Source organism: Coregonus lavaretus (assembly GCF_964263955.1).
Source record: "Coregonus lavaretus genome assembly, chromosome: 15".
Classification (NCBI taxonomy): domain Eukaryota; kingdom Metazoa; phylum Chordata; class Actinopteri; order Salmoniformes; family Salmonidae; genus Coregonus; species Coregonus lavaretus.
The window spans coordinates 14,456,953-14,515,968 of NC_140002.1; the positions used below are offsets into that span (position 1 = coordinate 14,456,953).

General features: G+C 45.4%; 1 protein-coding gene across 1 annotated transcript; it reads left to right on the forward strand.

Moving 5' to 3' along the window:
• Window positions 1-39,804: 39,804 nt before the first annotated feature.
• Window positions 39,805-44,841, forward strand: LOC311142626 (uncharacterized protein; the record flags this gene model as incomplete). The annotated part of the gene is made up of 7 exons (XM_084178286.1): window positions 39,805-40,025; window positions 40,231-40,413; window positions 40,604-40,672; window positions 40,895-40,933; window positions 43,240-43,359; window positions 44,483-44,575; window positions 44,790-44,841. 7 exons carry the CDS (start codon window positions 39,805-39,807, stop codon window positions 44,839-44,841), a joined length of 777 nt encoding a protein of 258 aa, XP_084034412.1.
• Window positions 44,842-59,016: the final 14,175 nt, after the last annotated feature.

Genomic DNA, 59,016 nt, shown 5'->3' on the forward strand with positions numbered 1-59,016 from the left:
GCAATGGCTAACACTTAGGAGGACCCATTGGGCAAACTGTTTGAAATTATGTAATTTCAACCAGTGTTGCCCACTGGGGAAGATGCCTTATTTGACTGTAAGGTCAAATAAGAGTCTTGGTCTGAGTCTAGGTCTTCATCTTGCTGCTTATGGCCTACCTACCTTAGTTGAACGAGGGCATCTACGGAGGCTGACCCAGATAAACTTGATGAACAGAACAATGTAAACTACACTTGGCAGAAAAGCATCTCCCTTTCTCCCGTATTGTCCTGTATGGCTCAATGGATACAGCTGCCTCCAACACCCACAACAACCTCTTCCCCAGCTTTTGTATTATACATTTCTCTTGGAAACAGTTGTATCTCTATTCTCTATTATGTCATCATGTGGCAAGAGGCAAAATGCTAATATAATGCACCTATCCTCTTTAATTTGGGCTCACCCCAGTCTTCATAGCAACAACAACCAAAGACTATGAGCTCAATGCTGTTTAGTAGCATGCTCTTGCATGCTGTTGAAAAATGCTGAGAAGCTGCTGTGACATTAAATACTGTAAATTATAGAGAAATAACTGAGTACCTGCCATTTAGTGACAATGTGACAGAGATCATTTATCCAACTCAAAACGAGTAGTCTTATCAACCATTTATTCATGAATTCTGTCAATAAATGTATGTATATGACATTGTAATTTATTTCAAGTTGTAACAATTACATTGAAAATGTATCACAGTTCTCAGTCTCTGTTTGATCAATCTCATATTTTATTGTAGTATTGTAATGAAGGCCTAAGGAAGTATCTGCTGGAGCTAGCTCAATATTGGACTAAAGGAGCGTAACATCACTCCTTAGTCCAAGGACCTTACATATTCTGTTTAAAGGGTGAATTGGCTCTGGAAGCCAAAACAGCCAAATACTCCATCTAAACGTGAATTGATTCTCAATTGCGGTACAGTCCTAGAAACATAAATCCCTCTACTTTCATATCACATCAAAATAATTTCACAAATACAAAATACACACTGTTTTAATCCGTTTTTAATCAATTTTTAACACAGTTGCAGCTGACAGTATTTTTCAGTGACAACATGTTTGTGGTGTCTGTATTTTTTCTCAACATTCTACACACAATAAATACCCCATAATGACGAAGCGAAATCAGGTTTTTAGAAATTCAGAAAATTCAGGTGCATCCTGTTTCCATTGATCATCCTTGAGATGTTTCTACAACTTTATTGGAGTCCACCTGTGGTAAATTCAATTGATTGGACATGATTTGGAAAGGCACACACCTGTCTATATAAGGTCCCGCAGTTGACAGATCTGGGGAAGGGTACCAAAACATTTCTGCAGCATTGAAGGTCCCCAATAACACAGTGGCCTCCATCATTCTTAAATGGAAGAAGTTTGGAACAACCAAGACTCTTCCTAGAGCTGGCCGCCCGGCCAAACTGAACAATCGGGGACTAAGGGCCTGGGTCAGGGAGGTGACCAAGAACCCGATGGTCACTCTGACAGAGCTCCAGAGTTCCTCGGTGGAGATGGGAGAACCCTCCAGAAGGACAACAATCTCTGCAGCACTCCACCAATCAGGCCTTTATGGTAGAGTGGCCAGACGGAAGCCACTCCTCAGTAAAAGGCACATGACAGCCCGCTTGGAGTTTGCCAAAAGGCACCTAAAGAATCTCAGACCATGAGAAACAAGATTCTCTGGTCTGATGAAAACAAGATTGAACTCTATGTCCGGAGGAAACCTGGCACCATCCCTACGGTGAAGCATGGTTGTGGCAGCATCATGCTGTAGGGAGGTTTTTCAGCGGCAGGGACTGGGAGACTAGTCAGGATCGAGTCAAAGATGAACGGAGCAAAGTACAGAGAGATCCTTGATGAAAACCTGCTCCAGAGCACTCAGGACTTCAGACTGGGGTGAAGGTTCACCTTCCAACAGGACAACGACCCTAAGCACACAGTCAAGACAACGCAGGAGTGGCTTCGGGACAAGTCTCTGAATGTCCTTTAGTGGCCCAGCCAGAGCCCGGACTTGAACCCAATCTAACATCTCTGGAGAGACCTGAAAATAGCTGTGGAGCAACGCTCTGCATCCAACCTGACAGAGCTTGAGAGGATCTGCAGAGAAGAATGGGAGAAAGGCTGTAACGTAACAAAATGTGGAAAAAGTCAAGGGGTCTGAATACTTTCCGAAGGCACTGTAGCTATTTAGCACAGGTAGTCCACACCAATGTTCCCTCTAAACTGCGTGCATGCGCGGGACTGCCACGTATAAGAAATATCAGCCCGCACCGAGAAGCACGAGATTGAACTTCACTCAACTTTCTTGAGTTTTCCCCCTTAGTCAATGTTTCCCTTTACTGTGGGAATTGTGATCGAATAAACGCAATATTAACCATCAATGCAACATACCGAAACAAAACCAACTATGCAAGAATTAGTATGTAAAACAAATAATGCAAGAGATTTTGTTGGAGGCAGAATGCATCGGAGTAAGATTCTATTGCATTGACATGCACGACTCTGTACTCTACACAGACATGTGTGGCATAACAAATCACAATTGCAGTAAGTATATATGCAAATATACCATTGCCATATATGGATCTGTGCCATTCACTTTAAACTGGACTGTGTTTACAGCATGAGGGTCGTGAGTAGATGCGCTTGTTTTGAGATCAAAGCGAGAGCTGCATGTAGCCACGTGTGCACATTTGTTCATATCCTTTGCTAGTTAATGAGTTATTATCCCAGTTATAGATCATTTGTAGTCAACAATGGGGGAGTGATTGCTTCCTACAAGAGCACAAAACATGTACATTTCTAGAGATCTTTGAAAAGCTAGTCGGGTAAGTGTTGTATTTTGAGACAGAATAAGCTAAGTAGCCAATAGGCAGAGGGTATCATAATTTGTCTGATTCTCTGTAATAATGGTATTGGAATAATAATTCATTTTATTTTGTAAAGTGGTTTCTTGCATCAAATAACACAACATTTTCAGTCACCTCCTTGTCTGAAGGACAAGTGGATAAACATGTTAATGTCAAGCCCTGCATGTTTTTTTTCAAAAGTCTCATGGAATGTAGGCTTACATTGAACACCACACATTGGCTGCTTCTGTAAGATGAATGATAGAACAGCTATTTTCATGTTAAAATGTTATGGGATGCATTTTCTCCATTGTTTTTGATGGTAGGCCTACATTATGATCAAATAACCACAGTAGCCTATTTGACCACTGTCTGAAACTGTAACTTAAAGTGTGTACAGCCTCAGTGTTCACAGTAACGTTAAACGCACGTGGAAGTTGCACCGAATGTTCACAAAGTTCAAGTTTGCGCTCAGCAGACCTGAAATTTGCTACGTGGCCAAGTGCTGTAACATGGAAATATGGCTGTGGGAACCCTAACCCTATAAAGGTTTGTGTCAATTTAACTTTTAGTTAAAAAAACAAAAATTTCACCGATATGCAAGATAAGGTCCTTATGCTTCCAAAACTACCGCAAGCGATTCGTGTTCATGTTCAGACCAAGTGTCTTGGATCTTAACAAAACACCCCCACCCCTACAGAAGACGCATTCGTCCAATGACTTATGTGTAATGTAATAGAACTCATGATCAAGGGCTAGGCTGGAGCCAGACCATATTGTGTAAAAATGGTTCATTCATTTACATTTTACATTTTAGTCATTTAGCAGACGCTCTTATCCAGAGCGACTTACAGGAGCAATTAGGGTTAAGTGCCTTGCTCAAGGGCACATCGACATATTTTTCACCTAGTCGGCTTGGGGATTAGAACCAGCGACCTTTCGGTTACTGGCACTACGCTATTAACCACTAAACTACCTGCCGCCCGAAATTCATCCATCCACCTGTTTATTTGAATAGTCCATTCAAAGTCGATGTATGATTGGCGTGTGCACGCGCCCGTGGTATTTACCATGACTAGTGGTCGTCACTGGTTCCAAATATCAAATGTTTGTTTTCATTTTTACGTCAATGTTGAGTTTGTGTCTGTGCGCTCCAGTGAAAACCGTGCATCGTATTTGTAGGAACCAATTGGATGTTACTATTCAGGAAATCCCTCCTCCCTGAAACTGAAAGAAGACGCGCTCTCCGGTTGGCCTGGAAGGCTGGCGGTATTTCCTACCCTGGGTTATCTGTAAAACGTGCTGCTACTCTGTGTGAAGAGCTAACGTTAGCTAGGTCAATACGGGAAAGGGTGGACCGTGGAAAAGGTGAGTGCCCGGCATGGATTGTAACTATGCTAAGGAAATGAAGACAACATAAATTAAATGTATAAACTCGTAAAAAGAATCACACTTTCTTACTCGTGTGTGCAGCTGATGTCTGACTGAGGCCAACCGGGAAACGGTGTTCATTCACTCGCTGAATTGAGGCGGCTAGCGTTAGCATAGCTATCTGCATCAAGTGAGTATGGCAGCCGTTGTATATTGTGGTCCAAGCTGTGTTTTCTGTGAATTGTGTGAAATCAAATTTAGGCAAGAATCAAACATACTTGGGGTAAGTTTAACGCAGTCTGTGTTGACATCGTGATATTTCTCCTACTTGTATAGCCTTATTTGGTGAACAAAGCCGTATGAAACCAATGTGCGGCCTAGCCTTTCTAGCAAGCGCAGTACGCGCACTTTTTTGTACTTCTCACACTGTTGCTAACTAGTTAGCTAGTTGGTCTCGGCTTAATTACACATTTACCGGTAGCTATATAGCTAGCATGGAACCCCGTATAATCAGCATATTCAACAGCGTTTAAGAAATATATTACCTTCAACGGTGTTATCTTGTGATCAAGCCATCAACATTTTGTGATTATTGGTGTCCTATAAATGTTAGCTAACGGGTTAGCAATTAGCATGTTTGACATTTCAGTGGAAATACTACTATTATCAGCTTTTTGATAAGCGGTTTAGCAAAAAAAATATGTCCCGTATTATCGGCATACGGTCCCCAGTTATCGGCCACCTTACTATTTTGTTCAATTACACGATATATCCGTTTAATTTTGTTGAAAAAAGAGACACCAACCTCCGAAATGTTTACTAGATAGTTGACTTGCCTGTCAACTTTTCATTGCGTAGCCTGGTGCGCCCTCCTGTGGACTCTTAAGAAATGGTTCTTCACCAACATATTCAGTGTTGTAACCAAATAATGTCTCATAGTTTGTTTTACAGATTAATCTTATGTTTCGAGAAAGTAGATAACAGTTGAATACTAAAATATGAGTATTAATAATTTACATCAAATAAAACTTTAATTTCAGTTATGTGTATTGACATAAACAATGAAAACACTGTTGGAGTTTGTGTTGCAGAGATGCACTTGGAAAGTAAAGGAAGAAATACACAAGATGGGTTGAATAAATATATATATATATATTCTATTTTAGACATTTTTTTTTTTTTACAAATAAATAATTTCATATGAACACAAACAAAACAAACAATTAAATCTCGACCTCCATCCTTATATTGTGACAAAAATCACAATAAAAATCCAGCTCCACCTCTACCTCTGGATCCCACTGCACACACCTGCAGTGGAACCAGTGCTGGCAGAAGTCACAGCACACCCATGGCACCTCGGATCTACACTCCTGAGGGGAGCTTGCAGGCGGATCATGCTCCCCGCAGCGAGCACAGCAGGTGGTGTCTTCTTTTATAAAAACATTATAAAAATTGATTAATATGGTTTTGCAAAATGTAGAAGTTCTTCAACAACAATAGTAATTGATACAACTGAGAGAGAGAGAAAAACTGATTATGAAGTACCTGAGAGTGGTGCCATGGGTGGCGTGACCGGTGGAGCTTTTCTCTTCCTTTTCTGTGCTGCAGTTTGAGAAAAAGTAGTGCTAGACAGAGCATGTTGCATGAAAACCCTTTTCAACTTTTTTACATCAATACCTCTGGAGGAAGCTGCAGAAGTTTTGGAGGAGGTGGAGGTGACTTGAGGGCTGGTGTTATGGACTGTAGATATGTTTTTTTTTACATTGCTGTTTTATAAAACATAACAGTAATTTTTTTGTAATTTAACATGTGTTTACCTGTGGAGGTGGCGGTATTCAAATTTCAGGGGGCAGGGACACCAGACGAGGCTGCTATGGTGGTGTGACCAGGGGAGACGGAGGAGGCAGTTGGTCCAGAGGAGGCCATGTTGGTGGTGACAGACAGGGGGGTGGTGTGCATCGTGGTGGTGGACAAAACCGCCGCCGATGGCTTGGAGGAGCTGGTGTTTGTAATGGTGGGGTTGAGGGGCCGACGATGGTGTGGCCGGGAGAGTAGGCACGTGGCCGCCTTCTGCAGCTGGGGACTCCGGCGGCTCCTACAGGTGTTGCACACTGGGAGGCACTGGTATTGGTGATGCAGCTGTCAGGAGTGGTTCCAGCAGGTAGTCCAGCAGAGGTGATGGCGTCAATGGTCTCATCCATGGCAGCCCTCTCCTGTGCCCTCTGTGTTTTGAGGGCTGCCCGACGCTCTTTCTCCTCTGCCTCTGCCCTCTCCTTCTCACCCCTCTCCTGCCACTGGCGCGTGTATTCCTCCCCGGTGAGGCATGTGGCGACCACAGGGAGTCTTCTGTATCGGTCCAGCCGATACTTCAGAACAGTAAGGATGTGCACCAGGTCCTTCGCTATCAGCCCCCCCTCTATTAGGGGGTACTCTTCTAGAGCTGGGACTGGAACAGGGGCTGGGACTGGAGCAGGGGCTGAGGGTCCTCCTGTGGTCACTGGGGAGGAGGTGCTGATGGACGGCACAGTGCTGCTGGTTCCAGGAGAGGCGGTGGTGGGACCCGGTAGGGACCGAGACGGCATTAAACGGGACCCTTCAATGGCTGAAGGGTCAAAAGGGAAGAGGCCACACTTCTTAAACCCTTCCACCACATAGCACATGTCCTTGCATCGCTGGTACAGGTAGCGGAATACTTGGGCAAATTCTGATTTGTTTACCATGTAGGAGCTACCTTGGAGAACTCAGCCTTTAAAGGTCCAAAGTATGCCACGTCCAGCGGCTGCAGGACATGGGTGTAGTGTGGTGGAAGACAAAGAAGTATAACCCCTTCCCTTAGTGCCGCCGCAAGCACCTCCTGGTCCATGTGGCTCTTGTGCCCATCGAAGAGGAGAAGGAGAGGGCGCTCCTTCACTGCATGATTAATGAAGTGCTGAAACCACTTCCTGAACAGGTCCCCGTCAATGTAGCCACTGTTTGACCGTCCATACAAGGCTTGGGGGGGGGGGCCTCCCAGTGTGTAGTGGCCACCGGGGAAACACTTGGGGTAGATGATAAATGGGGGGATGTCCTCCCCAGCTGCGTTGAAGCATGCCAGCACTGTGATGTGCACCTTGGTCCCCGGAGCCTGCTGGTACATGTGTTTTGCGCCCCGGGGAGCCAGCACTTTGTGCCTGCTCTGGTCGCTACGAAACCCAGACTCATCGCAGTTATAGATTTGTCTGGGTTTCTCCATCAACCCACTCTCCTCCAAGTGCTTTTCATAAGAAGTGAGGAAGGTGTCCATCGTCGGATGTGTGGCACTCTCAGCTCTCCCCCTGTCCAGGGTGTCCGGCCTCCTCATGCTCAGGTTCTTGTGCCTCCTCCTGAACATTTCCCACCACCTCTTCCCCAGTGGTGGGATTGTTTCCCCTGGGTGCTGAAACCTACAATAGAATAGAATATATAATTGTCCATCCAGGATGAAAATGTTTGTTTTGGCGTCACCATACACATCCACATTTACATCACACACATTGAGAACAGTCAGTCCACCAATCTACATAAACACATAAAACACCAAATACCTGCGCATTTTGTCTGCATATTTCATCAGCCTCTGTCTGGTGAAGGGGAACCCATGGCTGGCGCAGTAGATACAGTACTGCACCAGAGAATGTTCATCCTCTGGTGCAAGCAATGTGGGTGGTCCACTGCAACAACCATGGGTCACCCGGCCGCTCAGCCTGTCTGCCAGGGTCTGCCGAGGTACACCATGCACCTTGGTAGATAAGAAAATAAAACTGTTACTAGCAGATAAAATTGACATGCACGCGGTCATCTCCTAAAATCAAAAGATGCCTAACCTTGGCAGCCTGGCGGATAGCTATCCCTGCCCCGCAGTCCTCCATGGCATGGAACATGTCCACCTCACTCCACTGCTTCCTCTTGACTTTCTCCATGCTGTGGTGTTAATACATGTAGCTAAATAACTTTGCATACTATACACATTTTAGAAAGATAACTCAATCTGAATATTTATAAACATTTACATTTCAAAGCTAAGGCATTGAAAGGTGATACAAGTTTTCACAATAACTGAAAGTGTACCCATGTTTTTTGTTTGATGTTATCTGTAATGAAAATTAGTGTCCCAATGAGTTTAATATTGATGCATACATTGTAACATTTGACTAAACCCATGCCCCTAAGGAGACTTGAACCCCACAACAAAAGTCCAGTTAGGAGGGAGGAACAGGAGGACTCAGAGCTGAGCTCAGGAGGGAGTCAGCATGAGTCAGGAGATGAGGAAGTAGGAGGGGGCCAGTACCCAATTATAGCCTTACCCAATTCATTGGCAGGGGCTGAGGGAGCCCCGGCAACCCAACCTTAGATGTATACAGGGCATGGACCCAGAGAGATGTGGTCCGAGCCGTAGAAGGGGTGGTACACCCGAAAACAGGAATAGAGGGATTCAGGAGAGATATGGAAGGGCTCACTGCAAGTTTTAAGTTATACACGGGGGAATTGAAAAGTGCAGTGAGACAGATAGTGGTAGGAAAGGATTGGGCAGCTGTGAAGGGAGATTGGACCCCAGGAAGGGGGGACAGAGTTATTTTACAGTGGGCCGTAGACGGAGAGTATCGAGAAACTTAATCAACTATGTAACAATCTTAGAGATCACTACCATAGACATGCTGATTGAGAATGGTGGCGTAATGTCAATCACTACATTGAATATTAATACTATGGATATAAATTCAATATATGCTGGTCAACTACAGCATGTGTTCGGTGTTACTTGTAGCCTACTTAGAAAGGACAGTTGCCTAGATCTGCTGTATTCTAAATAATGACGGATTGGGGGTTTCATAAGAGGTGGCTATAATTTTAGTTGATAACAGAGGTAATAGGATGTAGTTTACAACGCCTAGAGAAACGAATGTCTTATATTCATGGAAAGTGAAGTAAGGGAACTCAGAGAATAATATAATTATTAAACAAACACTAAGAATAATGAAACAGTGTTGGAAGGAAGCAGAGTATGTAAGATAACATTGACTGACTGGTTTAATTGATACGTTTATACGAAAGAGATTGTCCTAGCAACACACAGCGGATAGTATAACAGAGTAGTTTAAGTTGCATCTCTGGGAACAGATGTTTTGTTTGTTTTGACTATAACCAATTATTTTTAAGTTATCTGTTAAAGAAACATTAGATGGAAAGACAGTGGTAGAGGATAGAGATTGTAGAGGGTTTCCTGTGTGAAAAAAGTAATAGAAATTGGGTGATGAGAAATGTTGAATTGCATTATTTAAGCAAGAATGGTATTTAATTCATGCTTTCTAGTTATGTGTATGCAAATATGTTATTTGTTTTTGGTGTGTGGATAGAATTTACTAATGCCAGAATTTAGTAAACGAAGCAGAGGGTAATGTGAAGCGGATGTCTGAATAGTTTGTTTATACAACAGTGAGTTATGCAGACAGTTCACGTTGAACAATGGGAGATAGTTTTTACTATTAGGCTGATGGCGTAGTATACATTTTTCGTAGGTTCTGGATTTATTAAACAATATGTTTATATTTTAATAAATTAATGCAACAGGTTTAAATCAGTAGGTTACCGGAAAGTGGTTATGGGTTTGTTATTTTATAGGTTTAGTGAATTTAATGAAGTCCTGGTTCGATTAGGTGGGTCAATATTGACACATGGGTAAAGCCATGTGTCAACAGGGGGATGATGGTAGATGGTAGGATTAAAGATAACTAGACAGAGGAGAGGACTAAATACTTAAAGAAAAAAAAATGTTTTATTTAGGTACAGTCTAGAAAGAAAATACTAAATATGAACGGTAAGATTAGAGAGGGGTTAAGGAAAACACATGAGCACTGGTAGAAATAGGGTACAATGCTTACCAATACTATTAATGACTATAAGGATAACCCCAGATAAAAATGGACTGTCCCCATTCGAGAAAGTATTTGGAAGACCATACAGAATGCCCGAGTTAGGAGGACCAGAGCAGGCAGAGATAGAAACTGAGAGCACCCTAGCCGAACACATGAGAAGGTTGTTTATTAACCACACCCGTATGTCAAAGGTTTTGTGCCCCACAGGAGAACTAAAGGAGAAGGTAACCCACTCTATCCAACCAGGTGATTGGGTGTGGATCCAATCCCCAAAGAAAAATGACTGGAAGCAGCCCAGTTGGGAAGGTCCATATCAGGTCCTGTTGGTGACGGCCTTCGCTGTAAGAATTGCGGAAAGATCCACCTGGGTGCATGTCACACACTGCAAAAAGGTAAACCCAGCCACACCTGACGAACAAACACAGAGTTAGGAGAAAGAACCGATCACCACTAGGGCTCGGGGGTTGACTCCTTAACGAAGATTCCCTTACCCTGTCTGATCATCCCTGTGTGAGTTCGATAGAAAGTAAAGCAATGGGTTGGCCTCTGGCGTCTGACATGTTCGCAGGACAAGGGTGGGGATTTACATGTTTCCTGATGGTAGGTGGCTGTCTGATTGTGGGAGCCATATTCCTAGCACACCCAAACCCGCCTGACCCGCCAGAAGTAGTAGTTAACCTAACTCAATTTAGGAAGGTAATGCCCGGGGAAAGCGAAAGCAGGCAGAAAAGACAGCTTGACGTAGGGAAAGGGGAAGTACTAGTGACTGTAGGAAAGGACATCACCTTTAAGGTCTTTGCGGACCAGTTGGGGTTTCCTGGGACCATGTAGTTGCTCATACCGAGAGGGGGGGATATGTGAATCTCCATACACAGCCCCGACAGGTGAAATATCCTCTTCAACTGGGGCACCCTATAGAGTAAACATTTCTGAGGGAGGGAGTGAGACTGAGGCCGTGGTGAAGATAGTGCAAACTATAGACCTGAAGGAAGTATTAGAGGTGGAGACTGGTTATAAGGACCCAAATCTATGGTTGGAATGGATACAGTATACGGCAAGAACTATGTCCAAGGAGGACTGTTATGCCTGTGGAACAGCTACACCTAGGTTAACCACTACTCCGTTCCCTTTGACGGGCTTTAACTCTCCGTCAGGTTTATCCTTGTCACGAGAATTTTGTTATCTCAATGGTTGAAGTCAACTACTTCTTAAATCTTTGAATAATTCCCAAAAGGTTGTAAATCTCTTAGTTTAAATAAATTAAACAAAGAACCAATTCTGCTCATGGTCAAAATGGTCGTACAATATTTTTATACGCACACGTCAGAGGAAAAATCCCACCCCGCTGTAGGCGGGCTGTATTTTTCCACTGTACACATCTTGTAAGCTAACACCTGGGTCTAGCTCATGTGATTTTCCTCTGCTCTCCTGACCATCAGGTCACATACACATACACACACACATACACACACACACACACACACACACACACACACACACACACACACACACACACACACACACACACACACACACACACACATACATACACATGTTCTTATTATAGTCTACTCCTTGCTCGGGCAGGCTGCATTCCTTAGTTATCGCGTCCTCACAATATCCTGAAACCTTTTCATATTCCCCTTTCCCTGTGTGTTTTGGGACCAGTCTCCTGTTATTGGTTTCAATCGTTTTGCACTTCTGCTTGCCTAATTACAAGACACAAATACTCTGTTGCTGTGATATAAACACATTTGATTAACTCTCTAAGCTCTAGTCTACTAATTAGTCATACATTATTAGTTTAACTGAGGGTGTGACATTTTAGTCATATCTTACTCACACGTCTTTATCAATCCACCCTTTGACTAAATTTCACACACACATTTAAATACATTCTTATAAAATGAAACACACAACAAGGCATACAACTTGTTTTGCATATTAAATGAGTCACTAGTACAAAACACACTATAAAAATACAATTTGTCTTGCATTGCTACCAAATTTTGCTTCCAACCATAACTCACTCTCCTTGTTAGGATTTTCACTATAATTTTCATTGAAAAGATAGTATACTAAACATCAAAAATTGTCTCATTTAATACAAGTTCATCAGGGTTAAAATCTTCTGCATCGTCCACTAGAACGGGAGGATATAGGTCGTCGTTCCATCGGTCTGAGTAGAGAATGGGCCCATAGGTCACTGCTTTCTCCAACGCCTTGCTCACCAACCCTCTGACACGGGAATAAGACAACATCCACAAAGAACAAGCATACCTACAGTGAGGGAAAAAAGTATTTGATCCCCTGCTGATTTTGTATGTTTGCCCACTGACAAAGACATGATCAGTCTATAATTTTAATGGTAGGTTTATTTGAACAGTGAGAGACAGAATAACAGTCAAAAAATTTATAAATTGATTTGCATTTTAATGAGGGAAATAAGTATTTGACCCCTCTGCAAAACATGACTTGGCAAAGTGGAAAAACTCTTGTTGGCAATCACAGAGGTCAGACGTTTCTTGTAGTTGGCCACCAGGTTTGCACACATCTCAGGAGGGATTTTGTTCTACTCCTCTTTGCAGATCTTCTCCAAGTCATTAAGGTTTCGAGCCTGACGTTTGGCAACTCGAACCTTCAGCTCCCTCCACAGATTTTCTATGAGATTAAGGTCTGGAGACTGGCTAGGCCACTCCAGGACCTTAATGTGCTTCTTCTTGAGCCACTCCTTTGTTGCCTTGGCCGTGTGATTTGGGTAATTGTCATGCTGGAATACCCATCCACGACCCATTTTCAATGCCCTGGCTGAGGGAAGGACGTTCTCACCCAAGATTTGACGGTACACGGCCCTCCATCGTCCCTTTGATGCGGTGAAGTTGTCCTGTCACCCCCAAAGCATAATGTTTCCACCTCCATGTTTGACGGTGGGGATGGTGTTATTGGGGTCATAGGCAGCATTCCTCCTCCTTCAAACACGGCGAGTTGAGTTGATGCCAAAGAGCTCCATTTTGGTCTCATCTGACCACAACACTTTCACCCAGTTCTCCTCCTCATTGGCAAACTTCAGACGGCCCTGTATATGTGCTTTCTTGAACAGGGGGACCTTGCGGGCGCTGCAGGATTTCAGTCCTTCACGGCGTAGTGTGTTACCAATTGTTTTCTTGGTGACTATGGTCCCAGCTGCCTTGAGATCATTGACAAGATCCTCCCGTGTAGTTCTGGGCTGATTCCTCACCGTTCTCATGATCATTGCAACTCCACGAGGTGAGATCTTGCATGGAGCCCCAGGCCGAGGGAGATTGACAGTTCTTTTGTGTTTCTTCCATTTGCGAATAATCGCACCAACTGTTGTCACCTTCTCACCAAGCTGCTTGGCGATGGTCTTGTAGCCCATTCCAGCCTTGTGTAGGTCTACAATCTTGTCCCTGACATCCATGGAGAGCTTTTTGGTCTTGGCCATAGTGGAGAGTTTGGAATCTGATTGATTGATTGCTTCTGTGGACAGGTGTCTTTTATACAGGTAACAAGCTGAGATTAGGAGCACTCCCTTTAAGAGTGTGCTCCTAATCTCAGCTCGTTACCTGTATAAAAGACACCTGGGAGCCAGAAATCTTTCTGATTGAGAGGGGGTCAAATACTTATTTCCCTCATTAAAATGCAAATCAATTTATAACATTTCTGACATGCTTTTTTCTGGATTTTTTTGTTGTTATTCTGTCTCTCACTGTTCAAATAAACCTACCATTAAAATGATAGACTGATCATGTCTTTGTCAGTGGGCAAACATACAAAATCAGCAGGGGATCAAATACTTTTTTCCCTCACTGTATACAAGCTATAGCTGCACCCAGAATAGTTAATTTACCAAACATTTCATCAAACCATCCAGTCATTGATGTATTCACCCCCGAGTTCTCAGCCCATTCTTCACTTAATGCCGTGAGACCAGCCAGTGCTCTAGTTACTGTACCATCTGGGGCTGTATTGTTGGGGATAAACGTACAACAATGACCTCCCACCATCTTGCAAACTCCGCCCTTCTTTGCTAAAAGCATATCGAGATCCAATCTATTCTGCCAGGTCATGAGTGAGGTGGCGGATAGTTGGTCTGAGATTCCCTTTACTGCATCCCTTGTCTGATTAATGAACCTTAATAGATGTAATTAATACAGTCAACATTTTAATTAATTGTAACCCACCAGAAAAACGTTGTTGTAAACCCTTCTCCAATTTGATCTGCGATTTGCATTACTTTGGTGTCTATAACATTGATAATCTCCGGGGGTCATGGTGAATTGGGGTGCTGTCAGAGTGGTGTAGGTGGATGATAGGAATCAGGCGCAGGAAACCAGGAGGACGTCAACAGAACTTTACTAGTCCAAACAACAGTATACGTCGCCAACCCAACCGGGTGGCGCGAACAATTACGCACGAAAAATACACAGTGCGAGAAAATAAGGAAAAGCGCACACAGTGCGAGCTCTCGGAATAACACAACGAGAGAACAAACTCGATGAGGCAGGCTGACAACAACAATCACGCATAACACCTGCCCCAAACAAACCAACTAAATAAGGAGAATAATCAAGACACAAATAAGGGACAGGTGTTATGCACAGACAAAACCAAAAGAACAAAACACATCGAACGGTGGCAGCTAGTACTCCGGAGACGACGACCGCCGAAGTCCGCCCGAACAAGGAAGAGGAGCAGCCTCGGCCGAAACCGTGACAGTACCCCCCCCTTGACGCGCGGCTCCAGCCGTGCGCCGACCCGGAGCTCGAGGACGACCCGGACGACGCGGAGCAGGGCGCGCAGGATGACCCCGATGGAAATCGGTCAGTAGGGACTGGTCTAGCACGTCCCTCCTTGGCACCCAGCACCGCTCCTCCGGACCGTACCCCTCCCACTCCACGAGATATTGAAGACCCCCCATCCGGCGTCTAGAATCCAGAATGGACCTCACGGTGTACGCCGGAGCCCCCTCGATGTCCAACGGGGGCGGAGGAGTCTCCTCAATCTCAAAGTCCTGGAGTGGACCAGCTACCACCGGCCTGAGGAGAGACACATGGAACGAGGGGTTAATATTTTTGTAGTCAACAGGTAGTTCTAACCTATAACTCACCTCGTTCAATCTCCTCAGGACTTTAAACGGCCCCTATTCCGGCCTCTGACGCGTCCACCTCTACTTGGAACGGTAAAGAGGGATCCGGATGCGCCAACACCGGCGCCGAGGTAAACAGGTCCTTCAGTCTCCCAAATGCCCTGTCCGCCTCAGCTGACCACTGCAAGCGCACCGGACCCCCCTTTAACAGAGACGTTATGGGAGCTGCCACCTGTCCAAAACCCCGGATAAACCTCCGGTAGTAATTCGCAAAACCCAAGAACCGTTGCACCTCCTTCACAGTGGTTGGGGTTTGCCAATTACGCACAGCTGACACCCGGTCTACCTCCATCTTCACCCCTGACGCAGATAACTGGTAACCCAGAAAGGAGACCGACTTCTGAAAAAACAGACATTTCTCTGCCTTGACATATAGGTCATGCTCCAACAGCCTCCGCAATACTCGGCGCACCAGGGCTACATGCTCAGCACGGGTAGGACTATACACCAGAATGTCGTCGATGTACACAACCACTCCCTGTCCCTGCATGTCCCGGAAAATCTCATCAACGAAGGATTGGAAGACTGAGGGAGCATTCATCAACCCATATGGCATGACTAGATACTCGTAGTGCCCTGAAGTCGTGCTAAACGCTGTCTTCCATTCATCGCCCTTACGGATGCGCACCAAGTTATATGCGCTCCTAAGATCCAATTTTGTAAAGAACCGCGCGCCGTGCAGTGACTCCGTCATAGTCGCAATCAGAGGAAGTGGATAGCTGTACTTCACTGTGATCTGATTGAGACCGCGGTAATCAATACACGGCCGCAGACCTCCATCCTTCTTCTTCACAAAAAAGAAACTTGAGGAAACGGGTGAAACGGAGGGCCGTATGTACCCCTGTCTAAGAGACTCAGAGATGTACGTCTCCATCGATTTTTTCTCCTCTTGAGACAAGGGATACACATGGCTCCGCGGGAGAGCTGCGCCTGACTGGAGATCTATCGCACAATCCCCCCGTCTATGAGGCGGCAGCTGCGCAGCCCTAGTCTTACTGAACGCCAGTGCCAAATCCTCATACTCGGGGGGAATCTGCAGTGCTGGCATTAGATTCGGACTCTCCACCGAGGTCGCCCCTATGGAAACACCCAGACACCGCCCCTCACATTGAGCAGACCACCCTTTAAGAGCTTTCTCTCGCCACCCAATAATAGGGTCATGAGTCATCAACCAGGGAAGACCCAGCACCACCGGATACGCAGGAGAGTCAATCAGATAAAGCTGAATACTCTCCTCATGACCCTCCTGCGCCATCATCTGAAGTGGTGCTGTGACCTCCCTAATCAACCCAGACCCTAACGGACGGCTATCTAGGGCATGGACGGGGAAAGGCTTATCAACAGGAAGGAGGGGAATCCCTAACTCTAAACAGAACTGGCGATCTATAAAATTCCCAGCTGCGCCTGAATCTACCAGCGCCTTATGCTGGGAACGAGGTGCAACCTGTGGGAAACAAACAGGCAAGGTTAGGTGCGCGACAGAAAGCTCTGGGTAAGCAGGGCGCCTACTCACCTGGGGGGACCCCCCAATGCTAGACCTGCCATCTCCTCCCCTGGAGGACCCGCCCCAACACCTAGCCGCAGTGTGCCCTCCACGACCACAGTTGGTGCAAGGGCCAGGCCCCCTCGGGCTCCTCCTCCTACGTTCCCTAGCGCCAGCACCTCCGAGCTCCATAGGGCTAGGCTCAGAGGTGCTGGAGAGTGGAATGGGCAGACCCCCTCCTCCGGGACGCCCACGGGTGGCGAGCAGGGTATCCAGCCGGATGGCCATGTCGACCAGCTGGTCGAACGTCAACGACGTGTCCCTGCACGCCAACTCTCGCTGGACGTCCTCCCGGAGGCTGCAGCGGAAATGGTCGATATGGGCCCGCTCATTCCACCCTGCGTCAGCCGCTAGGGTCCGGAACTCCAAGGCAAAGTCCTGTGCGCTCCTCATCCCCTGTCGGAGGTAGAACAGACGCTCCCCCGCCGCCTTCCCCTCTGGTGGATGGTCGAATACAGCACGGAAGCGGCGGGAGAACTCCGCATAGTTCGTGGTTGCGGCGTCCATTCTCCTCCACTCGGCGTTGGCCCACTCCAACGCCTTGCCGGTGAGACAGGAGATGAGGGCTGAGACGCTCTCGTGTCCCGAGGGCGCCGGGTGGACGGTGGCGAGGTAGAGCTCCACCTGCAGCAGGAACCCTTGACACCCGGCGGTGGAGCCGTCGTACGCCCTCGGGAGCGAGAGCCGAATCCCACTGGGTTCCGGAGATGTACCCGGAGGGCTGACCGCTGGAGCTGGGTCGGTGGTTGGAGGTGTGGGCACCCCGCTGGTCTCCCATCGGTGTAGGGTGGTCATCACCCTATCCAGGGCGTGACACACCTGGTTCATACGGTCCTCCTGACCACGAAGCCGTTCGTCCAGATCGGCGGTCGGCGCGGTCGCTCCTGCTGATTCCATGATGATGCGTGATTCTGTCAGAGTGGTGTAGGTGGATGATAGGAATCAGGCGCAGGAAACCAGGAGGACGTCAACAGAACTTTACTAGTCCAAACAACAGTATACGTCGCCAACCCAACCGGGTGGCGCGAACAATTACGCACGAAAAATACACAGTGCGAGAAAATAAGGAAAAGCGCACACAGTGCGAGCTCTCGGAATAACACAACGAGAGAACAAACTCGATGAGGCAGGCTGACAACAACAATCACGCATAACACCTGCCCCAAACAAACCAACTAAATAAGGAGAATAATCAAGACACAAATAAGGGACAGGTGTTATGCACAGACAAAACCAAAAGAACAAAACACATCGAACGGTGGCAGCTAGTACTCCGGAGACGACGACCGCCGAAGTCCGCCCGAACAAGGAAGAGGAGCAGCCTCGGCCGAAACCGTGACAGGTGCCTTAGTATTATCCTTTTTAAGAGTGATTATTTTAATATCAGAACAATTAGGTGAGGTTTGGTTTGGTTCAATCACACACGAGAACATGGTCTGAGGCATAGGTGCAGTTAAAAGGGTTGGCCTACCTGTTGAACAGGCATAACAATTAGTTTGACCCAACGCCCTAGCTGTGTAGTTCATCCACCTTACCCAGAAGTTCTCATTTAAAATTCCTTCTACTTCTCATTGGTTCATTTCCTGCATGAGGAAATATTCTACCCTTGGTGGTTTAGTGCTATTTAGGATTCCTTCTGTTCTGTCTCGGGGGTGGAAGAATCATTTCTCTCCCGAAAAATGAACCTCAAACATATATCTGCCCCGAAATCATCAACACAGGCCCAATAGTTCCTTGCTATGTCATCTTGCATAATTGACTTTACCGTTATCACCAGTTCCGTTTTACATTTATCATGGGTTTGTTTAATTCCCCATCGGTGTGCTGCGTCCATCCCATTCTCATAGTATGTTCTCCAGGTATGTTTAAACACCCTTGCCCAAGGAAATGAGCGTTCCCCAGTGCAAATGTATTTACCATACCTTCTAGGACCCAACTTTCTTGTACACACCCCCTTCTTACCAAAGCCCCCAAAACCTCCTATCTCTTCATGGGAGAAGTCGAGTAGTATCTTGAATCCCCACCTTGTCCTAAACTGACTTTAACTATAAAATAATAATTCCCCCAATAGTCTTTCTTGGTTTCAGTATTTCTACGAGATCGAATTAGTGCCTTGGTATTATTTTGTTCATCATTTTCCTGTTTAGGTTGACCTGGATTAATCCATAATATAGTTAACACGATGATGCAGCTCAGAGTCCCCCAAAATCCCCAAAAACGCCATCCCAATCCTGTCCCTGACCCACCTGCCTGGTACTTCCCCATACCCACACCTCTATAAACACCCCACAGTGATGAAAGGTCGGGGTAGGGTTTCTTCGTTAACAGAGTTTACCCCCGAACCCTAGTGGTTCAGTTCTTCTCTTTAACTCTGTGTGTGTTCAACGGTGTTGGTATGTGGGCCTACCTTTTTGCAGTGGGTAACGTGGACCCAAGTGGCTCTCTCAGCTATTCTTATAGCGAATTTATAGCGTTACCAATAGGACTTGGTATGGTCCCTCCCAGCGTGACTGCTTTCAATCCTTTTTTCTCAATGATTGGATCCACACCCAGTCTCCAGGTTGTATACTATGAGTCACCTTCTCCTTTAATTCTCCTGTAGGACACAAATTCTTAGACATACGGGTATGGTTAACGAACAATTTTCTCATGTGTTCTGCTAGTGTATTCTCTAGTTCTAGGTTTGCCTGTTCTAGTCTACCTAACTCGGGCATTCTATATGGTCTCCCAAATACCTTCTTCAAGAGGGGGATAACCCAAATTATCTGGTGTTACCCTAATCGTCATTAATACTATCGGTAGACATTGTACCCAATTTCCTCCCTTCACTCCGTGATAACTCTATAAAATCAATTTCCAATTGCTGGACTGGATATTTTGCCAGGGGGATATTCCCCCTGGGGTGCTCTCTGTCTATCTTGGTGATTATTCTGTGCACAGATGACACATCTGGAACCCTAAAATATATTTTTTTAGTAATTCGTTATACCATAGGCTACAAAGTGTTTCCTAACCTGCTCTACCATCCCCCTCATTGACTGACAATATTTCCGCATATCAAAACAGTGACTTTAATACATTTAATAATTTATCCTTATGCCAGACATTATCTCGTAGGATTGCCCCTTTCTTTACAGTATGAAAATGTATGCACGCACCAACTGCAAGTCGCTCCGGATAAGAAGGTCTGCCAAATGGCCAAAATGCAAAATGTAATCAAGAACATAGGAAATATCTGTTTCCCCGTATATTGTTCCTGTCACCCTTCTTAATGTCATATTTCACTCATTTGCCAATATAATCCCTTACTTCGTATAAGTAAGCAGTGATATTTTGTTCCAGGCATCTATATAAATAAATAAAATGTGATACATTGTCTCCTACTGTCCCTTAACATATACTGTAGGGGATTTTCCTCAGTCCTGGGAAATAAAGAAAAAAAAGAAAAAACTCCCCCCTCAGAACATATCGGATAACTCCACGTTTCATTAAATTCACCAAACCTATAAATAACAAGCCCATAACCACCTTCCGGTAATCTACTGATTTAAACCTGTTGCATTAATTTACTAAAATATAAACCTATTGTTTAATAAATCCAGAACCTACGAAAAAAATTTACTATGCCATCAGCCTAATAGTAAAAACGATCTCCCATTGTACAATGTGAACTGTCTGCATACAGTGGGGAAAAAAAGTATTTAGTCAGCCACCAATTGTGCAAGTTCTCCCACTTAAAAAAATGAGAGAGGCCTGTAATTTTCATAATAGGGACACGTCAACTATGACAGACAAAATGAGATTATTTTTTCCAGAAAATCACATTATAGGATTTTTTATGAATTTATTTGCAAATTATGGTGGAAAATAAGTATTTGGTCAATAACATACGTTTCTCAATACTTTGTTATATACCCTTTGTTGGCAATGACACAGGTCAAACGTTTTCTGTAAGTCTTCACAAGGTTTTCACACACTGTTGCTGGTATTTTCCTCCATGCAGATCTCCTCTAGAGCAGTGATGTTTTGGGGCTGTCGCTGGGCAACACGGACATTCAACTCCCTCCAAATATTTTCTATGGGGTTGAGATCTGGAGACTGGCTAGGCCACTCCAGGACCTTGAAATGCTTCTTACGAAGCCACTCCTTCGTTGCCCGGGCGGTGTGTTTGGGATCATTGTCATGCTGAAAGACCCAGCCACGTTTCATCTTCAATGCCCTTGCTGATGGAAGGAGGTTTTCACTCAAAATCTCACGATACATGGCCCCATTCATTCTTTCCTATACACGGATCAGTCGTCCTGGTCCCTTTGCAGAAAAACAGCCCCAAGCATGGTGTTTCCACCCCCATGCTTCACAGTAGGTATGGTGTTCTTTGGATGCAACTCAGCATTCTTTGTCCTCCAAACACGATGAGTTGAGTTTTTACCAAAAAGTTATATTTTGGTTTCATCTGACCATATGACATTCTCCCAATCCTCTTCTGGATCATCCAAATGCACTCTAGCAAACTTCAGACGGGCCTGGACATGTACTGGCTTAAGCAGGGGGACACGTCTGGCACTGCAGGATTTGAGTCCCTGGCGGCGTAGTGTGTTACTGATGGTAGGCTTTGTTACTTTGGTCCCAGCTCTCTGCAGGTCATTCACTAGGTCCCCCCGTGTGGTTCTGGGATTTTTGCTCACCGTTCTTGTGATCATTTTGACCCCACGGGGTGAGATCTTGCGTGGAGCCCCAGATCGAGGGAGATTATCAGTGGTCTTGTATGTCTTCCATTTCCTAATAATTGCTCCCACAGTTGATTTCTTCAAACCAAGCTGCTTACCTATTGCATATTCAGTCTTCCCAGCCTGGTGCAGGTCTACAATTTTGTTTCTGGTGTCATTTGATAGCTCTTTGGTCTTGGCCATAGTGGAGTTTGGAGTGTGACTGTTTGAGGTTGTGGACAGGTGTCTTTTATACTGATAACAAGTTCAAACAGGTGCCATTAATACAGGTAACGAGTGGAGGACAGAGGAGCCTCTTAAAGAAGAAGTTACAGGTCTGTGAGAGCCAGAAATCTTGCTTGTTTGTAGGTGACCAAATACTTATTTTCCACCATAATTTGCAAATAAATTAATTAAAAATCCTACAATGTGATTTTCTGGATTTTGTTTTCTCAATTTGTCTGTCATAGTTGACGTGTACCTATGATGAAAATTACAGGCCTCTCTCATCTTTTTAAGTGGGAGAACTTGCACAATTGATGGCTGACTAAATACTTTTTTCCCCCACTGTATACTAGAGAGTGTGTAGATAGTGAATATAAAATGATATTTACAATACTCAAACAAAACCGTAAGGTTGATTTCAGCGATAGTTTAGCAAATACAATTATGGAATTCCTCATTGGAGCAATAGAATGGTACCAAATAGAGAAAAAGTTTACACTTGACCCAAACTCAGCCATCCAAACAAAAGATATAAAAGGAGTTTTGTCTTGTATTTTAGAAAGAAAGATGGAAAATATTTGTCAGAGTTGAATTGATGGTGGATGATTTGGCAAGTAGAGATAGGTATAGACAGGAAGAAGAGGATAATATTCAGGAAGAAATGATGGCACCACTTTTAGGTGCCATCATAGGGTTTTGGATAAGCCACTTACGTTAGCTGAAATTTCTCAAATTATAAAAGATGCGCCGAAGCCATTAATCAACCCATTAGGATTTATGAATTGGTGGCGCACAGCTTTAATGCATGGGTCGATGAGTGGTAAAGACGTAAGATTCATTTTAAATACTCTAATGCCAATTGTTAACATGGAAGCATTGATAACTTCATGTGAGACTTTATCATATCAGCCGAGCGGAAATGGAGGAAAACTAGACTCCCTGCGGACTTGTCATCTTTTCACTCCCTCCTCTCTACATTCTCTTCCTCTGTTTCCGCTGCTAAAGCCACTTTCTACCACTCTAAATTTCAAGCCTCTGCCTCTAACCCTAAGAAGCTCTTTGCCACCTTCTCCTCCCTGCTGAATCCTCCTCCTCCTCCCCCTCCCTCCTCCCTCTCTGTTGATGACTTCGTCAACCATTTTGAAAAGAAGGTTGACGACATCCGATCCTCATTTATTAAGTCAAATGACACCGCTGGTCCTGCTCACACTGCCCTACCTTATGCTTTGACTTCTTTCTCCCCTCTCTCTCCAGATGAAATCTTGCGACTTGTGACGGCCGGCCGCCCAACAACGTTCCCGCTTGACCCTATCCCCTCTTCTCTTCTCCAGACCATTTCCGGAGACCTTCTCCCTTACCTCACCTCGCACATCAACTCATCCTTGACCACTGACCATGTCCCTTCTGTCTTCAAGAGAGCGAGAGTTGCACCCCTCCTCAAAAAACCTACACTCGATCCCTCCGATGTCAACAACTACAGACCAGTATCCCTTCTTTCTTTTCTCTTCTTTTCTCTTGAGCGTGCCGTCTCTAGCCAACTCTCTTGCTATCTCTCTCAGAATGACCTTCTTGATCCAAACCAGTCAGGTTTCAAGAGGTCATTCAACTGAGACTGCTCTTCTCTGTGTCACGGAGGCTCTCCGCACTGCTAAAGCTAACTATTTCTCCTCTGCTCTTATCCTTCTAGACCTATCCGCTGCCTTTGATACTGTGAACCATCAGATCCTCCACTCCACCCTCTCCGAGTTGGGCATCTCCGGCGCTGCTCACTCTTGGATTGCGTCCTACCTGACAGGTCGCTCCTACCAGGTGGCGTGGCGAGAATCTGTCTCCGCACCACGTGCTCTCACCACTGGTGTCCCCCAGGGCTCATTTCTAGGCCCTCTCCTATTCTCTCTATACAACAAGTCACTTGGCTCTGTCATATCCTCACATGGTCTCTCCTATCATTGTTACGCAGACGACACACAATTAATTTTCTCCTTTCCCCCTTCTGATAACCAGGTGGCGAATCGCATCTCTGCATGTCTGGTAGACATATCAGTGTGGATGTCGGATCACCACCTCAAGCTGAACCTCGGCAAGACGGAGCTGCTCTTCCTCCCGGGGAAGGACTGCCTGCTCCATGATCTCGCCCTCACGGTTGACAACTCCATTGTGTCCTCCTCCCAGAGTGCAAAGAGCCTTGGCGTGACCCTGGACAACACCCTGTCGTTCTCCGCTAACATCAAAGCGGTGACCCGATCCTGCAGGTTCATGCTCTACAACATTCGCAGAGTACGACCCTACCTTACACAGAAAGCGGCACAGGTCCTAATCCAGGCACTTGTCATCTCCCGTCTGGATTACTGCAACTCGCTGTTGGCTGGGCTCCCTGCCTGTGCCATTAAACCCCTACAACTTATCCAGAACGCCGCAGCCCGTCTGGTGTTTGACCTTCCCAAGTTCTCTCATGTCACCCCGCTCCTCCGCACACTCCACTGGCTTCCAGTTGAGGCTTGCATCTACTACAAGACCATGGTGCTTGCCTACGGAGCTGTGAGAGGAACGGCACCTCCTTACCTTCAGGCTCTGATCAGACCCTACACCCAAACGAGGGCACTACGTTCATCCACCTCTGGCCTGCTAGCTCCCCTACCTCTACAGAAGCACAGTACCCGCTCAGCCCAGTCAAAGCTATTTGCTGCTCTGGCACCCCAATGGTGGAACAAGCTCCCCCACGACGCCAGGACAGCGGAGTCACTGACCACCTTCCGGAGACACTTGAAACCTTACCTCTTCAAAGAATACCCCCCCCCCCCCCCCCCCCCCCCCCACCATAAAAAAATAAGAAAAAAAGTGGTTGTCCCACTTGCTATCATAAGTTGAATGCACCAATTTGTAAGTCGCTCTGGATAAGAGCGTCTGCTAAATGATGTAAATGTAGAAGGTCCATTCTATCGGATTTAGTGGAACTACGCAAATTGATCCTATATCTTTACCATTGCAGATTGATTTGGATGATAGTAATTTTCAACATTCATTTATAGTCAGCGCTACAACTCCGATGGCGTTAATGGGAAGAGACCTTCTTAGTAAACTTAATGCCACCGTTTTTTACTCACCAGATGGCATGGAGGTACACATTCCGTCGAGTTCTGCATATCAATTATTTTCTAATAGCACTCAACGTACATACTTGGCGAAAACTACATTGATTAAGGCAGAGTTTGTGTCAAAATTATTTACTATGGAAGGGATAAAAATATTAGTTTCTTGCCATGCAGCAGCGGCTGCAATGAAAATTTCAATGAAGATTGTAAATATGCCTTTTTCAGGATAAAGTAATTGAAGTGGATACAATGCAGGAAATTCCACAAATGTTTTTCATATCACCACACGGGCTGCTATTATTATGGAAAGATACTTCTAATAGTATTGTTACTTTTGTATGTGCCGTAAGAAATGATTTTAGCGATGTTAGTGCTTTGGTTAATTATTTTAATAAATATATAATTTTATCTCCGACAGGGGAGGAGCGAAACAAGGGTTGTATTATCTGGTCTTATGGTTTGGAGCCAAAGCATTTTTTTGTAAAGGATTTATTTATAGACGTTAAACCATTGATTAATATAGATAAGGAAAATGTCATAACTCTATGTCCTCCATGCATGTTAAGTGGGGTACCATCTTCGTTATGGGCTTTACATGCTAATGTTCCGCCTTATGAGGCACAGATTGATCCAAATAAGTATCCAGTCTTTATTAAACAATATCCTTTATCTAAGGAAAAAGAAGAGGGTACTAGTCCAATCATTGACAGTTTGTTAAAACAAGGGGTGGTTTACAAAGGCATGTCACCGAATAATACACCTATAAACCCGATTTTAAAACCAGGCAGTAAGAAATATCGATTTACACAGGATTTCAGGAAAATTATCGAGGCAATAATACCGATATCTCCGATTGTGCCTGATGTTAGTTCAATATTAACGGCTTTACCTGCTAATTCTAAATGGTATACTGTTGTTGATTTATGCTCGGCCTACTTCTCCATTCCTGTACACGAAAACACACAGCCTTTGTTTGCTTTTACATTTAAAGGGGAACAATATATTTGGCGTCGTCTACCAATGGGATTTATTGATTCAGCAGCAGTCTATAGTTCAGCGGTAAATAGGCACTTGGCTCAATTGTCTCTCCCATGTAATTTGATGCTTTTACAGTACATTGATGACATATTGATTGCTTGTTCATGTGAGGAAGAGTGTGCAACGGATTCAATTGCACTACTAACGCATCTGGCTAATGGGGGTCACAGGGCGTCACTCGCCAAGCTACAGTTTTGTAAGGAGGCTGTCAATTATCTGGGATATATACTATGCAATGGATGTAGATTTTTGTCACCAGAGAGGGTGCAAGCGATCAAAGACATTGAAAGGCCAAGGAATAACCCCTCATAGCCTGGTTCCTCTCTAGGTTTCTTCCTAGGTTTTGGCCTTTCTAGGGAGTTTTTCCTAGCCACCGTGCTTCTACACCTGCATTACTAGCTGTTTGGGGTTTTAGGCTGGGTTTCTTCTGTACAGCACTTCGAGATATTAGCTGATGTACGAAGGGCTATATAAAATAAAATTGATTGATTGATTGAATAAGACTGGAATGCTGTCTTTTTTGGGACTTGTGAATTATTGCAGACCCTGGTTGGCTGAATACGCAGTGTATGATTCGATACTGCGCTGTGCAACGAAGAAAGATGCTCCTGAGGATATTGTGTGGACAAGTATCTTTTATGCAATTCTCCAGCACTGGGGTTACCGGATTACAATCTGACCTACCATCTATATGTGTCAGAGGACTATTTCTACTGCAACACATACGAACCCAGCTTTGAATCTAAAGGCATTATTACATGGAGTTGAAAGTAGTATAGATGATGAAGATCTCATACATGATTGTATGGAACTCATTAATTCCACATCTAGTGTAAGGGCTGATTTACAACAGACTGCATTAGATAATAATGATATGGTTTTGTATTGTGATGGTTCAGCAATGAGACCAGATGATAAAACAGTATTATCAGGATTTTCTGTTGTGGATAATGAAGGAAAGTGCATTGAAGCATATAAAATACCAGTTTCATCAGCTCAGGCTGCTGAATTAATTGCGTTGACAAGAGCATGTATTTATGCTGCGGATAAAACTGTAACCATATACACTGATTCAAAATATGCTTTTTCAGTGGCACGTGATTTTAGCAAAATATGGGAAAATAGGGATTTTGTGACTAATGCAGGGAAACATATTCAACGTGCCGATTTAGTTAAAAGTTTAATTAAGGCAATGATGTTACCTGCTAACATTGCTATTGTCAAATGTAAAGGTCATTCAAAGGATGATTCGGAGATAGCAAGAGGGAATAATTTAGCAGATAAATATGCTCATGAGGCAGCTATGTTTGGATCTTTTCCACCATGGATGGAAAAGGAACTAATAGCCGTACAACTAATTAGTCAAGAGAATCCTCCGTTCGCATGTGATAATTTAAGGTATTTTCAGAACCAAGCAACTAATTATGAATTAAGATTATGGGACATGAAGGGTTGTAAGAAGGATGAAAATGGTTTGTGGAAATGTATCGATGATAGAATTGTGTTACCAAAGTTGGCTTATGATTATTTTATTGCCTATGTTCATGGAATAACACATGTAGGTTACAAGGGCATGACAGCTTATATAAATAAGGTGTTGTTTACGATAGGTTTGGAGAAACAAGTTAGACAATTCATACAAAGATGTTTAATTTGTGCTAGATGTAATCCATGCATCAATCCACCTAAAAGGGAACATTTACCAAAACCTGAGGGTCCATTTCAGCAATTACAAATTGATTTTACGCATATGCCGAAATATAGGGGGTATTCATATCTTTTGGTAATTGTCGATAGGTTTTCTAAATGGACAGAGGCTTTTGCGACAAGAAAAGAAAAGAGAATGCTCAAACAGTAGTGAAGTGTTTAATGGAACATATCATTCCTAGGTTTAGAATACCTATTGGTATTGATTCCGATAATGGCACGCCCTTTACGTCCAGAATAACTAGACAGTTATCAGCAGCGTTAGGGATTAAGTGGACGTTTCATATTCCTTATTGTCCGCAGAGTTCGGCTCAGGTTGAACGCACTAATAAAACGGTTAAGGATAAACTTATGAAAGTACATCAAGCGAGGAGGATGAATTGGTTGGAAGCATTACCTTTAGTACTCTTATCAATAAGAGCAATGCCTAATGCGTGTACGGGATTGTCTCCTCATGAAGTGTTGATGGCTAGACCTTTTCCTCTAGGTGTGCTAATGAAGGAGAATCCAATGGGGGATATGACACAGCTACAGGAATTGCAGCAAAATTATGTTAAACATTTGTTTTCTTTTGTTTCCAAATATTCTCAACAGGTAATCGATTCCCTTCCCTCACCAGGGGAGAAACCGATACTCAATTTTCAACCAGGAGATTATGTTCTGGTACGAAGTTTAAAACCTGTGGTTATACAAGGAGAGCCACGTTATGGATGTCCAACACAGGTTCTTCTGGTGACATGTACAGCGGTTAAGGTTAAAGGTCAACCGCAGTGGATACATGCGTCCAGGCTTAAAGGAGCACCTAGGACACAGACACCAACTTCGGAGGAGTTGGGGAAGGACTGAACTTAAGGGGATATTTGTATAGACTTCAATTATTATTATAGTGTTGTGTTATTCTTATATTCATTATCATTTCTTTGTTTGTTTTTTGTTTATTTGTTTTTCTTTTATCAAACCTAGGTGGTGGTGGAGAGAAAGGTGGGAGTTTCTGGAAGAATCATGGAGAAAACCATGACGAGATGCAAACTCCTTGGAAGGATTAATGGAGATATTGCATCAGTGACATTTATCATAGTCCTTATAATTCTGACAGAAGTTATCTCTGGGGGGCTAGTGATTTACAATTCTAAGATAAGGGAGAAGATGGTTATTGACAATACCGACTTCAGCAAATCTGACAATGAGAATGGAAGGTTAAATCATGACTATATGAACAGTAATATAAACATGAGACTTAGCGACAATGAACAGCACCCTAAGCGTACACAGAGACAGGTTAGTCAGCCTGACGTCTACATAGAAATGGAGGTGATGGAACACGTTCCTGTATCTGAGAATGACATGCATTGTTTATTATCCTCTCAGAGCTACAGGGAGTAAGCTTTTTTATGTTAATAATGTTACTTTTGTGGTTTTAAGTGAGGAATTGACAAGGGTTAAGGTTAAATATGAATCGGTTGAAGGAGAGGAAGTCGTAATACTTATAATGTCATTAGCGGCAACAGGTGCTAGCACACCAACTGTAGAATATTGTAATGGGTTATGGAAAGGGTTGACGCCAACATTTTTTAGTAGCGATCAGGACTAAGCAGAAAGTTGTACCTCTAACCTGCGTGACTTCTATAGCTAGTCATACAATTCTATATAAAATGGGGATTACACAGGGATGTCCAGATAAGAAGATTTTTTTGGACACTAATTTGCCCTGGCCAGCAACTGATTACATGGTATGGTATTGTGGTGATCACTTATATACCTACCTTCCACAATATTGGCAAGGTGTTTGTGCTCCTTATTGGATACCAAGGAAAGTGGTATTTGGGGGTATAGATGCTCCAATCACATGACCAGTGACTTTACCTGAGGATAAGACTGCTAAGTTGGTAGAGAATGAGGAAATTATTATTTATGAGAATATGGATTCACAAGTGAACTCTATGCACCCCATAGCGTCTAATTTGTGGTACAAAACACTTAAGCGACAGAGGATTTATTTCCTTATTGGGCGGTTCCTCTGCAGGGGTCAGAAGGATTACCAATCCTATGCATTATTGCTTATCAGTATGTATTGAACACTCATCCTGAGATGGGATCACAATCAGTCAGACTGATAATTTTGCCGAATAACATTTACATTGGTAAAACCAATAACCTGATCATCAAGGATGATGAGATTCTTCACAAGATGTCTCAATATGTTATTTATACTAATATATCTGTAAGACATGAGAATGGTAAGGATTTGCATAAGGTTCATTCAACAATTTTTGCGATTCCTGAACATTTGCCATCCGTTACTAGATGTCCGATCTTTTATGATAAACATATAATTCAAGTACCTAGTGATTTATCAATTATACCCACTAAAGTCTCAGGTATGGTGAATGTGTCTTCTGTATTTGATGTGTGCGTAAAAGGAAGACAGAGAGGAGAGTTATCAGTAATATATATTGGTTTTCTGAGAGCTTCTCAATGTCTCATGATGTTTAAGGATATGGGGGAAAAGTATCGCATTTCAAAAGTGGGAACATTACCGATTCCAGGTTTTTTTTGGTGTTGTGAAAATAATATATGGACTACTCTTCCTCCACTATTCAGGGGAATATGTGGAGTCTGTACTTTAAATGATCTTATCTATGTTGTTCAGCCTGTTGAATTTGTTGAAACAAACCTTAATGGACGTTTTAGGAGGGATACTTCGGAACTTATGGGATATGTACATTTAAAGAATACAAATCCGATTGATTTGGCTACTAGATACAAAGCAATACCTCAAGATTTAAAGATATTTACACGTACTTAGTTAGTTTTTAAGACTATTTTTGCAAATACAGAATTGCAATATTCTAATCATTATCTCATAGCATTGACACGTCATGATGTTGCTAGAGTGGCTAATGCAACTGTCATGGGTTTTCAAGCTATTGGTTCTTAGTTGGCTCTCATTAGACAGTATGCTATTGATAATCGCATAGCATTGGATGCCATTACGGCTGCTCAAGGAGGTGTGTGTGCAATTGTTGGAGGAGATACTTGTTGTACATACCTACCATCAGAATCAGAGGGTCTTGGGAATTTAACTACAGCTATGGGTAATATTAGATACTCTGAGGATGGCATTAAGCGTACTAATAGGGATGCAAAGATAGGGGGAGGATATGGTAATTTGAATGCTGTTGAAGTCTTTTCAATATTTTTTAGTGGTAATTCCATAGGAACATGGATGGCAAGCATTCTGGGTCCCCTGGTGGCCATATTACTTATTGTAGCCATAGTTATGGGGAGTTGTTTTCCAATTTTTTGGGGATTGATTTTAAGATCTGTACAAACGATTACTAACATGCCTGTGATTACAGCTAGAGATGTATCGATTAATGTTAATACAAGGAGGGAGAGGACTAATTCTTCTTCTATGTCATCTTATTCCAGTTTAGAGTCCATTGATAATGTTGATTGAGGAATGGGAATGTTAAGTTGGAAATGTATGCCATGGAATTTAAGGTTTACAGGTTAGACATGTGGACAGATAGCGTCCCTTGTGACCAGTGAAAAGCTTGAGGTTCATCTGACGGCGCATGGATGATGAAGATGAACGTTTTTGTTATTTTTATATTCATGTGTATAGATTATAATATCCATGTAACTTAGTAATTGTTATGTATAATTGTTGTGTATGGATGATGTCATTATGTTAACAATTTATTTCTATGTACGTTTTTTTGGTTGCATGGCTCAGAAAAAGGGGTCATTTTAAAATGGGGGATGTCTATGTGGGATTTTTCCTTATATATAAAAATAAGGTTTTGACTACATAGATTATTAGCATAAATATATAGTAGTTAATTATGTGTTTATCTTTTACTCAGACTGAGTTTATAGAGGTTTGAGAGGTTTGATATCGCATAAAATAGATGACTGAGAATGTATACCTTTGTTGATTAAATATATTAAGAATCAGGTTGGATTCAGGTATAAAAGGTGGAAAGGGGTGAATTCTCAGTTATCTAGCATAGTTTAGGATCTAGTCAGATATACAGTGAGGGGGAAAAGTATTTGATCACCTGCTGATTTTGTATGTTTGCCCACTGACAAAGAAATTATCAGTCTATAATTTTAATGGTAGGTTTATTTGAACAGTGAGAGACAGAATAACAACAAAAACATCCAGAAAAACGCAAAAATGTTATACATTGATTTGCATTTTAATGAGGGAAATAAGTATTTGACCCCCTCTCAATCAGAAAGATTTCTGGCTCCCAGGTGTCTTTTATACAGGTAACGAGCTGAGATTAGGAGCACACTCTTAAAGGGAGTGCTCCTAATCGCAGCTTGTTACCTGTATAAAAGACACCTGTCCACAGAAGCAATCAATCAATCAGATTCCAAACTCTCCACCATGGCCAAGACCAAAGAGCTCTCCAAGGATGTCAGGGAAAAGATTGTAGACCTACACAAGGCTGGAATGGGCTGCAAGACCATCGCCAAGCAGCTTGGTGAGAAGGTGACAACAGTTGATGCAATTATTCGCAAATGGAAGAAACACAAAAGAACTGTCAATATCCCTTGGCCTGGGGCTCCATGCAAGATCTCACCTCGTGGAGTTGCAATGATCATGAGAACGGTGAGGAATCAGCCCAGAACTACACGGGAGGATCTTGTCAATGATCTCAAGGCAGCTGGGACCATAGTCACCAAGAAAACAATTGGTAACACACTACGCCGTGAAAGACTGAAATCCTGCAGAGCCTGCAAGGTCCCCCTGCTCAAGAAAGCACATACAGGGCCAATCGAGCTCTTTGGCATCAACTCAACTCGCCGTGTTTGGAGGAGGAGGAATGCTGCCTATGACCCCAAGAACACCATCCCCACCGTCAAACATGGAGGTGGAAACATTATGCTTTGGGGGTGTTTTTCTGCTAAGGGGACAGGACAACTTCACCGCATCAAAGGGACAATGGACGGGGCCATGTACCGTCAAATCTTGGGTGAGAACCTCCTTCCCTCAGCCAGGGCATTGAAAATGGGTCGTGGATGGGTATTCCAGCATGACAATGACCCAAAACACACGGCCAAGGCAACAAAGGAGTGGCTCAAGAAGAAGCACATTAAGGTCCTGGAGTGGCCTAGCCAGTCTCCAGACCTTAATCCCATAGAAAATCTGTGGAGGGAGCTGAAGGTTCGAGTTGCCAAACGTCAGCCTCGAAACCTTAATGACTTGGAGAAGATCTGCAAAGAGGAGTGGGACAAAATCCCTCCTGAGATGTGTGCAAACCTGGTGGCCAACTACAAGAAACGTCTGACCTCTGTGATTGCCAACAAGGGTTTTGCCACCAAGTACTAAGTCATGTTTTGCAGAGGGGTCAAATATTTATTTCCCTCATTAAAATGCAAATCAATTTATAACATTTTTGACATGCGTTTTTCTGGATTTTTTTGTTGTTATTCTGTCTCTCACTGTTCAAATAAACCAACCATTAAAATTATAGACTGATCATGTCTTTGTCAGTGGGAAAACGTACAAAATCAGCAGGGGATCAAATACTTTTTTCCCTCACATTATATGTATTACTGATTGAAAATATTGGATTTTATATGAATTGTTGGGGGTTGAGTGATCTTACTTACCACAACAACAACAAAAAAGAGTGGATTGTTATGTCAGGTCATAGGATAGTGAGGACCGAGGTAGAGTTACAAGATAATTGGTTTGGGGCCATGGAGTCTACATTCCTTATGTCAAAGGAGATTAGTGATGTTTATGATAGTATGATTGATGGACAGGATATAATGACTTGGGGCAAAGGGTAATAACAACAGAGAAAGGGAGTGCCCATGATGGTTGCCAGATGTATGTGAAAGGAAGGATAACCAAGGGTATATAAAGGGAGATTGGACATTTGTTCGAGAGTTGGAAACAGCAAAAGGCAAAACTCTGCCCATTGTTGTATCTAACCCGGAACCGACTAATAAAATATTTGTATTAACTTTCTACAAAGTGTCTAACTATATTCTTACATCCTTGATTACTTGAATACCCGAGAAACTCATCATAACAGTATACCCAGAGAGAAAGCACATAATTCGATCCTCTCTCTGGAACTCAGTTTATCTCCCTTGCTGTGTTGGCTCTAGTAATGATTGGTAGGACTGGGGGCGGTCAGGATACAACTCGTGCTGCTCTTCTCACGCACGTGACTGCTGCAGCGCTCTCTCAACACCAATGACTGTGCTCAACACTCACAGCCCTCCCCACCACTTACTCACTCAGCAACAGCCTGCCTCACTTCCTGATAGTCAACAGCAGCAGGTCACAGTGAAAATAATAGATAAAATAAATAATAATAATTAGACATGCCATGATGGTCACAGTGCAATTTAGACATAGCTCAAAAACTTGTGACCAATACATTTTCACCTGCAACATAGTTTTCAAAGTAGCCCAATTTGTCGTGAAAACCACGGACATAGCAACCCTGGTTGCGTTTGTTTCAATCCTGCCCACAGCTGGCAGCACATAGATAGTCATCAATTTGGAGTGCAGTTGCACGCGACCCCGATCGTAATTTCTGTGGTAAATTTGGGTTGACTTTGCATATCCCTATGGGGCTAGTTAGGGGCCATTGGTAAATTACAGTGTACATGTGTCAAGGGCTGACTGTGGATGTGGTGTAGGAGTCAGGCGCAGGACACAGAAGCTACTTCCAACAAACTTTACTAGAGGACACGAAATACAAAGAAAAGGGCCTCAACAAAACAAGGAGGCGAGCGATTACGCAACAGTGCGCAAAAACACTCCAATGCACAAGCAATACGCAAAAGTGCGTCTGGACTCTAAACACAATAGAGCAAAATACCAGCACCTACGGACAGGCGGAACAAGGAAGACAAAACCAAACAAACATCGATAACATACAACGGTGGCAGCTAGTACTCCGGGGACGACGACCGCCGAAGCCTGCCCGAGCAAGGAGGAGGAGCAGCCTCGGCCGAAACCGTGACAGTACCCCCCCCCCTTGACGCGCGGCTCCAGCCGTGCGCCGACCCCGGCCTCGGGGACGACCAGGAGGACGCGGAGCAGGGCGCGTGGGATGACCACGGTGGAACTCAGTCAGGAGAGATGGGTCTAAGATGTCCCTCCTCGGCACCCAGCACCGTTCCTCCGGGCCGTACCCCTCCCACTCCACAAGATACTGGAGACTCCCCATCCGATGTCTCGAATCCAAGATGGACCGAACTGTGTACGCCGGAGCCCCCTCGATGTCCAATGGGGGCGGAGGAGTCTCACTTATCTCACAGTCCTGGAGTGGACCAGCTACCACCGGCCTGAGAAGAGACACATGGAACGAGGGGTTAATGTGATAATCAATAGGCAGTTGTAACCTGTAACACACCTCACACCCTCACTGCGGTGGAGATCGGCGCTCGCCTTTTGTCGACGGATGGCCCGCTGCAGATGGACGTGTGCAGCGTTCCACGTCTCCTCCAAGCGCCGCACCCACTCATCCACCACAGGAGCCTCGATCTGACTCTGATGCCATGGTGCCAGAACCGGCTGATACCCTAACACACATTGGAAAGGGGTTAGGTTGGTGGAGGAGTGGCGGAGAGAGTTCTGTGCCATCTCTGCCCAGGGGATATACCTCGCCCACTCCTCCGGCCGGCCCTGGCAATATGATCTCAGAAACCTACCCACATCCTGGTTCACTCTTTCTACCTGCCCATTGCTCTCTGGGTGGTACACCGAGGTAAGACTCACCGAGACCCCCAAGCGCTCCATGAACGCCCTCCAGACTCTGGAGGTGAACTGGGGACCTCGATCAGACACTATATCCTCGGGCACCCCGTAGTGCCGAAAGACGTGGGTGAACAGTGCCTCAGCGGTCTGTAGGGCAGTAGGGAGACCCGGCATTGGGAGGAGACGACAGGCCTTCGAGAACCGATCCACAACGACCAGTATAGTGGTATTCCCCTGAGAGGGAGGAAGGTCTGTAACGAAATCCACCGAGAGGTGAGACCAGGGTCGTTGTGGAACGGGCAGGGGTTGTAACTTTCCCCTGGGCAGGTGTCTAGGCGCCTTACACTGGGCGCACACCGAGCAGGAGGAGACATAAACCCTCACATCCCTGGCTAACGTTGGCCACCAGTACTTAGCGCTAAGGCAGTGCACTGTCCGGCCAATACCTGGATGTCCAGAGGAGGGGGACGTATGAGCCCAATAAATCAGACGATCCCGAACCTCGAGCGGAACGTACGTCCGACCCACAGGACACGTTGGGGGACTAGGGTCGGTACGCAACGCCCGCTCGATTTCCGCATCGACCTCCCACACTACCGGTGCCACCAGACAAGACTCCGGCAGGATGGGAGTGGGCTCAATGGACCTCTCCTCTGTGTCATACCGCCGGGACAGGGCGTCTGCCTTACCGTTCTGGGACCCAGGGATGTACGTTATTTTAAATACGAACCGGGTTAGAAACATGTTCCACCGAGCCTGACGAGGGTTCAATCTCCTAGCTGCCCGGATGTACTCCAGGTTACGGTGGTCAGTCAAAATGAGAAAAGGGTGTTGAGCCCCCTCAAGCCAATGCCTCCACACCTTTAGGGCCTGTACCACGGCTAACAGCTCCCTGTCCCCTACGTCATAATTTCGCTCCGCTGGGCTGAGCTTCTTGGAATAAAAAGCACAGGGCGGAGTTTAGGTGGCGTGCCGGACCGTTGTGATAGTACGGCCCAAATACCGGCCTCTGACGCATCCACCTCTACCTGGAATGGTAAAGCGGGGTCCGGATGCGCCAGCACCGGAGCCGAAGTGAACAGGTCCTTCAGTCTCCCAAAGGCCCTGTCCGCCTCAGCTGACCACTGCAAACACACCGGGCCCCCCTTCAGCAGGGACGTTATGGGAGCTGCCACCTGTCCAAAACCCCGGATAAACCTCCGGTAGTAATTTGCAAAACCCAAGAACTGCTGCACCTCTTTAACCGTGGTTGGGGTTTGCCAATTACGCACGGCTGACACCCGGTCAACCTCCATCCTCACCCCTGACGCGGACAACCGATAACCCAAAAAGGAGACAGACTCCTGGAAAAACAGACATTTCTCTGCCTTGACATACAGGTCGTGCTCCAACAGCCTCCCCAACACTCGGCGCACCAGGGCTACATGCTCGGCTCGGGTAGAAGAGTACACTAGAATGTCGTCAATGTACACGACCACACCTTGCCCCTGCATGTCCCGGAAGATCTCGTCCACAAAGGGATTGGAAGACTGAAGGAGCATTCATCAACCCGTATGGCATGACGAGATACTCGTAATGACCCGAGGTGGTACTAAATGCTGTCTTCCATTCATCGCCCTCCCTAATGCGCACCAAGTTGTAGGCGCTCCTGAGATCCAGTTTTGTGAAGAAACGCGTTCCGTATAATGATTCTGTCATAGTCGCAATCAGGGGGAGTGGATAACTGTATTTCACAGTGATCTGATTGAGACTACGGTAATCAATACACGGGCGCAACCCTCCATCCTTCTTCTTCACAAAAAAGTAGCTCGAGGACGCAGGGGAAGTGGAGGGCCGTATGTATCCCTGTCTCAGAGACTCGGCTATGTATGTCTCCATAGCCCCCTTCTCCTCTTGAGACAGAGGATACACATGGCTCCGCGGAAGCGCTGCTCCTGCCTGGAGGTCTATCGCACAATCCCCCTGTCTATGAGGAGGCAACCGCATCGCCCTCGTCTTGCTAAACACGAGTGCTACATCCTCATACTCAAGGGGAATGTGCATTGCGGCACTTGGTTCGGACTCTCCACCGAGGTCGCCCCCACGGAAACACCTAGACATCGCCCTACACACTGGGCAGACCACTCCTTGAGAGCCCTCTGTTGCCACGAAATGGAGGGATTATGGGTAATCAACCAGGGAAGCCCCAGCACCACTGGATACGCAGGAGAGTCGATCAGATATAACTGAATAGTTTCCTCCTGACCCCCTGCGTACTCATCCTAAGTGGTGCTGTGACCTCTCTAATCAACCCCGATCCCAACGGACGGCTATCTAGTGCATGGACAGGGAAGGGAGCATCAACAGGAAGGAGGGGAATCCCTAACTTTACACAAAAATTCCGATCAACAAAATTCCCAGCTGCGCCTGAATCTACTAGCGCCTTATGCTGGGAATGAGGTGCAACCTGTGGAAATCTTACAGGTATACATAAGTGAACAACAGAGAGCTCTGGGTAAGTGGGGCGCCTACTCACCTGGAAGGACTCCCCAGTGCGTGGCCTGTTGTCCCGTCCCCCTGGAGACCCTCCCCAGCACCTAGCCGCAGTGTGCCCTCCACGGCCACAGTTGGTGCAGGGGACGGCCCCCCTCGGGCTCCTTCTCCTCCACTCTCTAGCGCCAGCACCCCCGAGCTCCATAGGACTCGGCTCGGAGGTGCTGGAGGATGGAATGGACGGCCCCCACTCGGGACGTCCGCGGGTGGCCAGCAGGGTGTCGAGACGGATGGACATGTCCACCAACTGGTCAAACGATAGGTTGGTGTCCCTGCAGGCCAGCTCTCGACGAACGTCCTCCCGTAGACTGCATCGATAGTGGTCGATGAGGGCCCGCTCATTCCACCCCGCATCCGCCGCTAGAGTCCGGAATTCCAGGGCGAACTCCTGTGCGCTCCTCTTCCCCTGTCGGAGGTGGAATAGACGCTCCACCGCCGCTTTCCCCTCAGGTGGATGGTCGAACACTGCCCTGAAGCGGCGGGAGAACTCTGCGTAGGTGATGGTGGCGGCGTCTATTCCCCTCCATTCGGCGTTGGCCCACTCCAACGCCTTGCCGGAGAGACAGGAGATGAGGGCGGAAACGCTCTCGTATCCCGAGGGCGCCGGGTGTATGGTGGCCAGGTAGAGTTCCACCTGCAGGAGGAACCCCTGACACCCGGCTGTGGCGCCATCATACGCCCTCGGGATGGAGAGCCGAATCCCACTGGATTCTGGAGCTTGGATGGGAGGACTGACCGATGGTGGTGGTAAGGTAGGAGGAGGTGTGGGCACTCCTCTGGTCTCCCATCGGTGCAGAGTGTTGATCACGTCCTGTAGGGCGGATCCGAGTTGAAGGATCCTGTCGTCTTGCCCGCTGACGCGCTCCTCCAGTGACTCGGGTGCTGCTGCTGCTCCTGCTGACTCCATGATGGTGTGTAATTCTGTCAAGGGCTGACTGTGGATGTGCTGTAGGAGTCAGGCGCAGGACACAGAAGCTACTTCCAACAAACTTTACTAGAGGACACGAAATACAAAGAAAAGGGCCTCAACAAAACAAGGAGGCGAGCGATTACGCAACAGTGCGCAAAAACACTCCAATGCACAAGCAATACGCAAAAGTGCGTCTGGACTCTAAACACAATAGAGCAAAATACCAGCACCTACGGACAGGCGGAACAAGGAAGACAAAACCAAACAAACATTGATAACATACAACGGTGGCAGCTAGTACTCCGGGGACGACGACCGCCGAAGCCTGCCCGAGCAAGGAGGAGGAGCAGCCTCGGCCGAAACCGTAACAACATGGGACTATATAACATTCCAATAGCTCAACATTTCAATGACTTAACCTCAAACAACTATAGATTGTAGAAATTCGTATATACAAATATTGAAAGCATTTAACGAGAACTAAAAGATGTGCAACATGAAAATATTATCATTTACACTGTGTACTTTTTTTTGACGGTCCCTAACTAGCCCTGGCGATTCAAAGTCAAACCAACTTTGCCACAGTTGCACACCAGCAACTCGTGCCACCTGCGAATTCACAGGAGACTCATCAAACCACACCCCGAAACCAACACACAGCATTTCTTAATTAACCAAATCTAAAGAGACGGACATCAGGCTGCCTGCAGCCACACGTGAATTTACATGTTTTATTTAATAAAAGAAGCCAAAAGTGCAGTCGCCCTTTTAATGTTAGCTAATGTTGTGGCTAGCTAACTCACCTTGATTCCGCCTCTTATTTGTAGCTTGTGCTGAAACTATTTGATTGTTGACAGGGTGTTCCCATAAGATAATGAGCTTTTGGAAAAATTGTGGTTATTTCCTACCCACTGCAAAAGGCCATGCTAGTTCTGAAGGTCTGTATGGTGTTTCACAAGGTCTCAATGTTTGCCACTCCTTTATCTGGTTTCAGATTTGAAGATGTCCTACTCGTCATCACGAAGCTCCTCGCGTAACACTGACTGCAAGGTGTATGTGGGTGACCTAGGCAACGGTGCTGCCAAGGGGGAGTTGGAGTGGGCATTCAGCTACTATGGACCTCTGCGCAGCGTCTGGGTGGCCAGGAACCCACCTGGCTTTGCCTTCGTTGAGTACGAAGATCCCAGAGATGCTGAGGATGCAACGAAGGGCATGGATGGCAAGTGAGTACACGTGCGGTTGCATTGCTTACTGCAGCAGCACGGTATTCTGAGTGGATTCATAGAGCTCAATCTTTGACACTTGGACTTCAATGTAAAATATTTTTCAGATTTTTCCTCAATTGCATGCGTTACACCTTTACAAGAACTGACAGAAGGCTATATATCCCAATATGCCATCTATTCTTAAACCATTGTCATGTTTCAGAGTGCTCTGTGGTGCCCGCATAAGAGTGGAGTTGTCAACAGGCATGTCTCGCAAGTCACGCCACGACCGCCCCAGCCGCCGGCACTTCGACCCCAACGACCGCTGCTACCAATGTGGCGAGAACGGCCATTATGCATATGATTGCTATCGCTTTAGCAAGAGGGGGGGCAGCCGCCGCAGCAGGTACAGTGTTGAGGCTGTCTTCTCCAGAATGTCTCTTTCACTGTTATTGGAATGTCACTTTCGTTGAATGATATTCAACGACATGGTGGCTCCTAGAGAATGTAATTTTTGTGGAGGCATCATACATATTTGTTGTCTTTAAATGCTATACCTTTATACTGCACACATTTGATAAATGATCCACTCCCAGGTCCTGCTCACGGTCAAGGTCCAGGGGAAGGCGTTACCGCTCACGCAGCCGAAGCAACGGCCGCAACCGGTGAGTGGTTCTGTGTCACAAAAGGACCCCTGCAAGTTGACTCGAAGGGTCAAACTATCTTTTGAAGAACTTGGAGTGTCTTTATTTTTATTTGATCATTTTATTGTTCTAGCCGAATTTGAACCTGTCTGAAATTCGAAGAGACCGACCTGACTGATTCAGATCAGTGTTCTCTTAATTGTTATTAATAGCTTTATGAGTTCCCTTATCTCCCTCCAACAGGCGTTATAGATCCCCATCATACTCAAAGCGCAGAAGCAGGTAAGACTTAATCTACTGCAGAAATCGGTGAACATATTTGTATCTCTTTATTGTATTTTTTCTGACTTAGTTTGTAGCTACTGTCTCAACTACAGTGCCTTCAGGAAGTGTTCACACCCCTTGAATTTTTCCACATTGTTGTTACAAGGTGGGATTAAAATGGATTTAATTGTCTTTTTTTTGTGAACGATCTACACAAAATACTCTTGTCAAAGTGGAAGAAAAATTCTGCGACTGTACCCATGAGTTTAACAGCCAAATTGCCAGGGTTAGAGGTTCCAAGCCCGTTTTATTAATTATATTTCTGTGTGCTGCATTGTGGGGCGTTGCCTAGGCAACCGAAGACTTGTTAGCTTTTTTCAACAAGGAGCAACATAAGTGTTCAACCCCTTGAGTCAATAAATGTTAGAATCACCTTTGGCAGTGATTACAGCTGTGAGTCTTTCTGGGTAAGTCTCTAAGAGCTTTCCACACCTGGATTGTACAACATTGATTATTTTAAAAATGGTTCAAACTGTCAAGTTGGTTGTTCATTATTGATAGACAGCTATTTTCAAGTCTTGCCATAGATTTCCAAGCTGATTTAAGTCAAACTGTAACTAGGCCACTCAGGAACATTCCATTTCATCTTGGTAAGCAACTGTTTTAGGTTATTGTCCTGCTGAAAGGTGAATTTGTCTCCCAGTGTCTGTTGGAAAGCAGACTGAACCAGGTTTTTTTTTTTTTTGCCTGTGCTTAGCTCTATTCCATTAATTTTTATCCCCCCAAAAACTCCCTAGTCCTTGCCGATGAAAATCATACCCATAAAGTGGTGCAGCCACCACCATGCTTGAAAATATGAAGTGGTACTCTGTGATGTTGGATTTGTCCCAAACATAACGCTTTGTATTCAGGACATAAAGTTAATTTCTCTGCCACATCTTTTGCAGTTTTACTTTAGTGCCTTATTTCTAACAGGATGCATGTGTTACGTTCCCCAGTTTCTATGTTGTGGTTTGTGTATTTACATGTAGGTATTTCAGGAAATGGGTTCTTGAAATTCCCCAACAAGCAGCTGATTGGTTAAAAAAACATTGATGATTGGAGAGCTTTATGCTATTTTTGTTTCATTTGTTCCCAAGGGGGGAAGGGGAAGGCACCTAGGGAGTGCTTAGGCAAGAGGCCCGCGGGCATACATTACCCGTAGAAGTTGACTGTCTATGCACACTAGGAAAGACCTGGGCGGACCATCCCCTGTATTTTGGTTAGTGCACCAGGTGGTGCTAGTTACGTAAGTAGTGGGTAGGCAGGTAAGGTAGGAGAGGGGGCTTTGATATTTACTTTCTTTGCTTTGGTTCCGTCCAGCCCCTTTTCCCCAAACTTACCGTGCGAAGGAATAAATTCCCTGTTAACGGTATTCTCTGCCTTTTGTCATCCTTACTCACACCTACAGTCCCATACCTCTTTCACACCACGGAGAGTTGAGTTGTAGCAGGGTGATTGGAATATTTTTATTCTATGTAGGCTTCCTTTTCATGGTCAATTCGGTTAGTATTGTGGCGTAACTACAATGTTGATCCATCCTCAGTTTTCGCCTATCACAGCCATTAAACAGTCAACTGTTTTAGTCACTATTGGCCTCATGGTGAAATCCCTGAGCATTTTCCTTCCTCTCCGGCAATTGGGTTAGGAAGGTCGCCTGTATCTTTGTACTGGCTGGGTGTATTGATACACCATCCAAAGTGTAATTAATGACTTCTCCATGCTCAAAGGAATGTTCAATGGCAGCTTATTTTTTTACCCATCTACCAATAGGTGCCCTTCTTTGCGAGGCATTGGAAAAACTTCCTGGTCTTTGTGGTTGAATCTGTGTTTGAAATTCACTGCTCGACTGAGGGACCTTACAGATAATTGTATGTGTGGGGTACAGAGATGAGGTAGTCATTCAAAAATCATGGTAAACATTATAATTGCACACAGAGTCCATGCAATATATTATGTGACTTGTTAACCACATTTCCCTCCAGAACTTTAGGCTTGCCATAACAAAGGGGTGGAATACTTATTGACTCAATAAATTTCATATTTTTAATTTTTAATTAATAATAAATACATAATTCCACTTTGACATGGGGTATTGTGCATGTAGGCCAGAGATACAATCACAATTTAATCCATATTAAATTCAGGCTGTAACACCACAACATTTGGATAAAGTCAACGGGTGTGAATACTTTCTGAATACAACCCTTAGTTTGCTTATAGTGGCTAGAGCAGCTTTGGATAGATGACATGGTGACACCGAGGGTATTGTCTTTGCACAGTAGATCTGGGTCCCCAGCACGTTCCAAGTCCAGAAGTCCAGTGCGCAGGTCATCCAGAAGTCCTGTGCGCAGATCCAGGACCCCAGTTCGTCGGTCCAGGACTCCAGTGCGCAGAGCAGCAAGGTACGGCTCCTATACACGATAAAGTCAGTAATGAAGTGGTCTTTCAACATGGTAGCCCATCATCCAGCTCTTACTGAGATAGATGATGCAACTGAAAGTAAAGACTGATAAACAATGGATGATTGTAAGTGCTACTTTCATTTTATTGACCGGACACTGTGGCCCTAGAAATTAAACATGGTGTAGTGTAGCCACTGCACCGCTCTAAGGTGGTTTTCATCCATCTTAAAATCAACCTATATTGCACCCGAGACTGTACTGTCATGGCAGAGGCACCTTCCTCGTAAAATCTATTCCTTGGGAGAATAATACAGGATTTTGGCACAGGTTAAAGTAGACATAATCTGACTAATCTGTTATTTGCTATATGTTGAATGTATACCAATAACCAATGTATGCCAATACCTGTTGGATAAACTCAAGACGGCCCTGATGAAAATTGTAAAATTGTTAAATGTCGACAAAACAAAATATGCTAGACGAGGGTGGATAATATTTTGTTGGTGATTAGATTATGCGACGAATTGAGGCGTGTGCAATTGTTTCAGATTCAGATTGTCTAATAGTCACATTTGCAGGGTACAGTGAAAATCTTAGGCTTCGAGCTCCAACATGCAGGGCTAGTGAAAATAATGAATGGTTATAAAGAAACTATATAAATGGACATAACACTATATACATAATAACTGTGGCAGTGATGAATGAATACATGTCCATTGGGGTGGAGGCAGAGTAAATACTGTTGCGGGGGTAAGGTGGAATGGGGGGACCAGGAGAGAAATGTCCATGGGAGGGAGGAGCAGGTAGCTGACTAGTGGTGGCTTTTCAGCAGCCTGATGGTCTGAGGGTAGAAACTATTGGCCAGTCTTTCAGTTTTTGCCATGATGCTCCTGTACAGCCTGCATGAGTAATTGAAGCGGGGAGAACAGGACGTGGCTGGGGTCCCTGATGATCTTCTTGGCCTTCCTGCAACACCTGGTGTTGTAGGTGTCCTGTAGGGCACCCAATGGAGCGTTCGGCTGCACATATCACCCTCTGGAGAGCCTTGCGGTCCGCGACGGTGGAGTTGCCGTACCAGGCTGTGATGCAGCCCGACAGTATGCTCTCGATGGTGTTCCTGTAGAAAACTGAGGGCCATCAGGGACAGGCTGAATTTCTTCAGCATCCTGAAGTTGAAGAGTCGCTGTTGTGCCGTCTTCACTACAGTGTCCATGTGGTTAGACCATTTCAGCTTCTCTGAGATGTGTACGCCAAGGAATTTGAAGTTATTGACCGTCGATGAAGATTGGGGCATGTCCAGCCTGATTCCTGTTGAAGTCCACAATCAGATCCTTTGTTTTGCTAACACTGGGGGAGAGATTGTTTACCTGGCACCACACCATCAGAGTGCCTACCTCCTCCCTGTAGGCTGTCTCGTTTTTGTTGATCAGGCCTACTACTGTCGTGTTGTCAGCGAAGTTGATGACGGAGTTGGAACTGTGAGGCAACGCAGTCGTGGGTATACAGAGAATACAGGAGGGGACAGAGGACACACCCTTGTGGGGCCACCGTGTTGTGGATCAGTGTCGGAGGTCATGTTGCCTACCTTAACCACTTGGGGGCGGCCCGTCAGGAAGTCCAGGACCCAGTTGCATAGGGAGGAGTTCAGACCCAGGCTTCTGAGCTTTGTAATGAGCTTATAAGGCACTAAGTCGATGAACAGCATTCTAACATATGCATTCCCTTTGTCCAGGTGGGTAAGGGCCGTGTGCTGGGCAATGGCCATTGCGTCGTCCGTGGATCTGTCAGGGCGGTAGGTGACTTGGAAAGGCTCAAGTGTCGGGGAGGGAGGAAGTGATATGGTCTTTGACTAGCCTCTCAAAGCACTGATGACGGACGTGAGTGCTACTGGTCGGTAGTCATTCAGTTGGTTTACTTTCCTTTTCTTGGGCACAGGGATGATAGTGGACATCTTTAAGCAGGTGGGTATAGAGGCCTACGCTAGGGAGAGATTGAAAATGTCAGAGAACACAACAGCCAGCTGGTCTACACATGCTCTGAGGGCACGGCTAGAGATGCCATCTGGGCCAGCAGCCTTGCAACACGTTTGAATGACTTACATATGTCCCCAGTAGAGACTGAGTGTGTAGCCCACATTGTCACCGGGGGCTCTCCTCGGCAGCTCAGGGATTTTGTGCTCGAATCTTGAGAAAAATATGTTTAGCATGTCTGGTAGGGTGGCATTGGTGACCGTGATGTAGCTGGCTTTCTTTTTGTAATCCGTGATTGTTAGGAGCCCCTGCCACATACGCCTTGTGTCCAACCCGCTGAATTGCTCCTCCACTTTCTTTATACTTGTTTCGCCATCTTGATTGATCTGCATAAGTCAAAGTATTGTCCCCGGTCACCTTGCCCAGTTTATAAGCAGCATCTCTCTCTTTCAGTTTCCCTGCAAGGCTGCTATCAATCCACAGTTTTTGATTTGGGTACATTGTGAAAGATCCTATCGGTATAACATAATCTATGCATTTTTTTATGAATCCGGTGACTGAGTCGGCGTATTCATTGATATTATCTCCAGAGGCAACCCGGAACATATTCCAGTCCACGTGATCAAAAGTCTTGGATCGTGAATTCTGATTGGTCGGAACAACGCTGTACCAACCTGATCACCGGAACTTCCCTCTTGAGTCTTTGTTTGTAGGCGGGGAGACGCATGATGGAGTCATGGTTGGATTTTCCGAAAGGAGGACGGGAGAGGGCCTTATACCCGTGTTGAAAAGGTGTGTAGCAATGGTCATGAGTCGAATTTCCGCGAGTTAGACAGTCTGTGTTGGTAATAATTTGGGAGCACGGTTCTCAAATAACTTTTGTTAAAGTCCCCCGCCACAATGAACGCTGCCTCCGGGAATGCAGTCTCCAGTTTGTTCAGGGTCCAATGAAGACATTTTGAGAGCCTTTTTGGTGTCTGCTTGAAAACAATATCCTCAGCTAAACCCCATGCAATCTACCACTAAAGCTCCCTGAAACGCGACCCCCCCTTCGCAGGCATGAGCACAGATAGGGGTCTACCTGTGCCCGAGCACCTGCCCCTTTGCCAAGTGCCCTTTTGGGTGGTGGTATAATTGTTCGTTTTTTTGTATACAGTATTTGTTGTTGTTGTTCTGAAGCCACTTGCCCCCAAGTCGTTGTGAAGTTCGGGTGCCATTCAGAGGCTTATAGGGTGGCGCACAATTGGCCCAGCGTCGTCCGTGTTTGGCCAGTGTAGGCCGTCTGTCACGCCCTGGCTCTGGGACTCTGTTATGTTGAGCCAGGGTGTGTAGTTTCAATGTATTTGTGTTCTAGGTTCGTTATCTAGCTCTTGTGTTTCTGTGTTGGCCGGGGTGGTTCTTAATCAGAGGCAACGAGTGTCAGCTGTTGCTTGTTGTCTCTGATTGGGAACCATACTTAGGCAGCCTGTTTTGCCACAGTGTTTGTGGGATCTTGTTCCGTGTATGGTTTGTGTCTGTTACCTAGGACTTCACGTATCGTTTTGTTGTTTTGTTTCGTGTGGTGAATCAAATTAAAAGTATGTTCACTCATCACGCTGCGCATTGGTCCACTTCCTCCAACGATCGTGACACCGTCATTGTAAATAAGAATTTGTTCTTAACGGACTTGCCTAGTTAAATAAAGGTTAAATAAAAATGTAAAATAAAATGGGCAAGACAAAAGATTTAAGTGCCTTTGAATGGGGTATGGTAGTAGGTGCCAGGCGCACTGGTCAACAGTTTCCCGCGTGTATCAAGAATGGTCCACCACCCAAAGGACATCCAGCCGACTTGACACAACTGTGGGAAGCATTGGAGTCAACATGGATCAGCAGCCCTGTGGAACATTTTCGACACTTTGTAGAGTCCATGCCCCCACAAATTGAGTGTGAGGGGGCAAAATGGGGTAGAACTCAATATTAGGAAGGTGTTCCTAATGTTTTGTACACTCAGTGTATATATCAACAGTATTGCCCCAGCAGCATAACATTTGATTAACACTTGATAACACTTGATTTGCATCATCAATATTTGGTCTGGTTGGCTGCTAGCCTACACGCAGCAGCACATCATCATTTATTTCCTTATAGAATCATAGCCGGAAGGGTTTGCCTGTTCAGAAAGAAATGAAATAATTCAGAATAGCCTACTACACCATGAGTAGGCCAGTAATTTAGCCATAGAGGATCAGTGGCGACCTGTCATTCGGGGCATTTTGAGCCCCACCTGTACATTATATATTTTTTATGGCCTGTTTTTCATGTAATTTTGGAATTAATGTGTGTCACATCAGTTTAGCAAACAATATTTTTTTTAAATCCTTGAGTTAATAAAGCAGCATACAAACTTGGTCTCTTTCTTTGAGTAACATGCTGACCAAACTGTACGTTGCGTGCACGAGCGTTGCAACGATATTCAATCATTTCATTCAAATGTCAATGGGCATCTGTGTAGCCAGGCGCTAAAATAAACTTGGTTCTATTTTAGACACTTGACACGCTGCAAGTCCCGCCTCTGCCATCTACTCATTGGTTTTTAGGAACATACTAACCCACGTTGGTGATTGAAAGATGAACAAGGTCCACATTCCAGTCCAGTTGGTGGCGGTAATACACCTTAAAGTTGATTTCCAACCGCCATTGAAAATCCACAGAAGAAGAATGAACGGGGAGAGATTAATCAAAGAAAACAAATTAAAAACTAAGGTTTCCCCTTTTATCTGTGGATGAATTGTCGGAGTAGAGAACACACGATTTTGTGTGACTCAAAATGGTTCAAAATTCAAGAAAGATCCAGCAAAAAAAAGGACCATATGCATTTTATTGTAAAATAATCTCCCAGGACAAATTAGCTAGCAACAGCAAGCTAGCTAAATGTCCATAAAGGTTTCATGTGTGTTTCGACCTGTCCCCAGATTAATATAGTTGGATCACAGTTGGTTTTGGTATTTTAACCTGCTTTTCATGAACGCGTCTTGTGGGTATAGACAAAATCAACATGCACACGTTAGCGCACGCGGACGCACTCGTGGAGCCGGTTTGGTCAGCATGTAAGGCAGCTCCAAAATGAAGCTGTTTCAGCCTAGCTCAGTGCTTTCTGTGATGGAGTGGCAGCCAGCAAAAGCACTGAGTGTAGGCGTTGATAATCTTCTCTGTTTGTGCCGTGATGTGTTCAGGGTTCTGTCACTCATGGGGACACTACGTCACCGCAAAATCTACGGAAGAGCTAGGCAGTTCAAGCCCCCTTGGGTGCTGCCATAGATGTGCAGTAGAAGTGCCTGTCTAAGAAGGCTCAAGGTCATTGGCCACAAATAAAATGACATCAAATCACGTTATATCTCCCATAGCTTTGACTGGACTGATCATGTCAACATCATACTTTCAAAATCTTAACTAGCCAGTGGCAATTTTAGCAATTAAATCTTTGTGGGCAAACTCTACCAATTTGTTTTAATGCATGCCAGCGAAGCCACTGCACAACACTAAACAATACATTAAATGCACTATAACGGTGACAAACGGTGCCCACAAACAGTTAGGGTCAACAGAAAGCTATCCCGACAGCAGAGCTTTCCTTTCAGCACCATGTTTGTTCTCCACATCACCAACAAACTATTATGGTCCAAACACACCAAGAAAGTTGTAAAGAGGGCACGACAACACCTTTTTCCGCTCAGGAGACTGAAAAGATTTGGCATGGGTCCCCAGATCCTCAAAAAGTTATACAGCTGCACCATCGAGAGCATCCTGACCGGTTGCATCACCGCCTGGTATGGCAACTGCTCGGCATCCGACCGTAAGGCGCTACAGAGGGTAGTGCGTACGGCCCAGTACATCACTGGGGCCAAGCTTCCTGCCATCCTGGACCTATACACTAGGCGGTGTCAGAGGAAGGCCCAAAAAATTGTCAAAGACTCCAGTCACCCAAGTCGTAGACTGTTGTCTCTGCTACCGCACGGCAAGCAGTACCGGAGTGCCAAGTCTAGGTCAAAAAGGCTCCTTAACAGCTTCTACTCCCAAGCCATAAGGCTGCTGAACAATTAATCAAATGCCCCTCCCCCCCCCCCCCCCCCCCCCCCCCCCCTTGTTTTTACGCTGCTGCTACTTGCTGTTTATTATCTATGCATAGTCACTTTACCCCTACCTACATGTACAAATTACCTCGACTAACCTGTACTCCCGCACATTGACTCGGTACTGGTACCCCCTGTATATAGCCTCATTATTGTTATTTTATTATGTTACATTTTTAGTTTTTTTTGTTTATTTAATAAATATTTTCTTAACTATTTTCTTAAACTGCATTGTTGGTTAAGGGCTTGTAAGTAAGCATTTCACGGTAAGGTCTACACCTGTTGTATTCGGCGTATGTGACAAATACAAATTGATTTGATATATCATAATGTGTAATGTTTGTTCTTATGTCATTAACACTTAGCTCTAAGTATAAACAAGTGCAAGCAAACGAGCTGCGACGAGGTAGGCCTATTCGTTCAGCACTTTCTAAATGGACAGCGGCAGAAATTCAGGTAGATGTTAGTTCAGCTAAATTCAAGCAAGATGTTGAGTCCTTTAATTTTTTGTCTTCTTTAAGTCACCACACAGAGAGAGTGTCACGTTCGTTCATGAACGGGTCAGACCAAGGCGCAGCGTGATATGCATACATGTTTATTTGAACCGAATACACAACGAAAAAACAACAAACGAAACGTGAAGTCCAAGGTACAGAAACAACATACCTCACACGGAACAAGATCCCACAACCCACTAGTGCCAATAGGCTGCCTAAGTATGGTCCCCAATCAGAGACAACGAGCGACAGCTGCCTCTGATTGGAAACCACACCGGCCAACATAGAAATACACATACTAGAATGTACAACATAGACAATCACAACATAGAAAATCACACCCTGACTCAACAAATAAGAGTCCCCAGAGTCAGGGCGTGACAGTACCCCCCCCCCCCCCCCCAAAGGACTCCGACCGCACAACCTTTACTTAACAGGGTAGGGGCCGGGTGGGCATTCCGCCTCGGAGGCGGATCCGGCTCCGGGCGTGACCACCACCTATTCTCCGCCTCCCTGTTGCGCCCCTGGTCTGGTCTGGACCTCGGCGCGCTGCTTCCCCTCTCCTTCCTCCCACTATACTCCAAGCCCTGTCTGGACCCTGGTGTGGGAGACCCCGAACCTGGAGAGGGGCTGACGTCTGGGTCTGGACTGGAGCCGCTGACCGGAGCTGGACCTGGCACCGGTGGAGCGGACTGCTCAGGCTCCGGACTGGAGCCGCTGACCGGAGCTGGACTGGGCACCGGTGGAGCGGACTGCTCTGGCTCCGGAGTGGAGCCGCTGACCGGAGCTGGACTAGACCCTGGTGGAGTGGACTGCTCTGGCTCCGGAGTGGAGCAGCTGACCGGAGCTGGATCAGGCACCGGTGGAGCGGACTGCTCTGGCTCCGGACTGGAGCTGCTGACTGGTGCCGGACCAGGCACCGGTGGAACGGGCACGGGCCGTGCCGGACTGGACACACTCACCACTGGTTTGGTGCGAGGAGCAGGCACGGGCCAATCGGACTAGGAACATGCACCCCTGGCTTGGTGCGAGGAGCAGGAACAGGCCGGGCCGGACTGGCGACACGCACCACTGGCTTGGTGCGAGAAGCAGGAACAGGCCGGGCCGGCGACGCGCACCACTGGCTTGGAGCGAGGGACAGGAACAGGCCGGGCCGGGCTGGCGACGTGCACCACTGGCTTGGTGCGAGGAGCAGGAACAGGCCGGGCCGGGCTGGCGACGCGCACCACTGGCTTGGTGCGAGGGACAGGAACAAGCCGGACCGGGCTGGCGACGCGCACCACTGGCTTGGTGCGAGGGACAGGAACAGGCCGGGCCGGGCTGGCGACGCGCACCACTGGCTTGGTGCGAGGAGCAGGAACGGGCCGGGCCGGGCTGGCGACGCGCACCACTGGCTTGGTGCGAGGAGCAGGAACGGGCCGGACCGGACTGCGAAGGCGGACTGGAGGTCTGGAGCGGAGAGCTGGCACAACCCGTCCTGGCTGGCTACCCACTTTCGCACTGCACGTGCGGGGCGCTGGCACAGGACGCACTGGGCTGTGCACGCGTACTGGCGATACAGCTCGTAGAACCTGCGCAGGATATGCGGGACCGAGGAGGCGTACTGGAGACCAGGAGCGTTGAGCCGGCACACCCCGTCCTGGCTGGATGCCCATCTTCGCACGGCACGTGCGTGGTGCTAGCACAGGACGTACAGGACTGTGCCGGCACACTGGCGACACAGTACGTAGCTCCGCATAACACGGAGCCTGCCCAGTCACACGCCTCCTCGCGTGAGTACGGGGAGTTGGCTCTGCTCTAACGCTAGGCTCCGCCAACCACCCTTTTAGCCCCCCCCAAAAATGTTATTGGGGCTATCTCTCGGGCTTCCTCCTCGACCGGCGTCCTCTGTGTTGCCGTTGCTCCTCTCCTGCCTGGGCATCTACCTTCGCCCATGGCCCTTTCCCCGCGAATATCTCTTCCCATGACCACAATTTGCCCACCTGTGACATGGCCATTCGCTCCTCCTGGGCACGCTGCTTGGTCCTCATTTGGTGGGATCTTCTGTCACGTTCGTTCATGAACGGGTCAGACCAAGGCGCAGCGTGATATGCATACATGTTTATTTGAACCGAATACACAACGACAAAACAACAAACGAAACGTGAAGTCCAAGGTACACAAACAACATACCTCACACAGAACAAGATCCCACAACCCACTAGTGCCAATAGGCTGCCTAAGTATGGACCCCAATCAGAGACAACGAGCGACAGCTGCCTCTGATTGGGAACCAGACCGGCCAACATAGAAATACACATACTAGAATGTACAACATAGACAATCACAACATAGAAAATCACACCCTGACTCAGCAAATAAGAGTCCCCAGAGTCAGGGCGTGACAGAGAGATTCACGGACAGGGTGGTTAGCCTACCATTTGAAGTATTTTATTTTGTGTTCGAAAAAGGAAGGAAAATACAATCACGAGGATCCACTTTTATAGACAATATACCAACACACAGACAGCGCATTGCGCAAACAAAACAACCCTCGCAATATGAACTGGAATTACATGGGTCTATTACTGAAGTTTTTGTTGAACAAAAATATTTGAATGGGAAGAGACTGTCACTGGCAAACAGGGTTACAGACCCAACAACATGATATAGTATCCCCTCCTTGTGGAGAAAAGCACATGAGCTAATTCTAATACACAAAGTAAGCAAAACAATGACATGCATCATTCTAACATTGCCTAAAATGATCAATAAGATGCTAATGAGATAGACCTATATAAGCAATATAAAAAACTATGGCATAAGAAGGGAACGGTGAGCGGATAAGAGGCAAGCCGTAATTTTGATTAAGACCTGAGCGAGCTGACGAACGTAGCCTATATGCCTATATGCCTATATGCCTATTCGTTCAGCACTTTTGAAATGGACAACGACAGAATTCAGAACATGGGATGTTCTTATAGTATTCTCCCTGTACACCAAGTCAGTAGGCTAAATAACGGGGGCAGCACATATGCAGACACTGAAAGCTCTTACAATATTTCTCTAAAACAGGCTATAGGCTACATGTGCACCACCAAGTCAGAACACTAGACTAAGTTCTGAGGGGGAGAAGGACCAAAATCTTAGGGTGAGACACATAGGCTACTAAAATCTTACTACACAACATACACTTAGTATTAGTTTCTTAGGAACAGTATACATATCTCCCTGGCATATTACATAACTTATACAGCAACATACAAGACATATTTTTAGACACACCGTTGTTGTGCTGTGCTCACTTGAACAGGAAGGTGGCGCGGCGGTCCTTCTTGTTGGCAAACTTCTCAATTACTTTGTCATCAAAGTCTGCGCATCTGGGTAAGTCTCCTTCAGTAGCGTTTGGACACCGTGTACACTGAGTGTACAAAACATTAGGAACACCTGCTCTTTCCATGACATAGACTAACCAGTTGAAAGCTATGATCCCTTATTGATGTCACTTGTTAAATCCACTTCAATCAGTGTAGATGAAGGGGAGGAGACAGGTTAAATAAGGATTTTTAAGACTTGAGACAATTGAGACTTATTGTGTATGTGTGCCATTCAGAGGGTGAATGGGCATGACAAAGAATGTAAGTGCCTTTGAACGGGGTATGGTAGTAGGTGCCAGGCCAACCAGTTTGAGTGTGTCAAGAACTGCAACGATGCTGTGTTTTTCACATTCAACAGTTTCCCGTGTGTATCAAGAATGGTCCACCACCCAAAGGACATCCAGTCAACTTGACACAACTGTGGGAAGCATTGGAGTCAACATGGGCCAGCATCCCTGACGAACACTTTCGACACCTTGTAGAGTCCATGCCAAGATGAACTGAGGCTGTTCTGAGGGCAAAAAGGGGTGCAACTTCATATTAGGAAGGTATTCATTACCACTCATCACCGCCGCCCCGTCGTAGGTTTGTGCAACCAACTTCATGTTCAGTTTGATGATGTTGAAGAGGCCAACACCAGTTTTGTCCTTCACCTCTACAAACTCCTCTCACACACACTGTTGTCTGGTAACATGTAGCACTGCACTATTTCCATCTGTGATTTACAGGAGATGTCAGTGGTCTCGTCTGCCTGGACAGACGCTAAAGGAGCCTCAGACACCTCCTTAGCTATAGCTTCTCTATACACGTCATACATACAATCCAGAATTTAGTTTTGGATCGTTCTTAATGTAGCCTTAGAAATATCATTTTCATAATCAGGGCACGATTTGTGGAAGAGCTGTGGAAGATTGAAAGCAGGAAGAAGGAAAAAAAAGCTGTGGATTTTTCTCCATCCTCCCCTGATCCAAAATATATAATGATCATAGTCATGGCACACTTTGTGTAAGAACTATTGAAGATTGAAATCCGAAATCATATGTTTTAAAATATATTTTTTAAAGGTGTGGATTGTATTCCATCCTCCCCTGATTTAGATATGTCATTTTCGTAGTCAATAACTATTGCCAAGAGAAAAATGAATATCCAATAGAAGAAATGTTTACCTCGGTAGTTAACCACCATGTACAGTACTAAAATATCCACACAAGCGACTAGCCAGCCAGCCATATATCATGAGTTAGAAGATTATGAATATTATTAGGCTATATTATGAAGTTATTATTTAAGAGCATTGAAGATAAATATAAATAAATTTTAGGAGGCACTGTAACTAGCTTGCTTACAATTTTCGCTACAGAGGCAGTTAGTATGTTATACATTTTGAGATGAATTACGAGATATATGAATTTTCAGCACCTGTCCCCTTATTTTGAGCACCTGCCCCCTGAAAGGTCTGTGCACGTCCCTGCCCCTTCGCATGTGTCGGCAGAAGTAAACCAAGGCTTCAGTATTTTAGCATGCATAGACACGTCCCACTTCATAGTAGGTGGCAGTGGGTGAAGGGGAGGAGGAGGAAGAAGGGGCCATACATACACACCGGATCAATCATTAGATGGGCCATATAGGCCATCGGATACACTGTCTAACAGACTGTTTCATCCCGTCCATTCAAACAGGCGCAGGTGGATTGATGGATGATTGATGGATTCCCTTGATGATTGATGTACTCCATGTCTATCTCCTAACTATGAGATCTTCTTCCACTTTCACTGTCTCCCTATGTTCGCTTATAATGAGGGGGGAGAAATCGCAGCATATCCAATAACAAAAAAGGCATTCATAGCTTTGTTTCTATGAACAGTTAGTATTACCATGGTTTAGAATATTGATTATGATGGAAAAGTATTGAAGGTTGGCTTTAATGTGTTGTCCAAATGACCAATCAAGGTTAAAATGATCTCTGGCTACAAATGTGAGTTGGGCATGCTTCAAGGCTGTCTTACGTAGCTGGACAAAGTAGTGTGTTTCCTATTGGGAAGTTAGCAGCGGTAGCGGCACAGAGTAGCACGGTCATGGGGGCTACTCTCTCTGATACTGGGAATGAAGTGCTTATTGTTGTAGCACTGAGAGGGCACTAATGGGTATTATTAGCCTGGTCCCAAACTGTGTGTGTGTGTGTGTGTGTGTGTGTGTTAGGGTGCCTGTTTTGTTTTCATTCAGTGTCTATAGCTTTGTCTGTGAGGGCCTACTGGCTGCGTCTGTGCTTTTTGTTTAACACTTTGTTGTTCTGACTAAATTGTTGCCCTGAATTCAAAGAGTGGCTTGGAATGGCTTCAAAAGGCACTGCTATGTATTCATCTCTGACATAATCTGACTTGTTTTGTTTAAAATATTTTTATTTTCCCCCAATTCCCTCATTTGTAACTAGTAACTCGTAAATTAAATTGTAAACTGTTACCTATTTTCTACACACAACATGATTATGGCTTGAATCCGTATGGATTAACACTGGACATCCGGAAGAATTGTTGTTACAGTGTAATGACATCACTTTGTGCCTGAACCAGTTTTGCGTCATAACGGTCTCTTCTACCGTGTCGAAGGCTTTATTTAACTTTAATGTAAAACAAATGGTTATGCCATGTTCCATCAAATTTCTAAAACTAGTTTTAGGCTTTAGACTCAGTGATCTAAAGGATATGTTTCTGTGGGATTTCTACAAAGTATGGAGCGAAACCGCTGAAGTTTTTGGCACTAGCATGCTACAATGTCACTCTCCCAGTCCCGGCCAGTGTGTGTACGTAAGTATAATAAGGGGGGCACAGGCCCTGGCTTGCATGCTGTATGTGTCTGTTTTTCGCTGCCTCATTGTTTCTTGCTTATCACTGAATATTGCATAACCAGTGTTTCTCTCTGGGTCCGTGCTGAATGCTGCTCCTTCTAAGGTGACAGGACTGCAGGACGATGGCTGGGCTGGGCGGGGTGTCATGGCAGTAATAGAAACCTCAGGAGCGGAGTCGCTATCTGCTGGCTGTCACTGGTTTGTCTAGCATCCTCTTTCTGTCCACCTCTCCTCTTTTGGCATGGACCCATGGAGCCTCTTTCTTTCTCTCTTTTTTCTGATTTTTTTTTTCTCTCTCTCTCTCTTTCTTTGGTATTACTTCATATGGATAGTTCCAAGTAGATGGTTTGTAGATGTTCAGTAAATGTTCAATAACTGTCAATAACATTTCCAATAACTATCCTTTAACCTTAACCCTTATCCTAACCCTAAACTTAACCAGTACCCTAATCCTAGCCCTAACCCTTACCTTAACCCTTAACCTTTATTCTAAACCTAACCTTTACCATAAACTTGGCAAGCAGTTGCATATTAACAGATCGTTTGACCATCTGTAGATCATCTATAGGGACTATCCAAATAAAGTGACTAATTCTTTCTGTCTCTGTTTCTCTCTCTCTCTCCGTCTCTCTCTCTCCCTCTCTCTCGCGCGCTCTCTCTCTGTCTGTATCTCTCTCGCACTCTCTCTGTCTGTATCTCTCTCGCTTTGTGTCTCTGTCTCTCTCTTTCTCTCTCTTCTGTTACGTATTCCCAAGGCACATGTAGAGGAAACTTTAGTGGGTGGAGGGCAACATTTTGATACGAAGAGGAGATATCCAGAGAGTGTGTGTGAGAATGGCTAAAGAGCGATAAAACAGGTACCAAAGAGAAACCAAAGAGATGAGGACAGAAGAGGGCGATATGCTCAATTCCAAATTGACCCCCCTCTTCAGCCCTCTTCAGCACTTCAATCTAACATTGGGACCTTTGAAAGGGGGGAATGTTGACCAATGAGGGGTATTATTTAGAATCAGGCAGTAGAAAATGAGTCTGATTGGGTCTGACTGAGTAAGGGAGGTTTTGGAGTGACGACAAGTGAAGTAGATGGCCATGCTTAAGCAGGTATCTGCCATAGAACAGTAACTAGGTGGCAGGCGGGCAAATGGAAGGCATGTGTGCTGTAAACCAAGCTGTGTGCTCAGCCAACCCTGCACAGCTCTGCTTGGTGTCCAAATTGATGGTTGTTATCCTGAACCACCGGAGACGGATGAGGAAAACAGACTGTTCACAGCTTGAGTTATCTTTTCAATCCATTGCCAACATGGAGAAGAAATTAAACTTACAGTGCCTTCGGAAAGTATTCATACCCCTTGACTTATTCCACAGTTTGTTGTGTTACAGCCTGAATTCAAAATCGTTTTTCTTCTCTCAACCATCTACACACAATACCCCACAATGACAAGTGAAAACATATTTTAATAATTTTTTTGCAAATGTATTGAAAATGAAATACAGAAATATCTAATTTACATAATTATTCACACTCCTGAGTCAATACTTTGTAGAAGCCCCTTTGGCAGCGATTACAGCTGTGAGTCTTTCAAGTCTCTAATAGCTTTCCACACCTGGATTGTGCAACATTTGCACATTATTCTTTAAAAAATTATTCAAGCTCTGTCAAATTGGTTGTTGATCATTGCTAGACAACCATTTTCAGTTCTTGCCATAGATTTTCAAGTAGATTTAACTCAAAACTGTAACTCGGCCACTCAGGAATATTCACTGTCTTCTTGGTAAGCAACTCCAGTGTAGATTTGGCCTTGTATGTTAGGTTATTGTCCTGCTGAATTGTAAATTCATCTCACAGTGTCTGGTGGAAAGCAGACTGAACCAGGTTTTCCTCTAGGATTGTGCCTGTGCTTAACTCCATTCTGTTTCTTTTTTATCCTTACCCATAACATGATGCAGCCACCACTATGCTTGAAAATATGGAGAGTGGTACTCAGTAATGTGTTGTACTGGATTTGCCCCAAACATAACACTTTGTATTCAGGACAAAAAGTTAATTGCTTTGCCACATTTGTTTGCAGTATTACTTTAGTGCCTTGTTGCAAACAGGATGCATTCTTTGGAATTTTGGAATTCCTCATTTTCCCTGTTGTTGATCCATCCTCAGATTTCTCCTATCACAGCCATTAAACTCTGTAACTGTTTTAAAGTCACCATTGGGCTCATGGTGAAATCCCTGAGCGGTTTCCTTCCTCTCCGGGCAACTGAGTTAGGAAGGACGCCTGCATCTTTGTACACCACCCAACGTGTAATTAATAACTTCACCATGCTCAAAGGGATATTCAATGTCTGCTTTTTATTTTTACCCATCTATCAATAGGTGCCCTTCTTTGCGAGGCGTTGGAAAACCTCCCTGGTCTTTGTGGTTAAATCTGTGTTTGAAATTCACTGCTCGCCTGAGTGTCACGAACGTTGAGAGACGGGTCAGACCAAGGTGCAGCATGAAAAGCGTACATGTTTATTAACTAAATAAACATAACACAAAACAAGAAACAACGTAACGTGAAGTCCTTAGGCTATACACATACACGCCTAAACGGAACAAGATCCCACAATACACAGTAGGCAATGGGCTACCTAAGTATGATCCCCAATCAGAGACAATGAGCGACAGCTGCCTCTGGCTCCGGAGTGGAGCAACCGACCGGAGCTGGATCAGGCACCGGTGGAGCGGATTGCTCTGGCTCCGTAGTGGAGCCGCTGACCGGAGCTGGACTAAACACCGGTGGAGCGGACTGCTCTGGCTCCGGAGTGGAGCAGCTGACCGGAGCTGGATCAGGCACCGGTGGAGCGTAATGCTCTGGCTCCGGAGTGGAGCCGCTGACCGGAG